This window comes from Vigna umbellata, chromosome 3 (genome assembly GCF_029865625.1).
Source record: "Vigna umbellata cultivar VRB3 chromosome 3, Vumbellata_1.0, whole genome shotgun sequence".
Lineage (NCBI taxonomy): Eukaryota > Viridiplantae > Streptophyta > Magnoliopsida > Fabales > Fabaceae > Vigna > Vigna umbellata.
In genome coordinates, this window is record NC_142167.1 from 45,163,403 (window position 1) to 45,235,491 (window position 72,089).

Consider the following 72,089-nt stretch of genomic DNA (forward strand, 5'->3'; position numbering starts at 1 on the left):
AATTGATACACAAATACATGATAAATAGGGTAACCCTAGACACAATATAATCATGATAAATAGGGTAATCCTAGACACAATATAATCATGATAAATAGGGTAACCCTTGACACACTATAATGATGATAAAATAGGATAAATATCCTAACAAAAAGAAATCTAGATGTTTGATGATGTTTTTTATCTTGGCCGAGAAATTATGAATATTTGGGGTTTGTGTTTGGAGCTAAAACAACAAATATAAGTTTGGGTACGTTTTTAACACTTGTTAAAATCTGATAAAGGAAAATAGGAATATGGTTTAAATTCTGTTTTGAATATTTAAGAACAGTGAATGAATTCTAGTATGCTTAATATTTGATGAACGTTGATTTTCTTTGTATGTAATTTGATATAGTATGGTTGGGATTTCTGGTCTGGAGCGTGTGGGTTTGCTGACATTAAATGTGATAATTATGTTTTGATAAAAGTGAGTAGAATAAGGTATTCTTTTCGGTGGGATATTAGATTGTAAGAAGTAATTGAGCTGGACAGTAAAGGTATGGTATGATAATTGTTGTGCATGTTGGTATTTGTTTGGAATCAAGACCTAAACTCAGAGGAGGGATAAAAAAATAAAAAAATTAAAGAAATTAAAGATATGTTATTCTGTGAGATTAATATATGAAATTGTAGTGAGTTACCTTCAATTATCGTGCAAATCGGAATTTGTTGAATTACTGAGTTTGGTATGTTACGAATGGTTACTTCAAAGAATATGCATGTGATCAAGTTAAACTAAATAATATGAACGAATGCTTGAACTCTGATAACTTGTTAAAGCTGAGAATGTAATAGTTCATGAGAGTGAGTTGGTTTTCAGCATAATAAGGGCTAAGAGCATTATAATGAACCTAATCTCTTGGAAATTGGAATGTTTCTATCTAAAAGAATGTTGTATTGAGTAAGCTGATATGCTTTACAATTTCCCAGAGGAGATTAATCAGGTGCACAACGAAAATATTTACCGAAACAGTGGGAGATTGAAGGTGACTGAACAGTTCAGGCTAAAGAAAAGCAAGCGATTGGAGGAAGGCTAGCTGTTCAAACACGGCAGGAGGTCAGTCTCTCGGTCCCGAAAATATTTACTCAGGTTATTTTATTCAGACATTTATTTGGTGTATCTAAAATTTGTAAGAGGATAAAAAAACTACAGAATTTTAAAAAGGTATTTTAAATAATTAAAATATTAGAATTTGAAATTTGTTAAGAAAATAAAGAATTTGAAAATCTCTTCTTTCTCTGGTGACAACCCTCGCTCACGCTCTCATACTAGCTCGCTCTCACACTAGCTCGCTCTCACTTCCCCCTCGCTCTCACTTCCCCCTCGCTCTCTCTCTATTACGCTGTCTAACCAAGTGCATACCAGGTTCGTTCCTCATCTCTGCAGTCTAGGTGTAGTTTTTGATACGTTATTTTGTCTTTAGGTGTTTATTTCGTTATCTGATTTCATTGATTTCATGGATCTAGGGTTTCATTTTGTCATTTCATTTTCGTTTCAAGTTGCAATTTCGATTTATTTCTTGTTAACACTGTGCTGCCATGGGAGGCAATACTGTATTCTTTTCTCTTTCTTAACTTTTTGCCCTTCATTCCTTCATTCGTTCTTCAGCCAGTCCCAACACAAACAGAGACAGAACCCACGCGATACAGAGAAGAACGCTTCTTCCCTCCCTCAGCGGCTTCTCCGGTGACACTCCTCGGAGGCGACTCCGGCGACTCTCCTCAGTGGCAAACACACCCACGGCGTTTGCAACACAGGTTCGTCTTTTCTTCGATTAATCTTCAATTTCATTAGCAAAAATCTTCAAATTAGCTTATGCCCTAGTTGATGGTTACTAAGGTTCATTCCACTGCAACAGTCCACAACGAAAGGGAGTATATGGGTCCAGCTATGTATATGGGTTTAGAAATATCATTTCTTTCGCCTCTAACTTGCCAATTTATATTGTAACTTAATTTTTACATTTTTTGTATTTGAAGTTATGTTGCGGGGTATATAATAAAGGGAAGCTTCAAGACATAGTCAAACATAGATTAGGATAAAAGCAAAGCACCAATAATTGAATGTACTTTTTTCCTTTTGTCCGTTGGAAGAATTTGATCCATGTATGAGCTATAATATATGCTTTTAATAAGTTCTGCTACTAGCTACCATTAATGCGACTTGTTTGAGCATCTCTAAGTGTTTTTGTTCTCCGACTCATGATGAATAAAAACTTTGTTCAGTGTGCATGGCTATCATCCATCATGATAGCATATATTGGAAGAGAGAGAGTGCTGAATAGAAAATGGAAAAGTAATGAAAAAAATTATAGTGTGTGATTGTAAATAGAAAAAACAGTTTGTACACTAAAAGGATTATGTGTTGCCTTTATGAATGTTACAGATTCTAGATTGCATAACCTGTCGAGGACATATTATACTCATAGATTATATTGTCTGTAGTTGAAGCAAAGATGAGGATTATGATAAAGGGCGGTGTTTGGAAAAACACCGAAGATGAAATCCTGAAAGCGGCTGTTATGAAATATGGTAAGAATCAGTGGGCTCGAATCTCTTCGCTCCTTGTTCGCAAATCTGCCAAGCAATGCAAAGCTCGCTGGTACGAGTGGCTTGATCCCTCCATAAAGAAGGTACCTCTCATCTCAATTTCCTACTTCTTTTTGTATATTATATCCAAAGATTAGGAGAAGTTTAATTGAAGTTTATCCTTTTTTGTTACTCTGTAAAAAATGGGTAGTGGTTGTAATATTTTGCTTAGTGGTATTACTCTCACACTTTTAAGCTTTCTTATATGATGTGAAACCTACATCCTTCTAATTTTCCATTATTTTAGTTACAAGCTATTTTTAATTGATTTTTTCCATCTACAGCTTTTGTCTTCCACTTTTTAGCTTTTACTATCCGGCTTTTCGCTAATAAGGAGTGATTTTTGCAATTTGATGCTTTGTGTGTAGACTGAGTGGACTAGAGAAGAGGATGAGAAGTTACTTCATCTTGCTAAGCTCATGCCCACTCAGTGGAGAACAATTGCTCCAATTGTAGGTCGTACACCTTCTCAGTGTCTTGAGCGGTATGAGAAGCTCCTTGATGCAGCCTGTGTAAAAGATGAGAACTATGAGCCTGGTGATGATCCTCGAAAATTGCGTCCTGGGGAGATTGATCCAAACCCCGAGTCAAAACCTGCACGGCCTGATCCTGTTGATATGGATGAGGATGAAAAGGAGATGCTTTCTGAAGCACGAGCCCGATTAGCCAACACAAAGGGAAAGAAAGCAAAAAGGAAAGCTAGGGAGAAACAGCTTGAGGAAGCAAGGAGGCTTGCTTCCCTACAAAAGAAGAGGGAATTGAAGGCGGCTGGAATTGATATCCGGCAGCGAAAGAGAAAAAGGAAAGGAATAGACTACAATGCGGAAATTCCATTTGAGAAAAGGCCTCCTCCAGGATTTTTCAATGTTGCAGATGAAGATAGACCAGTGGAACAGCCCAAGTTCCCTACTACAATTGAAGAACTTGAGGGGAAAAGGAGGGTTGATATTGAGGCACAATTAAGAAAGCAAGACATTGCTAAAAATAAAATTGCACAAAGGCAAGATGCCCCATCTGCCATATTGCATGCCAACAAATTGAATGATCCAGAAACAGTAAGAAAGAGGTCAAAATTGATGCTTCCACCACCCCAGATATCTGATCAAGAATTGGATGAAATTGCTAAGTTGGGTTATGCTAGTGACCTTGCAGGGAGTCAGGAACTTACTGAAGGTAGTGGTGCTACACGTGCTCTTCTGGCTAATTATGCACAGACACCCGGTCAAGGAGTGACTCCTTTGCGAACCCCTCAGAGAACACCATCTGGTAAAGGAGATGCTATTATGATGGAAGCTGAAAATCTTGCCAGGTTGAGGGAGTCTCAAACACCATTGTTGGGAGGAGAGAATCCGGAGTTGCATCCTTCAGATTTTTCTGGTGTCACTCCTAAGAAAAAAGACATTCAGACTCCAAATCCAATGCTGACCCCATCTGCAACTCCTGGAGGTGCAGGCCTCACTCCAAGAATTGGTATGACACCAACAAGAGATGGTTTTTCTTTTAGCACGACACCAAAGGGGACTCCTTTGAGGGATGAACTACGTATTAATGAGGACATGAATATGCATGAAAGCACTAAACGTGAGCTGCAGAGACAGGCTGATATGAGAAGAAGTCTGCGTTCTGGTTTAGGAAGCCTTCCTCAGCCCAAGAATGAGTACCAAATAGTGATGGAACCAGTCACAGAAGATACCGAAGAGCCTGAGGAGAAGATTGAAGAGGATATGTCTGACAGGATAGCTAGAGAAAAAGCAGAAGAAGAGGCAAGACAGGAGGCAGTACTTAGAAAACGATCAAAGGTCCTTCAACGGGAACTTCCTAGGCCCCCTGCTGCTTCATTGGAGCTTATAAGAAATTCCTTAATTAGATCTGATGGGGACAAGAGTTCCTTTGTTCCACCAACCTCTATTGAGCAGGCTGATGAGATGATTAGAAAGGAGCTTCTAACTTTACTGGAGCATGACAATGCTAAGTATCCGCTTGATGATAAAGTGAATAAGGAGAAAAAGAAAGGAGTCAAGCGATCTGCAGATTTGTCTGCGGTCCCTGTGATAGAAGATTTTGAGGAAGATGAAATGAAAGATGTATGTCCTGACTTGTTTCTTTTTCCTTTCCCTTTTTGATGACATCTCATTTTCTTCTGTTGATAGGAAGTAACTTGCTCAACTTACACTCTTTATTACGCACAAGATTTGACTTCTGTGTTGAAAATTACCTCTTTTTTTATTAAGATTCAGTCACTATAATGACTTTATATTTTTATTACTCAATTTTTTAATTATGTTTCCCCTTCCATCATAAACCTCTCAAAATATTACACTGACTAATGAAATAGAAATAATTTAGATCTGTCAATGTTCCATCACTTTTTTAATTTTCCATTTTGATCAATTCATATGTCTTAATTCTTCTTATTATGATAGTTATTACTGAGTTGATAATTATTTAGAGGAAGGTATAGTAATTGAAAACATAATACTATGAAATCCCAGTGAATATTTTGAAACAAACAATTCCACACGATTGTTGTATATATCATATTCACAAAACTGTGTAAATGTATTCTTTTTTTATTCTTTAATGTCATTGTATAAGAAAAGAGCTTGTGAATTGGATCTTAAATGTTCACATTTTTGTTACAATCCTTCCTTTAATTAAGTTGGATTTAGTGCGTTTTTATCTGAATTTTTGTTCATCTTTTCAGATATTGTCAGATCAGATTCATTGAGTCATATGTAATTGTCCAAGTTCTGCCCTTGCATTTTACCACAATTGGCACTGCAATTAATTTATTATGTAATGCATATTGTGTTTTATTTTGATAAAGCATTGGCTATGTCTAATGAGCTGTGAATTTTCCTGCTCCTATATAATTATGATTATGATATCATTGGAGAAAGTATTTATTTGTCTTTCTGTTTATTTATGGTAGGCTGATAAGTTGATAAAGGAAGAAGTCCAATATCTTTGTGCCGCAATGGGACATGAAAATGAGCCCCTTGAAGAATTTATTGAAGCACATCGAACCTGCCTCAATGATCTTATGTACTTTCCTACCCGTAATGCATATGGTCTCTCCAGTGTTGCTGGGAACATGGAAAAACTAGCTGCTTTGCAAAATGAATTTGAGAATGTGAGAAAGAAATTGGATGATGATAAGGAGAAGATGGTACGGCTTGAGAAGAAGGTGACTGTTATCACACAAGGCTACGAGGTATGTGATGCTACATTTCTGTTTCTTGCTGAGCTGCTACATTAAAACATGCAGTCTCGTGTTTTGCTTTCAAAGCTTGTATTAATTGTATCACTAATTTTTTAGAATCTTATTGGTTTTATTACCTCTGGAAAGTTAGTTTTTAAATTTCTCATTTGTGTTTTGCCCATAAATAAGCCAAACTGAAAAGTGTTTCATAACGATAGTGGGAAATCAACTCGTTAGTGGAATACTCCTACGTTTCACAATGGCGGGAATTGAGAGAGAACACGAAGAAAGCAGGATTCTGTGCTTTGGATTTTGCTATTGGACAAAATAAATGTTTTTTTATATGTAATTTTAGATACACGTTACCCGAGTGTTTGCATATTCAATCTTGTATATATTTTAATTTGGCTATTGCATTTTCAGATGAGAGCAAAGAAAAGTATCTGGCAGCAAATTGAGGCCACTTTCAAGCAGATGGATATAGCTGCAACCGAGTTAGAATGCTTTAAAGCTTTGCAAAATCAGGAGCAGTTAGCAGCATCCCACAGGATAAACAATTTGTGGAGTGAAGTACAGAAGCAAAAGGAACTTGAAAAAACTTTGCAAAACAGGTACGGGAGTCTAATTGAAGAGCTGGAGAAGATGCAAAATATCATGAACCAATCCAGATTAAAGGCAGAGCAGCAAAAAGAAATTGAAGCAAACAATGCTCATGCTGAGACCAAAGTCAATGAAACTGATGTGCAGGATACCGGGAGTATTGTACCTCACTCAGCAGAGGATGGAAATGCTCAAGCAATAACAGTCGAGTCATCACATGATGGAACTTCTGACCAGCAAGTTGAGATTATGCAAGACAAGTCGACTTCTAGCCCCAGCCATGACATGAATGTGGATTCTGATAACATGCATACAATACATGACAGTGATGGTAAATTAGCAAATGCTTCACCAGCTGATGAGAATGTTGTTGAAGAAGTGGAAGGTAGTAGCCCTACTGGTGGTTATACTGACAATGGGGAGAACGTGTCAGAAATGGGTGCTTCAATGGAAATAAATAGCCCCAATCAAGATGTAGTTGCGAATGCTGTAACCACAGGTGAGAGCAGCATGGAAGAAACCAATGCTGTTACGGAGGAGACAAAATAGGCTGGACACTTTGTAGCTGTTCTGAAAGTTTAAAGGGAGAGATATTAGGATGGGTAGTTTCTCAGTTCAGATTTCAGTGGATGTTTAACTGAATAGATTGCATGGAGAGTGAGTCTTGCTGCTTTTTTTTGAAGGCATATGAAGATATCCATTCCTAGTTGAAGTTTGGAACATGTTATGATTCTGACATTAAGCTATGAGCATTGAGATATTTGCTCTCCCTTTTTTTTTGTTCTTTCAATAGTCGTCCCCTTTTTAGTGGATGTCGGCACTTTTATAAGAATGTTAAAGGATTTTATTTCAATGAATTAGACCTTAGAGCTAGTTACTATTGGAAGCTGTGTACTGTTAAATTATTCATATTCATGGGTATCTGTAGGCAATAATAATCATATATAATGTTTAAAATGTGAATTGAAATGTATATGGTATAAGCACTAAAATGATATTAGGAACCTATAGATCCTACATGCTCTTTTCCTTTCTGCCTATCAAAGGTAAATTTATCAGTTCCACTAGCCCTTTCCTTTCCCTGTATTTCCTCCCCTTTTTACTAACAACATTGATATCCTTTACCAAACACCATTTTCCATTGATACAACGTCTTCTTGATAGTACAATTCCTCCCAGATTGTTTTTTTCTTTGAATATAACATGAGTAGTATAGATTTACAGTTACCATAGTGTTTGCAACCTTTCCATGTAGCCATTATTTCTACAGTGATGTGCAACCAAACACCACTATTTCTTCCAAGCATGTAACATATATTCCTTTCCACACCTTCTAATCTAGTTTCTTATATGCAAAAAATCAATATTCTCACCTCCCTCCTCTTGGTTCTCCTTTCTAACCCTATAATATTATAGTCTAGAGGTTAAAAGTAGTAAATTTTCAATTTTAAAAGATTAGAAAATTGCAAAACTAAAACAAAGCTAATTTATTTTATATATGATTCTGAAGATGATTGTCACATTAAACACAACATATGTGATAAAAATATGGACATAGGCTTACATAATAATATAGTCCGTGTATTTGTTGTTTTTATTTAGTTAGTTTTTTTTTAATTAAGTTCTATTTTATGTTAAATTGATTTAATTGGGTCCTTTGCATGATATTTATATAAAAGACGTTAACAAAATCATTTCAAATGTCATTGTAGTTTTTTTTTAATCTTTTTTGTACTTTTTTTTAACAATAAGATTTTTTTCTTCATTCTTGAATTCTATTAGAGATGATTCTTTCATAGATATTTTGCTAATCCCTCTATATAAGGAATTTCTAAGGAATGTATGACAGAATAATCAATAACTAATTAACATTCTTGTAGGGACATGTAAAGAACTTTAATTTATAAATTTAACTAAATTATATTTAATTTTGTAATTATTTATAGTTAACTACACAAAAAATATTTAGCAATACATGTTAAACAATATTTTATATTAGATTATATAATAAAAGTTTAATATACACACTGTAAGACCCTAGATAATTAACACTGCAAAACATCTGTCAAATCAGATTTAATGCATTTAAACCACTCTGCCGTGCATTGAAAACGCACCCACGTCACTGCTTAGACCATTAAAATCCACTCACTAATCTAATACACCACTGCCAAGTGTCACAAATGGAAGATTCTGAAATTTGTAGTGGAAGACAGGTGTCCGTGTATAAGAGAACGTCCGTTTGACTTGGGAAGAAAACCAATTTTCTGAAAAACCTTCTTCCCACTCTCTGCATGCACGAGCGCCACCTGTCACGTTAGAAGTATCTGAAGTCAGTAGTGGGGGTGCAGGTGTCAGCAGAGGAGACGTTCGTCCGTGTAGACGTGGATTGAACAAAACTGAGTTTTGAAAAAACTCTTCCACTTACCTGCACGCACCTTTCTTCTTCCTCAAACTCAGACTCCATTTTTCTCCACCTTCTCTCTAGAACCTTTTCATCTTCTCTCTACTGAAACTCACCACCTCTTTCTCCGATCACGTTTCAGAGACCGTAGGGACGTTCGCGGAACCGTGAGCTATAAGTTGAACCGAACAGTTTCAAAAGCTGAAACTGGTAAGTTCTCCTTCAGTAGTTCGTTCTTAGGTTTCCTGAAAATTTCGTTTTGGCTGCATGCAAGTGTGTAGTCTAAGTATTTTGATTTTCTTGTGACTAGATTCGTTTTGGAAGAATTAAGTGATATTGAAGGTAGAAAAACGTTAGTTGGACGAAGCCAAAAATCTTGCGTCTAGGACAAGTTGTTTGCGAATCCGGGTAAGGGAAGCTTATTGATTTAATTCGTATTTTGTTGTATGATTGCTGAAAACGAATGCCTGTTGATGAATGAATGAATGTATGTATACAATATGTGTATGAATGCATGATGGATGATGGTTGAGATGTATGAAAATGAACATGGATATTTATGGTGTATGAAATAAATCTGTATGTTGATGTTGAATATGAATTATTAGAATGAATGTTATAAAGTTTTTAAATTTATATTTATATGAAGTATAAAGTATGAACTGAAATGTTGAAATCTGGGATCTGTAATAGATGAAAAATCTGCATGTAAACTACTTCCTATGATAAAATACGTTCGTTATCGTACGGTCTTATACCGTTCGGTTTCCTAGTAAATGACTTAAAAATGGAATTCTTTCATTCGGAAAGAATTCGGTTCGAGAACGAGCATCCTCATTTGAATTACTATGTTTGAGCGTTCGTCTCAGCATAGAGATGTCGTATACCTTAAATTAAATAATATTAAATTACACCTTTATACTTTAAAATAGGTAACGCTCGGTCTTATACCAAGCGTTAGTCTTAAATAGCGCTCAGTCTTATACCAAGCGTTCGTCCTAAATAGCGCTCGGTCTTATACCAAGCGTTCGTCCTAAATAGCGCTCGGTCATCTACCTAGCGTTCGTCATAAGTGGTGCTCGGTCTTATACCAAGCGCCCGTATTATTGGATACCCACCTTGATAAATAGCGTTCGTTCAAAGGAATATAATCTTCATCTTTCCTTACATTCGTTCAATTACTGGCATCGGTCTTCCATATGCGAATTACTACAAAGATAGTTCCAAATATTCTTGACTCTCCTTCTTACATTAGGTCTGGTCTAAGGTCTTTATAATGAAAATTTTTCTAAGTACCAGTATACCTCCAAACGAGCCAGTTCATTTAACTAACCAAACAGATAGTAACGTTCGTTATATATTTTCCCGTTCATTCAGTACCTTTCTCTGGACGTTCGTCCTAGTTCTTCAGAGGACTGAACGTTTGTCATTTTATGCTTTTAAATCTAAAGATGAGAATGATGATAAATTATAAGAACTTAAAGTATGAACACTATATGGAACGATTATACGATATTGGATTTTGGACGAGCGTTCCAGGGAGGAACGACTCATATATGTTGATTATGGAATTTAGTAAAGTATGACTGTGGTTATGCTAATGCTGGCTTGGTCCATCCTGATATTCCGTGATACTCGTCCTCATGTAGAGGGGAGTAGTTCATGTGTGGGAATGGCAGGAGGTTCTATTCCTTAGGGGTACTTTGGATAGAGCTAACCTCGAGTGGCAGCTGTTGAGTGTATCCCAATTACTACATCACTCGGGTGCAAGGACGCCTGTAGCTACACAGATTCATACAGTCCGGACGGTCTGTCTAGTATATATATATATATATATATATATATATATATATATTGCTATGTTATTATATGTTAAGTTAACTGTTGTGTGAATTGGAGTGTTAAGTGTATATGTTGATGTATGAATTAAATTATATAAGCTTACCCTTTCGTTTTCCTTGTGTTGTCTATCGTATGTGTATGTTCGTCCTGTCTTGCAATGATCATCCGTGTGGATGTGAGCAGAAGGTGAGGCTACCTTGGAGGACGTGATAGAAGAAGAGAACTTAGTTGAAGTTGAAGTGAAAGCGGAGCAGTAGGACGTCCGTTTTCCTTTTAGTTTTAATGTTCGCTTTTGAAATTGGACGTTCGATTATTTAAATTTTGTAAAACCGTTCGTCCTAACTTCTTGTAATTCTGTACTTTAAGCCGTTCGGCTTTTGAACCCCGTTGTTAAAATATAAAGACTGCATTGATTTACTGTTAAATGTAATTAATTCTGAATTATGGTAATTACTGTATTTTGGGATGTTACACACACAAAATATAACATAATAATATCTATAATAAATATATAATTAATATTAAAATGGCGTAATAGATTAAAAATATTATGTAGTCAGAAGTTGAATTATGATATTTTGTTTGTCACGTTTCTTGCATTCTTTTATATCTACCCACATATACTAACTTTTTTTTAAGAATATATTTTATCTCTGAGAGTGATGTCTTTCTAGGTGTAAAATTATTCTCAATTTATACGATAAAAGAAATGAATTTTTTATATGTTAGTTCATTAATGAAATTGTTTTTATTATAAAAAGAAAAATTAAAAAAGACCTCGAATTTCCTTTTCATTATTTTCCTCCTTTCTATATTTCTTTTGCTCTTAACTAAAGAGTATTTTTATTTTCTTCCCAATACTTCCAATTTGCTTACAAGAAAATTTGGCCATTTGTGTTATGCAGACTCACTTTGGCTTCTCGTGATCTTTAAGAACCCTATTGAACACATTTTTTTCTCTTCATGAAAAGGAAATGATAGAAGGTGTTTCGATAAATATTTTCAGGACCGAGAGATTAACCTTCTGACTCAGTGAATGGTTGACACTGTTTGAGTATTTGAGAGTATTGGATGGCTTTTGGTCTTGTCAAGTATAAGTAGAATGTACGTGGATGGCTTTTGGTCTTGTCAATGTATTTATAAGTGTTTCATAGATCAAATAAAAACAACCTTACTTGGATATCCGGTTGGTTACCCAAAAACTGCTTTATCAATATCTTCAACCAAATATTTTGGATTTGGTTTATCAAATATCTTTAACCAGATATTTTTAATTATTTTATCATCCACTGGATTATTGGCCCAGTAACAACTTAAGCGCTGACCTAATTATCATTTGAAGTAGCTTATTAGCACTATAGGCCCAATTACGGCCCAAACCCTTTGATCAGGTTGACCAATGGCAGATATACCGATCGGTCTTATTTCATGACCGCTCGGTCAATATTTCATACGGTACATCATGCCCCTCAAGTCCGAGTGTAATCGTTCGACTTTTAACTTGGATTAGTTATAGGACTTATGAGTTTGAGGGAAGGTGTGTTTTCTGTACTGAAGAGCTTCTACCGCTCTTATTAGTGGTTGAGGAGAGCTCTTTTTAAAACTTTCTCCTTATGCAGTTGCGCAACCAACATGCATATTACCTGTACTAAGGAGGAAAAATAATCGATTTTGAAGTTAAAGAAAGTAGATGGTTATATACCATGTAAGCTAGACCGGTCGGCTGAGTATGGTCGATGATGATCGTCCCACCTACTTGACCGTTCAGCTGAGGATGGTCGATAATGATCGTCCCACCCGATTCGACTATCTAGGTTTTTTAGGCTACTGGATAGAATGACCGTTCGACTGCTTCGACTATCCAGCTTTTTTAGGCTACTGGATAGAATTGACCGTTCGGCTGCTTCGACTATCCAGGTTTTTTAGGCTACTGGATGTCAATGACCGCTCGACTGAGGATGGTCGGTGATGATCGTCCCACCTGCTTCAACTATCCAGGTTTTTTAGGTTACTGGATGTCAATGACCGCTCGGCTGAGGATGGTCGATGATGATCATCCCACCCGCTCAGTGTTTTACCGATAGTTGCTTTATGCCTGTGGTCGTTTGTTGAGAGCCCGTTCGGCCTTTGTATGCAAGATGTGATTATCTGCGTTGTAAAATGAGAAAAAGAGTAGCCAAACAAACCAATGCATTTACAAGGTTAAACAATTAATATTAAAAATAGATTATACTATAAGGCCGATTGGCCAAAAGAGTAAGACTGGTTGATCTTCGGTTGATTGTTTGGAGACCAAAATTTGAAATTCATACTAGGATGAACTTGTAATTGCTTTAGCGCCTTGTGACCTGTAAGATAATATAAAAATATAGACGAGGTCGTTCGGTCTTTGTCCATGCCTTTTTTGGTCCAAGACTATTAGGCTTTATTTATCCCTGTTTGATGATAGACCGTTCGGTCCATTTTATAAGGCCATATTAGATTCCACAAAGAACGTTTGTCACCGTTCGACTTTGACGTAGGAGTTCTTCCTAGAAAAAGTGTTTTACCGTTCGGCTTTGCACTAGGAGTTCTTGGAGAACTTTCTAGTGAGAGAGTTTTACCTCTTTACTTTGACATTGACCTTTTGACCAAGTGGTATGCAGGATCCTATCACCTGTACTTGAAGAAAAATAGTAGTTCGAATTGGAATGGTTAGAAAATATGTACATAATCAAAAGTTGAGATAGTTAGTTTCAAAGTAACTTATACAATAAGACCGAACGACCAAGCTAGTAAGACTGCTCGATATTCGGTTAAATATTTGAAGAATCCATATTAGTACGTGTCATGGGCAGGATGTAATGCTCTAGAGCCTTGTGCAACAAATAAAGAGCCACAAGTTATTAAGGCTGATCCAGCTGACGCATTTGTTGTAAGAGCAATCCTGCCGATTGCTAGTATGCAACTATGTAGTGAATGGAAGACTTCTCGTCTCGAGGCTTTGCACTGGATGTCGATCCTTTTATCCAGACATCGTAATGAGGTTTTGGTATTCCTGAATGGTCGTTTTTTGACAACGACAAAAAGCATGGACGAGACTTACAACAGGTTCTTGGAATACATCTTGAAACCATGATGGCCAAACGGTGTCTACACATTAATGTGACTGTGATATTGGATCTTTCCTAGAGAACCCGTGCTCAATTCACGCTGAAGGCTTTCTTCCTTCGGGAGTTGTGCTAATAGGAAACCTTTACTTTTTGACGCTGGGCCCACCGCGCTCATTTCTTTCCCTTATAAGGCTGAAAGGATTAATTTAAGAGGGCTTTTGCACCAAAGTAGGCAAATATGCCTCTAATATTACCAAAATGGGCAAATTCAAACCATATTACGAAAATGGGGAAGTCGTGGGGGGCCCAAACGACTTCAATTGAAGAAGTCGTGCCCCCCCTACACGACTTCACACTGTTGATATAAACAGTGTTGAAGTCGTGCACCCCAAAAATGACTTCTGACGACGGTAATCGATTACAACGTAACGGTAATCGATTACAGAGGGTTGAAATCGTGACCACCCTACACGACGCCCGGGCGCGAGCTTCTCGCAAAAACTGGCGCCCGGCGCCCCTCTTTTAGCTGGACGAGCGTCCTCTCTTGCGTCCACAGGGCGAGCGTTCTCTTCTCGCTGGACGAGCGTCCTCTCGTGCGTCTTCGCTGGACGAGCGTCCACTTCTGCTTGCAAGACGAGCGTCCACTTCTGCTTGCAAGACGAGCGTCCACTGCGCGTCTTTGCTGGACGAGCGTCCTCTTCTGCTCGCTTGACGAGCGTCCACTGCTCGCTCAGAGCGCAGAGTGCTTCTTGCTACACAATCAAGCTGGTAATCGATTACCGAAATGTCGTAATCGATTACCAGTACGTTTTCTGCCTGGTCACCATTTCAACACTCTGTAATCGATTACCAAATCAATGTAATCGATTACAGAACCCAGAAGTCGTTTTTGGGGTGCACGACTTCAACACTGTACCTATGAACAGTGTGAAGTCGTGCAAGGGGGGCACGACTTCTTCTTTTGAAGTCGTTTTGGCCCCCCACGACTTCACTTTCGGTCAAATTTTGCCTATTTTGGTAATAAAGAAGGCATATTTGCCTACTTTGGTGCAAAAGCCATTTAAGAGTGAATTCTCCCTGACAGTGCATGCAACATAATCAATTAATGAAAAGCTTCCCAGTTTCTCCTTCTTTCATCATGGTGGGTCCCGCGTGACCATTTAAAGCCAAGTAAATAAAAATTGAAGGCTCTTAAGATCACGGTAGCAGGCTTTGAACCCCAGATCTCCAATTCATTCGCCAAGCATAATTACCATTGACTTTCCCAAGAGCTTTCTAGAGTCTTTTGGTTTCCTAGCAAAACGAAAATGTTTCCCCTCAGCAGCCTCCTCCCTTGTGATAGTGGCAAAAACAACCACCTATCTCCTCCCGGTTCACTCAAGATTTTGGTGACGGAGGAGTTGGGTTTGTCGCTGGGGGCAATCTTTCTTGCAAATTTGGGGCTTTTGTTTGCAGGGTTGCGCGATGGTGGATGAAAAGAAGAAAAGATGTATATTATTATTCTTACCAACTGGATACCTTTATTAAATTAAAAAGACTATTAAATAACACTCAAATACATGAAACATAATCTATACAAGTGGTAACGGTTAAAGAATAAAGGCTTAATACCTTGTCCCTCTTTTGGAAGTCCATCATACCTATTTTAAAAAGTTTAATGTGGTTCCAACTTGTGAAAAAAGTCTACAATTAAATCTTTTTTTGTCACGACGTTAAATATTTAACGATCCAGCTGATAGCGTGGAGTGATGTATGCAGCGTGGCTGTTTAGGTTGATAACGTGGCTGTTTAGGGTGAATACGTGGCTGTCTGAGGATAAAGATGTGAATATTATTACAGATAACGTGATTGTCTGACTCCACGGTCAACTACTGCAACCCTGGCGGCTGCACCGCACAACCACCAACAGCCACCACAACCCTAAACAAAACAAAAACACCCTCCAACGTGAAACCCAGAAAACTAAAAACGTGAAAACAGAACCACCCCCAAATCAAAAATGAAAACTCCATCATCGCTAAACTAAAAAAACAGAACAAGATCAGAAACCCCAATTTCAATCATTTTGAAATTCAAATTACATAAGAGAATCTTAATTTCCCACCCTAAATGCAAGAATCAGAATCCCCAAAATTTCCAATTTCAGAACCCAAATATGCCAAATCGGAAGACTAACTCTGCTGCTGCGTCGGTCTTCCTCAGCACGGGTCACCGTCATCTTCACCTGTCATCACCATTCGCACCCAAACCTGCGTCCTTATGCGAAAAAAATAGGAAACCCCTAAACTCAAACGAAAACAACAGAAGGAGGTGGACAAGGAAGCTTGCGCCGCGAATTCACATCGTTAATAATATTCACATCTTTAATAATAGAAAATCTACGTCACGTTCTTTGTGGAATTCATTTTGCTCTGCAGATTTCAGCTTTAAGATCACCCAATTTGGAAGACAGCTCCTCCAAAATGCTTAACCCCAAATCGCGATTTCTGCAACCCAAACCCTAACTCAAAATTTTTTTACCACTGCCACATGAAATTTAATGAAAATCACATGTTTACCCCTTATGCAGCCACGTTATCAACCTAAACAGCTACGTTGCACACATCACTCCACGCTATCAGCTAAATCCTTAAATATTTAACGCCGTGACCAAAAAGAATTTAATTGTACACTTTTTTCACAAGTTGGGACCACATTGAACTTTTTAAAATAGGTAGGACGGACTTGAATATTGCCCCCCAAAAGAGGGACCAAAAGAGGTATTAAGCCAAGAATAAAAAGTGGCTAAAAATTAGGCATTATTATGCAGTAACAGAATAAAATATCTTTAGGCATTATTATGTACTAACAGAATAAAATATCTCTAGGCATTCCCTTCCTTAAACTGATTTACAGCGTGTGTCAGTTTATTTTAGATAAATCAACCATTCTCGTTCTGAAAAGCTTCCAGTTTTAAAGCCTTGGTCATTATATCTGCAACTTGTTCCTTAGTTCCATAGTCCATCAACTCAATTTTTCCATCTTGCACATGATCTCTTAAGAAATGAAAACGCACTCTAATATGCTTGTTCCTGCCATGCATTACTGGATTTTTTGAAAGTTTAATGGTTGAATTATTGTCACACATAATAATAGTGCTAGTATCCTGAATATAAGTTAAGTTTCCCAACACTCTTTTCATCCATATTGCTTGACAGACACTGGTAGCAACAGCTACAAACTCTTCCTCTGTACTTGAGAGAGTAACAATTGGTTGTTTTTTGGACATCCATGATACCGCTCCTGAGCTTAGCAAGAATACATAACCAGAAGTGCTTTTAGAATCATCCTCATCTCCTGCATAATTAGAATATGTAAAAGTGAGCACATTTTCTTTTCCTCCCTTCTTATAAAATATCACATAACTAGTAGTCCCTTTTAAATACCTTAAAATTCTTTTAGCAGCTTGTAAGTGCATCTCTGTTGGCTTAGACATATATCTGCTAATTAAACTTACACTAAACATGATATCGAGCCGTGTAGCAGTTAGATATAATAAACTTCCTATAATTTGCTTGAAATAAGTTTCATCCACGGTTGTACCTTCAATATCTTTGTTAATCTTACTACCTGGAACAATTGGGCTTTTCACAGGTTTACTTTCTGACATTGCAAACTTTTTCAGCACATCATTGGCATATTTCTGTTGACACACAAAAATTCCACCTAGTTTTTGTGAGACCTTAATGCCAAGGAAGAATCTCATCTTTCCTAAATCAGTCATATCAAATGCTTGCATCATAGACTTCTTGAATTTAAGCATCATGCCCACGTCATTGCTTGTATAAATCAAATCATCAACATATATGCTGACAATTAATATGCTTTCTCCAGTACCTTTTTTGATGAATAGAGTCTGCTCACTTGGACACTTTTGAAAGCCCTCTTGCATGAAATGTGCTTCTATAAGACTAAACCATGCCCTTGGTGCTTGCCTTAGACCATACAAGGCTTTATGTATCTTGTAAACCTTGTGCTCCTCCCCCTTTTTGACATAGCCCTTTGGTTGTTCTACGTAGACATCTTCATTTAAATTTCCATGTAAGAATGCAGATTTTACATCTAATTGAAAAATTTGCCATCCTTTGCATGCCACAAGTGCCACGATTAACCGTACTGTATCCATGCGTGCAACAGGAGCAAAGACCTCAGAAAATCGACTCCATATTGTTGAGAATACCCTTTAGCTACCAATCTTGCCTTATATTTATCAACTTCTCCATACTCATTCAACTTTGTCTTGTAGATCCTTTTGACTCCAATGGTTCTAGTTCCAGTTGGTAGGTCCATTAGTTCCCATGTCTGATTCTTTTCAATGGAGTTTATTTCGCTATCCATGGCTTTTCTCCATTTTTCTTGTTCAATAGCTTCCTTAAATAAAATTGGATCCTCACTTGTGACATCTTGTACTATGTAGGCTGCTATCTCAGCATCATCTTCTTCACTTAATCCTTCTCCAGTTACAAATTCTTCCATCCAGCTTGGCTTTCTTCTTTCTCTCCCTTGAATTATGTGTTCTTGTGAATTCACTCTTGCTTAATTTCTAATAACATTTTCCTCATTATGCTCACTATTCGCACCATCACTATCAACTTCAATATTTTCTTCAGATTCATCAATATGTAACTCATCATCATCACCCCACAACAACTCAGTTTTTATTTGCTCTTTATAAGTTGGACCCCCATCCCAACTCTTCTCTTCTTCGAATATGACGTCTTTACTAATAACAATCCTCTTTGTCTTAGGATTAAATAGACGATAACCCTTGGATTCTTCACTAACACCCAATAAAATACAAGGAAAACTTTTATCATCAAACTTACCTCTTTTTACCTTTGTTATATGTGCACATGAGCCAAGCATCCCCAAACTCAAAGATGGTTTATTGAAGGTTTGATTCCACTCCAAGCTTCTTGTGGAGTGATGTTCCTCACATCATGCATTGGACATCGATTCAATAGATAAAAGGTCCAATTTACTACTTCAAGCCAGAAAAACTTGGGAACCTTTTTGGCAGAGAGCAAACAACGTACCATATTCATAACAGTTCTGTTTTTGCATTCTGCAACTCCGTTTTGATGCGGTGTATAAGCTGTGGTAAGTTGCCTTTTTATTCCATGTTCTTCACAAAACAACTTGAACTGAAGAGAGTTAAACTCCCCTCCTCTATCCGTTCGTAAGCATTTGATGGATGCTTCAACTTCCTTTTCCACCATTTTCTTGTAGGATTTGAAACACTCCAAAGCTTCAAATTTTTTGGAGAGCAAATACACCCAACCTTTACAGCTATAATCATAAAAAAAAGCTTAAGAAATACCTTTTTCCACTATTTGAAATGGGTTCTATTGGACTGCAAATATCTGCATGTATGAGTTCCAAGACCTTGTTAGCGTGCCATTTACTTGTCTTAGGAATAGGATTACAATGTTGTTTTCCAGTGAAGCAGTCAACACACATGATACTAGAGCCGCTAAGTTCAGGCAGTCCATAAACCATTTGCCGTGTTTGTAGTGTCTTCAAGCCTTTGTAGTTTAAGTGGCCAAACCTTTGATGCCAAAGGTAAGTAAGGTCAGAGGAGGTGTGTAGACATTCTTCAGTGAGTGGGGTGATAGATCTTTCGTTGAAGAGAATAAACATACGATTGTTGCTCATTTTTGTGTATGCGATCAAGCCTTTAGACGAATGATAGATGTTGCATGTTCCTTTTTGTATAAGAATGGCAAGGCCCTTTTCTTGTAATTGTCCCATGCTTAACAAATTTTTTTGAAGCTCTGGAACATAGTATACATCACGAATAAGGAAGGTTGTGCCATTAAACGTCAATCTGACACTTCCTATTCCAAGGACAGTCATCTGAGAATTGTTTCCACATTTGACAAAATGCTGATCTCCATATGCCAACTTTATAAACATACCTTTATCACCACACATATGATTAGAACACCCTGAATCCAGAAACCATGCGTCACCCCTTTTGGATTCCTTTTCTACAATAGCCATCGGAAGAAGCTCTTATGTTTCATCTAACTCTGCATAATTTGCTTCCCCTTTATTCCATTGAGGACATTCATACTGAAAATGTCCCAATTGGTGGCACTTGAAGCATTCCACAATGGCTTTTGAAGAAAATTGTCTTCCTCTTCCCCGTCCACGACCTCGATATGTTCCTCTTCCTCTTCCTCTACCTCTACCACGACTGCTCTCTGATGTGAGCACTTGTTCATTATCTTGGTAGACCTTTTTAAACTTTTGCTCATGGACTACCAAGGAGCTTTGAAGTTCGTCAATAAACATTGTCTCAGTGTCCTTTGACTCTTCGATCGATACTACAATATAGGTGAAACGTGTTGTCAATGTTCGAAGTATTTTTTCAACCACCTTTGAGTTAGACATAAGTTCTCCATTGCTTCTCCTTTTGTTTGCCACTGCCATGACTTTAGCAAAATATTATGTGATGGTTTCTACTTTTGTCATTTCAAGCACCTCAAACTCCCTTCTCAATGCATTGAGCATTGATTTCTTCACACGGTCATTTCCTCCATATTTTCTTTTCAAGGAATCCCAAACAATCTGAGATGTGCTCCTATCCATAATTTGCTCAAAGATTGATCTATCAATGGCCCTGAAAAGGTAATGCTTGACTTTGTGATCTTCAATTCTGGATTTCTCCAACTGCTCCAATTGTTCACGAGATAGAACAATACCTTCCATAGGCTCCTCAACACCATTTTTAATCAGATTCCAGAGACCCTTGGCACATAAAAGATTCTCCATCAGTTCACTCCAATGATCATATTGTTGACCATCAAAATAAGGGATTTTTTAGGAGAATTTATCATTATTCATCTACGTAAGTTGCAACTTCTGTATCAGGCCCACTAGGAGCTCTGATACCAGTTTGAAAAGAATAAAAAATGTATATTGTTACTCTTGCCAACTGGATACGTTTATTAAATTAAAGAGGCTATTAAATAACACTCAAATACATGAAACAGAACCTATACAAATGGTAACGACTAAAGAATAAAAAGTGCCTAAAAATTAGGCATTATTATGCAGTAACAGAATAAAATATCTCTAGGCATTATTATGCAGTAACAGAATAAAATATCTCTTCACTGCAGACGGAGGAGAGGAACTCATGGTGCTTCAGCGACAGCGGCGCTTATGGCGCGACGAAGGCTCAATCCAATCTGGGGGTTCTCTCTGCTTCGAAGACGCGTTGGAAGGAGGCGTGATTTTGCATAGGTGCTTACGGCAGCGTCAATGGCTGCCATGGGCGTTCGCTGTTTCCTGATTGCAGGTTGTGCGATGGCGAAAAGACTCGCGCAATGGTGGTTGGTCCGAGACTCACGTTGACTTACTCAATGGTGAATGCTATTTCGGAGAAGAAGGATGATGGGTCGGGACCGCGGTGCGACCACACGTTGACGGCGGTGGCGGCAGAGATGGCGCCGATCACAAAGGAAAGGTTTAGCTTTTTGGAGAGTCTTGGCAACCATTGGATTTGTTCTATTAAAAGATAGAAAGGGTTTTTGTGAATTCCTGTCGCTTCTTGGTGTGCGTTAACTTGCTTGCACAGTTTGAGGATTTTGTTTTGCTTAGATTCTGCAAAGGTGAAGAGAGGCGGAAGCTCCGATCTTGCCATATGGTGTACGAGAGATTTGTGATTACACATCATCATCAGCAGGACGTGTGGATGGTACTGGTGATCGCGATGCCGAAGATGATGATCTGTCTTTCGACTGAACATTTACTCTAGTCATGATGCATCAATCACATAGAGGCTTTTATATATGTGTATCATACCTAGTGGAGTCCGAACGATTAACATTCAACACCGTCCGATCCATTCACTCAGGTCAAAGATTGGACCGCAATTGGGCCATCGTTTAAGTTATTGGGCCAATAGTCCAGCAGATAATAAAATAATGAAGAATATCTGATTAAAGATATAGATAAGCGGTTAAGATACTGATAAGTGGTTTATGAGCAACCAGCCGGATTTTTAGGTAAGTCTGTTTATATTTTGTTGGGCTTGTGTCAGCTGAGGATCCATGAGGTAACTTATAAATAGAGAGCCAGGGCCACAAGCCAGGCACGTTCCATTCAGGTTCAACTCATACTTCATAACACCCAAACATTCAATAGTGATAACTCTTCACTAAATACTCAACCAAGAGTTGAGGTTCTTCAAATCACATGCCTAACTTGAGCGTCAGAGTATCTTTTGCAAGTACCTCCCCCTTGGAGCACGAAGGCAACCGATCGGCCAAGACTGAAGTGACCGAACGGCTTTGACAGAAGAAAGGCAAGCAGCTCAGGCGATTCCAGTGTTCGGAAGGAAGAAAGACACGTCAACAAAGGTTCGTCTCTCGGTCCCGTAAAAATCTACCGAAACAATATGTAAAGTCGCAAAAGCTGGTTGATGGTGAGACTGTCCTTGTCTAGTTCCTTGTGATTTCAGCAGGATGTCACTCGGTCCTACGGTGGACGCCAAAATGTTTCGATAAATATTTTCGGAACCGAGAGACTAACCTTCTGACGTGTCTTTCCTACTTCTTTGCCTGCTTACGATAGAAGGCATTGCAATTAATGTCAAAATCACTTCTAATAGAAAACACAACATAGAAGCTTATCGATTTTCTAATAAATTGTATGATATAAAAGACTAAAACAGATTTTAAAGATACATTATTCTTAATAATCATTAAAAAACAATAGGATATCCATAATTATTTTTTCATGAGAAATTAAGTATTATATATAAACATTCAATTAGATGAATAATGACCACAACATTTTTATTTATATAAGTATAAATTTTATTATTCTAACCGATTCATCAAATAAATAACCATTATTATAATATAGATTTTATTATTATAATAAATTTATCAAATAATTATTATTACCAAAATATTTTTCTTATGAACTTAACATTGCTTTTGTAAATGTATTTATTACTGTTGAAAAAGATATTTTGATATTAAAATCAAAGAATACAATTCCATTACATTTGTATTTCAACGAATTATCTGATGGGATGGTTATTATATGAGTTGAAATATTCCAAAGGTTTATATATATGTATATTGAACCGATAAAAACGCTTGATTATTTTTTTATTATGAATTTATTTATTGGAGTTTTTATAATTATTAAGTGATGTGTGTTCCTACTTCTATAAATAATTCAGATGATTTAATCTCTGAAGGCAAAGAAAGAATAATGGCTAAGTCCAGTTGTTGCAGTTGTTTAAAATCCTTGTTCTTGATTTCTTCCATTCTATTTAGTTCTTATTTGATTTGCTGTGAGGCAGAAGGCAATCCGGCAGTAGTGAATGGATTATCATATTCCTTCTATTCCGAAAGCTGTCCCAACCTTGAAAGCATTGTCATAAACCATCTCAGAAATGTGTTCAAGCAAGCTCATTGGCAAGCTCCAGCCTTACTCGTCATTTTCTTCCATGATTATTTTGTTCAGGTGACTTCTGTTTAGGGTTTAGGCTTCTTACCCTTTTATCATCCTTAACCTTCTAAAACACATAATTTCATTTCATCATTTTAAGGAATCTCTCATGTTGTATAATATAAAAGAGCATTGAATTAAATATGATCATATTTTTTTTTACATGTTACAGTAAACTTATGGTAATTTCGATCGATATAAAAGATTTGACATTCGACCCAAAAACTAATTTATAATATATAATTTAATATAATTTTTATTTTTTAAAGTCAAGTATGAGATTGAGTTAAATATAAATATAATTTTTTATATATAATATTAGAGTTATGGTTAAAGTTTATTGTAATTAAATTTGTCATTTGTTAGATTTTTTTTGTTTTACATATTATTAGACTATCTATTAATGTATACCTTGAGTATACATAAAATTAATTTAGTAAAAATAAATTCTAAATTTTTCAAACAAATGATTAAAATTTGGTGATATTTGTAGGGATGTGATGGATCTTTGCTACTGGATGGTAATCCAGGTGAAAGGGATCATCCACTGAATAGAGGCATAAGCTCTAAGGCTGTGCAGACCATTGATGACATAAGAGAAGTTGTTCACAACAACTGTGGAAGGATAGTTTCTTGTGCAGATATCACTGTCTTGGCAGCTCGTGATGCTGTTTTTCTTGTAATTTCATCATCCTATTAATTAGTTACATTTTTTATACCTTTTTCTTTTCCATGATAAAAAGAAATGCTGCCTTATGATATATTTAGAATTGCCTCAAATAATATAAGTTATAGATTGCTTTCAATTTATATTCATATATTCTTAATAATTTTCAATTGGTTTCTAATGACCCTATAGGATTCAAATGGACTTTTACTATTTCCTTTCTTTATTTTATTTTTTCTTTTCTATATAAGATTGAAATGGACTTTTTTTACATTATTATATCTTTAAGACTTCCTATAGCCTACTTTGCCATTGTATCTTTACAAGAGTTTTCTCATAATAATTTTTTGATAGAAAAATAAGAAAAAACTTAAAATTAACTTTCTTTATAAATTACAACTATTTTATGGATAAATTAATTTGCAAGATTCTTTTAGAAATATACAATATAAATATCTACATCACTTAAAATATAATTGACAATACAAAATAATATGATCCACCTTTGTCAGAACCAGTAAAATCCCCGCACGTATCGATTTAGTGTAGTTCACGTGTCAAGAGGGGGGCTCGACACTCAGATGACGGACGTCAGGTGTCAAGCGAAGAGGATCCGAAAATCAGTTAGTGGAAAGCAGGTGTCGACAGAAGAGGGGACGTTCTGGATTTTCAGAAAATCTACTCCACTCTCTGCATGCACCCTCTTTTCAAATTTTTGAAGAATCTCATTCTCTCCTCCTTCTCTCTACATCCTCTTCATCTTCTCTCTAGGAACGCACTCCCTTTCCCTTCTCCGATCTCCATTCAACCACCGTAGAAGCACTTCCGGCGTCAAAAGCTTCCAGAGAAACTGTTTGGTTTGTGAAGCTGAGCTGGTAAGTCTTTCTTTCCACCCAGTCGTTCATTTCCTAAACATGCAAACCCAGTTTTGGGTTCCTGTGTTGATCACCATTCTCAAAAAGAGTGGTTCTGATAGTGTGGGGTTGTCACTTAGTGTAGTTGGAATTGTCGAGCGTTGACGGTAGGGAAACCGGTAGTGGTTTGTATTCTGCCTCTGGAAACGTTCGTTCACGCTCAGAGGTAAGCGAAGCTTATTTAATTTAATTTGTATGTTGTTGTACTATATGAACGATCGTTAGTTGAATGAATGATTTTGATGCATGATGAATTATATGATTGGATTGCATGAACGTTCGTTTATTTAATGAGTGGAAATGAAATATGGCTGAGTTATGTTATGATGTATGAAATATATGAAATATCTATGTTTGGATAGCATGAAATATGAAATTTGATTATGATATGAATGTATAAAGTTATGAAACTATATGTTAAGAAATGAGTTTGAAAATAAATAATTCTGGTATGAAATTTCTCATATAAAAGTGTACGTTCGTTACTGAACGGTCATTGACCGTTCAGTTTTCCTGGTGAACCTAGTTGAAATGGGATTCTTTCATTTGGAGAGAATCCTAGTTGAGGACGAGCGTCCTCGTGTGGTAATACTATGCTTGAGCATTCGGCCAAGCACAGTTGTATCTGGATATCCTGTGATAAACTCAATTTTTATATACGTAATGGTATATTTTCGTTGTTCGTAAACACTACTTCGATAGTATCTTATTATATTTATCAAGCCTTTTATTATAATTTTATTAGTGCTCGGTCTTACACCTAGCGCTCGTATGGAGTAGTGCTCGGTCTTACACCAAGTGCTCGTACTCATTTCTTGTATAGTTTATCTTGATGAAAAATAACGTTCGTCTAACTTCAATAAGAACCTTCTTCTCTACCGTGCTCGGTCATTGACTAGCATTCAGATTTCTTGATGTAAATTCAAATAAGCTAAATATTCTTAAGCGTTCGGTTTCTTCAGGTGAATCCTTCTAAGTATTCTTCTCTGAAAATCTTGAAGTGTATACGTTCATTTGGTTCCGGCTTAGAGCTTTAGTATTTGGCCTAGTTCTTTCTGTGTTCGGTTAGAACTCTCAAGGGTCAGTTCATCTAATTGACTCACCTTGTAAGTAACGTCCGTTCTAGTCATTCTTGCGATATGCAGTTAACCTCGGTTTCTTTCGTAATCCGATAGTAACCCTCTCGGTCTTATTCTATTCTGGAACTGGAGACCTCTCTGTCTCGTTCCAAGTGTTCGTCCTCGTTCTGAGTGTGGATGTGAGTGGAAGGAGGCGAGCTGCTGGAATAGGCACTGGAAGAAGAAAATTTGGAAGAAATTGGAGTAAAGACCAAACAGTAGGACGTTCGGTCAATAGTCTAGTTACAGTAAGGTGGTCGTTCGATCACCTTCCTTTTTGTTAGGTATGACCGTTCGGTATTTTTTTTTGTAAACCGTTCGGTCAGGTTTGCTTATCTGGTACGGCTTAAATTTTGTAACTCTTTCTGTAAGGCCGTTCGGCCATGAGCGTGCGCTCGACTCTAGTGTAATACTTATCTGGATTATTATTAACGTGATTATTCTATTATATAATTTATTGCTGTATTTTTTGGATGTTACAACCTTCAACTAAAAACTATAAAATCCAATGTTTATAAGTATTTTTTTCTTATGTATTATTCACCTTTTTTTCATTTATATTTTTAAGGAAAAACTTTCTAACTCTTATATTTAAGTTTCTAACAACTCACACCTAAGTTTCTAACATAAATGAATTAAAAGTAAATTTTAAATCTAAGTTAATCTTATAAGAGAGACTTGTAAGATATTTTTACATTTATTTATATATATTTTAAATTGATTTTATATATAGTTTATATGAAACTTTCAATAATTATTTTATAATTTATTTATAAAAGAATATATATTTTATTTTATTTTTTATATTTAGAACTCTTACAGAAGAATTCATCCAAACATGTTTGAATTTTTTTACAGTCTGGAGGTCCCTATTTCAATGTGTCACTTGGAAGACGAGACAGTCTAAACTTCAGCATTGAAGAAACAAACAATCTTCCATTACCCTACAACATCACCGATGTCACACTCAAAACATTTGAATCCAAAAACTTGGATGTTATAGATGTGGTTGCCTTATCAGGTGCACACACCATTGGTCGTACCCACTGTCATACATTCTACAACAGGTTTTCTCCTCAAGATCCCACCATGGACAAAACGTTAGCTAAACTTCTTAATTCTAATTGCCCTACCACATATTCACGTAACACTTTTCGTTTGGACTTCAGAACCCCCAAAACCTTCGATAACAAATACTACATTAACTTGATGAACCACCAAGGTTTGTTCACTTCCGACCAAGACTTGTTCAAAGACAAGAGGACAAAAGGGTTGGTAGAAGCCTTTGCACTTAATCAAACCTTGTTCTTCCACAAATTAATTCATGCTTTTGTAAAGATGAGCCAATTGGATGTGTTGACTCGAAATCAAGGTGAAATTCGTGCGAAATGTAATATGATAAATGATGAGAGAACTATGGTGAAGTATATTGTGGATGAGTTTGTAAAATTACCCAATTGATTTTATGTTGGTTCCATAGTTATATTAGTTGTTGTTTGCTTATTATGAATGTTTCTTATTTAACGTATATGAATGTAAACATTACTTTAAGTTGTATTTGAAAAAGTTTATATGTATTAACTTATACTTTATGTATAAAAAAATTAATTTAGTTTGTTTATTTTTCTCTCATAAGTATTTACAAAGAAAATCTACAAAAATGAGACTAACTTATCCATTATTGAAAAGAGTTTTATGAATAAATTCAAATCGAATTATAATTCATAGTGTGTTTAGGGCACAAAAAACATCAAGAACACCAAAGTTGTTAGAAAGCTTTAAATTTATTGGGAATGGTATGCATTAAATCATTTTATTGAAATCCTTAAAATTAAAGAAATATAAAAGTAACTACTCTTCAATTTAAGACTTTAAAATACTAAATAATGATGATTATTTTAATATTTTCTTCATTCTTATTTATAAAAGTAATACGATATTTGGTGCTTCTTTGTAGTATAAGATTTAATCCATAATGCATCTTGTATTAAGTATTTTTGGACTAAATTTCTAATTTAACCAACGAACGATTACACTGACAAAAATTTAGGAAAAGAAAAGTAGTAATTATAAATATAATTAAGTTAAAAAAGTAAGATAAATTTTCTGTTTTTAAGGAAGACAGATTTCATTTACTAAATTAATTACTATTTTAATCTTGTCGATTTGCGTAGTTTAGTCTCATTAAACAAGAAAATGAGAATAGAAAAAAAGTATTTATTCACAAAATACATGAAAGTTTATCATGATTTAACATGAAAAGGAGCATTTCTAAGTTGTAGAGAGGAGCATCTTCCACCAACCATGAGACGAGCTTTTGGCGAAAAGCTATGAGAACAGTGGACCACTTCATTTAATACAACAATAATACATAAAGTTTTTTTTATTTTAATCTTACATGGTTATCAATTCAAGAATTCAAATTTAAAATTACTAATTATGACTAGTAAACTTTATGTCCCTTTTTCTTATTAAAAAACAAATTAGTTAATTATTCTAACGTTATATTTTATAGGACTTCACAAATTCAGTTTTTTACAAACTTTTATAAAAGAAATTCAATAAAATATGAAAAGAATAGCAGTGATTCTTACATTTAATATCTCTTAATATAGTAGTTTTAGTAAGTATTATGATCTTTTGAGGGTACATTATATGTTCTTATTCAGATTAAATAGAATATTTTTCTAAAAAATTTCTACCTCCATGGCCACCCTCCTTCTATAGATGAGTCACAGGTTGGAACTCTCAAATCACACTTAGATCATCCGAGATGGCTAGTCTTGTGCTTATCCTTTGCACTGTTTGTTCTTCAATTCTTCCATTTTGTTCACTGCACAGATACATGCCTCCCAAACAGAAGCCAAACTCCCACTAGTAAAGGGACTCTCGTATTCTTTCTATTCCAAAACCTGTCCCAAACTTGAAACCATTGTCAGAAACCATCTCAAGAAGGTCTTCAAGAACGACAATGGCCAAGCTCCTGCCTTACTCCGCATTTTCTTCCATGATTGCTTTTTCAGGTAATTAGCTGCAATAACCCAATAAATTGCCACAAAAATGCTATTAGTTATATACAATTCCATACCAATGAAGCTTTTTTCGACTAAAAACAACCTAAACCAAAATTAAAAGTAACTTAACTCTATAAAAATGATAGGCACGTAAAATATCCGTATCTCTTTTTGTTAAAATAGTTAATTTTTAAGAGCGAAAATTTTTGTTGTGGGAAAGATAATAAGACATTTGAAAATAGTTGTAATTAAGATGCTAGATGTCAGACCTCGAAAATGACGTGCGTAGTGGAGTTCACGTGTCACTCGGAGAGCGCAACACTTCGACAACGGACGCCAAGTGTTATGCCGAGGGGAGTCGGGAATCAGTAGTGGAAAGCACGTGTCTGCCGAGGAGAGGACGTTCGTTCGACGCTGGAAGCAAAACATGCATTCTCAGAAAAACGTTCCTCTCTCTCTGCATGCACACTCCTTTGACGTTTCTGAGAATTCTTTCTCTCCTCCTTCTCTCTACGTTTTCTTAACCTTCTCTCTAAGAACACAACCATTTCATCTCCTCCGATCACGATTCCGGTACCATAGAAGGACTCACGGCGTCAAGAGCTTCCAGATAAACCGTTCGGTTTGTGAAGCTGGGCTGGTAAGTCCTTCCTTTCTTCTGTCGTTCGTTTTCCAAGCATGCAAACCCAGTTTTGAGTTCGTACGTTGATCACCACTCTTGGGATGAGGGGATCTGATAGTGTCGGGTATCACTTGTGTAGTTTGGTTTAATGAGCGTTGACGGTAGGAGGACCTGTTGTGGGGAAGTTGTTTCTGCGTATGGGAACGCTCGGTCAATTTTAGAGGTAAGGGAAGCTTATTTGATTTAATTCGTATGTTGTGTTTTGTATGAACATTCGTTATTTGACTGAATGAGTATAATGCATGATGTTTGATGTGATTGAATTGCATGAACGTTCGTTGATTAATGAGTGGGAATGAAATATATGAATTTACATGATATGGATTGTATGAAATGTGGAAGTTGATGTTGATAGGAACGAATGGAACTAGGAAGTTGTATGATGAGAAATAAACTGGAATGTAAATGAAATTGAATATGAACCTTCCCAATGATAATGTACGTTCGTTGTTGAACGGTCCTTGACCGTTCGGTTTTCCTGGTGAACATAGTTAAAATGGGATTCTTTCATTTGGATAGAACCCTAGTTGAGGACAAGCGTCCTCGTGTTAAAATACTATGCTTGAGCGTTCGGCCAAGCACAGTCGTATCTGGGTATCCCTTGATAAGCTCCATTCTTTTATATATATATGTTATAGTATACTTTCGCCGTTCGTAAACACTACTTCGACAGTCCTTTAGTATATTTATCAAGTCTGTTGTTATAAGTTAAATAGTGCTCGGTCTTACACCTAGCGCTCGTACAGATAAGTACTCGGTCTTACACCTAGTGCTCGCTCAAAGTGGTGCTCGGTCTTATACTGAGCGCTCGTACTCATTCTTGTAAAATTAGTCTTAATGAAATAGCGTACGTCCAACTTCAGAAGAACTTTCCTTTACCACGTTCAGTCATTGACTGGCAGTGGATTTCGGTATTAGAACTATTCTAAATATGGTTCATTAACGTCTTGAGGTGTCTACATTCGATGTATTCGGCCTAGAGCCTCCACACTTAAATTATTCTCTGAGTACTGGTTTGAATTCACGAGAGTCAGTTCATTCAAATGATTTATGTAGTAAATAACGTTCGTCCTATGGAATATGATGTTACTCGGTTATTCCCAAAACTAATCGTAACTCTGTCGTTCGTACTCTGATCTGGAACGGGCGTCATCTTGGTCCCGTCCACAGTGTTCGTCCTCGTTCTTAGTGGGGACAGAACGTTCGGTATTTGATGGTCTTCCTATTAATGATGAAAATGAATATGGAATGATGAATAATAAATGATGAAGAGTATATGAGATGAAAAGAACGTTGTGACTTTTGAACGAGCATTCCGGGGAAGAACGACTATTGGATGACTATTGGAATTGTAAAGTATGAACGTGGTCATGCTTAGCTGGCGATTCGATCCTGATGTTCCGTGAGTACTCGTCCTCACGTAGAGGGGGTACGTCATGCGTGGGAACGGCAGGAGGTCCTAGTCCTTAGGGGTACTTTGGACGGAACGGACTAACCTCGGGTGGCAGCTGATGAGATGCCAGTTACTATATCACCCGGGTGCGCGAACGTCGTAGGTACACGAAATTCATACAGTCCGGACGGTCAGTCTAGTGATAGGCTTGGTGTAATACGTACGTTGAAATGTGTTCTTGTGTGTTGAATTGTTTACAAGAATTTGTATGTTGATGCATGAATTAAATTACATAAGCTTACCCTGCGTTTTCCTTGTGTTGTCTCGTTTTGTACGTTCGTCCTGTCGTTGCAATGATCATCCGTGTGGATGTGAGCAGAAGGAGACGAGCGGCTGGAAGATGCGCTGGAAGAAGAGAATTTGGTAGAAGTTGAGGTGAAGACCGAACAGTAGGACGTTCGGCTAGTGGTATGAGTGTTTGATAGAGTGGTCGTTCGACCACCTTATCCTTTTCTTTTGTTATGTTCGACCGTTCGGTCAGGTACTACTTATGTTCGGCTTAAATTTTGTAACTCTTATGTAAGGACGTTCGTCTTTGTGCATTCTTTCTGTACTGAATTATTATTAAATGTGATTATTCTATTATATAGTTTATGACTGTATATTTGGGATGTCACACTAGATTTTTTTTAAAATAAAAAATAATTTTATGAATAGATATTACAATAAAATGATACAGTAAAACACGTCGAAATGTGTACAGTGCTACAGTCCACAACGAAAGGGAGTATATGGGTCCAGCTATGTATATGGGTTTTTAGAATATCATTTCTTTCGCCTCTGAGTTGCCAATTTATATTGTAACTTAATTTTTACATTTTTTTTTGTATTTGAAGTTATGTTGCGGGGTATATAATAAAGGGAAGCTTCAAGACATAGTCAAACATAGGTTAGGATAAAAGCAAAGCACCAATAATTGAATGTATTTTTTTCCTTTTGTCCGTTGGAAGAATTTGACCCATGTATGAGCTCTAATATATGCTTTTAATAAGTTCTGCTACTAGCTACCATTAATGCGACTAATTGTTTGAGCATCTGTTAGGCCCTGTTCTTTTGAGTGGATTTGAGACAGTGGATTTCAGGGGATTTGAGAGGATTTGAACATAATTTTTTTAATTATTTTTTTGAGCGAATTTGGAGGTAAATGAGAGTTAATTTGAAAATAAAATTTGTGAGAATTAGTATAGAATTGTATTGACGTGACAAATTAAAAAAAAATATTTTCAAATTCACTCTCATTTACCTCCAAATTCGCTCAAAAAAACGATAAAAAAAATTATCTTCAAATCCTCTCAAATCCCCTCAAATTTATTCCCTCAAATCCACTCAAAAGAACAGGCCCTGTTCTCCGACACATGATGAATAAAAACTTTGTTCGGTGTGCATGGCTATCATCCATCATGATAGCATATATTGGAAGAGAGAGAGTGCTGAATAGAAAATGGAAAAGTAATGAAAAAAATTATAGTGTGTGATTGTAAATAGAAAAAACAGTTTGTACACTAAAAGGATTATGTGTTGCCTTTATGAATGTTACAGATTCTAGATTCATAACCTTTCGAGGACATATTGTTGTAGAAGCTGACAATAAAGAATAAAGATCACGAACAAAATACTTCCTGACGCGTGTAGATCACTGTCCTTAAAGACTTATCCGCGGTGTATTGCACAAGCCTCCCAGGATACAATAGGAACTTCTCAGAATTTCAGAGGATCTCAAAACTAGCAAGGATCTATTAGAAAGAGAATAAATAAACCCAGAATATTTTTAGGAAAAGAGAGAGAGAATGAAACTAGGAGAAACGAGAAAGAGAGAAGAATGATTCTGATCATATCTTCTGAATGAAAGAAAAGCTCTATTTATAGAGCCTATGATGGAACTAACCCTCCTTAGCTTGAGGAGTACTTTACGTAAAAAGTGGCACCAAACCTTAAAATTAAAGCACAAAATCGGTGGTTGTGGAGAGAGAAAAGCAACGTTGGAAACAAACATGAACGTTGCACACCAAAAGTGACGTTGGCTGCGAGCATATAGGAAAATATCTCTAAGGCAAAGACTTGCGGTCCAATCTCAACTTCCTCCGCAAGTGATGGCACATATCTTTGCAATATTTTATTAATAAATAATAACAATCCCCCACATATTGCAAAAGATAAGAAACAATGATTGAAAGAAAGAAAGAAGAAAAATCATGGGTTTTATACGATGTAAGCATCAGAGCTGGTATAACAAGCTATATGAACCAGTCCTAGAAAGAAAAACTTAACACACAGTATAGTTGGTATAGCAAGCTATATGAACCAAAGATACTTGAGTGTGTTAGAGGCTTATCAATCACAGTACATCCCCACAATCCTTGCTGTTATCGCTGTGATGAGCTTACTAGGCCATGCGCGTGCCCGGTATTCATGAGTGCTTTAGAGATCATGCCAAGATGTCATGCAAGCGGCCCCACTTGACACTCATATAGGTGATTTCATAAAGTGTATGCTGCAAGTCATACACTACCCGTAAGGGATATGAAGATCATTAAAAACTTTGTTTAGTTACAAAGTTTAACCTCTCAATTATGCAGTCTCTAGCACTTTCACACACACACCATAGAAATGGACATATTTGATTTGAAATCAAATTAGTGCTATCAGAACTAACAAATGACTTGTTTTTACCCATATGAACCTTATTCATGGGATCTCTAATCACAAAGGTTGGGTTACCATCACTTGTTTATTTGCTAGTGGCTTAAGTCCCATTCCCCTAAATGTTTCTAAGATCATATTTCTTCCCAAGGGTTTTGTCAAAGGATCTGCTAGATTCCGTTCTAACTTCACATAGTCAATGGAAATAGTTCCACTCTTTAGCAGCTGCTTCACCAAATTATGTCTCAATTGAATATGTCTATTCTTTCCATTGTAATTCTTGTTTTTAGCTATAGCTATTGCCGATTGACAATCATAGTGTATTGACACTGATGGGGTTGGTTTCATTCCTAGTGGAATGTTTGCTAAGAAGTTTTTCAACCACTCAGCCTCACTACCAGCCATCTCAAGAGCGACAAACTCAGATTCCATATTGATCTTGCAATAATAGTTTGTCTGGCTGATCTCCATGTAATCGCACCACCCCCAAGAGTGAATACATAACCACTAGTGGATTTTGTCTCATCTGAATCAGAGATCCAGTTAGCATCACTATACCCTTCTAGTACAGCGGGAAATCCACTATATTCAATGGCATAATCCATTGAACCTCTCAAGTATCTCATAAGCCTGGAAAGTGCATCCCAATGTTCTTGATTTGGACATTGAGTGTACCTACTCAGTCTACCTACTGCATAAGCAATATCAGGTCTAGAAAAACTCATCAAGTATAGTAAGCTCCCAATTATCTGGGCATATTGAGGCTGAGATAATGATTCTCCTCTATTTTTCATTAATTTAGAGTTAGCATCATAAGGGGTACTCACGGGTTTGAAATCATAATACCCAAACTTCTTAAGAAGTTTCTAAATGTATTGTTCTTGGGATAGTAATATACTATCTCTCTTCCTTATGATTTTAACACCTAAAATTACATTGGCTTCACCCATGTCTTTCATTTCAAAGTTCGATCCTAGAAATAATTTAGTTCTAGTAACAATCTCAGTGCATGTACCAAAAATTAACATGTCATCCACATACAAACATATAATGACACAATCACCATTTTCAAATTTAGAGTACACACATTTATCAGCATCATTAGGTGAAAAACCATCACATAGCAATACATTATCTAGAGTACACACATTCCTCCTCTAAATCACCATTCAGAAAGGCAGTTTTAACATCCATTTGGTGTATCACTAGCTTATGGATTGCTTCTAAGGCTAACAACACTCAAATAGAGGAAATCCTAGTCACAGGGGTAAAAGTATCAAAGTAATCTATGTTGGGTTTTTGAGTAAAACCTTTTGCTACTAATCTTGCCTTATACTTCTCTATAGATCCATCAGGATGATACTTTTTCTTAAAGATCCACTTACAACCAATGGGTTTTTCTCCTTTAGGCAAATCTACTAAGGTCCAAGTATTATTTTTCTGAATTGATTCAATTTCAGTCTTAATGGCTTTATCCCACTGTTTTGCATCAAGATGGCTTCTACAAAGTTACTTGGATCATTATCAACTAGATAGGTATAGAAATCATTACCAAATGAAGTTTCCTTCCTTTGTCTTTTACTTCTTCTTAATTCCTCACACAAGGCATCACTATTATTATTATTTTCTATAGGTTGAGACGTCTCACTAACCTTTAAAGGAAAAACATATTCAAAAAACTCAGCATTTTTTGTCTCCATTATAGAATTTCTTTCAAGTGTATCACTTTTAAGAACTAGAAACCTATAGGCAGCACTATGTTCAGCATAGCCTAAGAACATACAATCAGAGGTTTTAGAGCCTATTTTCCTTTTCTTAGGATCGGGTAACATCACCTTAGCTAGGCGCCCCCACACTCTTGAATATTTAAGGTTAGGTTGATAACCTTTCCAGAGCTCATACAAAGTTTTACCAGTTTTCTTATGAGGTATTCTATTTTGTAAAAAACACGCAGTAAGCAAGGCTTCTCCCCAAAGGTTATCAGGTGCACTAGAACTAATAAGCATAGCATTCATCATCTCCTTAAGAGTTATATTCTTTTTGTCAGCTACTCCATTAGACTCAGGTGAATATGGTGGAGTTACCTCATGGATGATACCTTCTTTAACACAATAGTCATTAAATAACACATACTCACCACCTCTATCTGATCTAATCCTCTTAATTTTCTTATTTAATTGATTTTCTACTTCTGCTTTATAGGTAAGAAACACATCAAAGGCTTCATCTTTATGTTTGATTAAGTAAACTTTGGTGTATATAGAATAATCATCTATAAAGGTCACAAAATAATTTTTACCTCCTCTAGACATTGTTTGTTTCAAATCAACTAAATCAGTATGAATTAACCCTAACAATTCAGTTTGGCGTTCTACAGAGAAACATGTTTTCTTTGTTATTTTAGATTCTACACATATATCACACTTACTACTCTGTTTATCATGCATATTAATTAATCCTAGTCGTTGTAATTTCATAACATAGGAAGAATTCAAATGTCCTAATCTAGCATGCCATATATCATATGAGTCAATAATATAAGCAGAAGAAGATGATTCATTAATATTTTCATAAATGTTAAGTACAAAGAGACCTTGATCACAATATTCCTTCCCCATAAAAACATTATTTTTTGTCATTACAATCTTGTCAGACTCGAATGACACTTTAACCCCCACTTTTCCCAATAGTGCTACAGAGATTAAATTAACTCTGATTGATGGCACATGTAGCACATCACTCAAGGCCAGAGTCTTTCCAGATGTGAGTTTGAGAAGAACTTTCCCTTTTCCCAAAACAGGAGTGGTCCTGGAATCATCGAGGTAGACATGTTCTTCCCCATCCCCTACACTAGTGTAAGAGGTAAAGGCACTTCTGTTTGCACATATATACCTGGTAGCGCCAGAGTCTACCACCCACTTGCTCACATTTGTCATTAGATTTAATTGAGAAACGACCGCAGCAATAATGTCATCTCCTTCGACTATATTAGCCTTAGGAGGATTGTCGTTTCTTACTCTGCGCCTGCATTGCGGTGCATGATGGCCCGGCTTCCCACATACGAAGCAATTTCCTTTCTTCTTAAAGGTGGGGTTAGATGTGTTGGGGCGAAATTTTCGAAAATTATTTTTCTTATTGTGATCAGGTTTGTGTTCGTACCTTTTTGGGAGATTTCAATTAGGTTGAAGTGTTTGACAAAAAGAAGAACCTGATCTTGAGGAGCAAGATCTCGAAGGATAAAACTTTTCAGATCAACCTAGTGAAGTATGCAATGAGTGAAGAATCTGGCGAGATCATTACTGATACACGGACTGGTGACGAGGAAGGTTTGGTGCATGTAGCTATGCTTGCATGCACAAACTCGATCGGTCAAACAGAGGATGAAGATATGTTTGCATGCGTAGAACCGATCGGTCAAACCGAGGCCTTGAAGAAGTCTGTGTGGAAGGAGGAAATCGTTGAAGTGAATGCTACCAAAAAAGCATGGGGAGTTGGTGTCACTGGTGAAACGAGACATGGAGAACACCGTTCGGTCACGTCTTTCAGTCAGGGAGTCATGGGAGAACCAAGACATTACGAACACCGTTCGGTCAAGTCATTCAGCCACACCCGACCTCAGCATTCATTCAACCGACGTCACACAAGAGCGTCAAAATGGTAACCACACTCAAACCGGTCGGTCATGTCACTCAGTCGCTCTTTCGAACCGTTCGGCCTTGTCTGCACAGCTCACACAAGTTGGCGTCCGCCTTCGTCACGTGACTGACAAGATCACACCGTTCGCTCACACATCGATCGGTCAAAACCGTTCGGTTGTCTCAACGTGATGCACGGGATAGGCTGGAAAGAATGGTTGCTTCCCCGCTAAGTGCTCGGCTTAGAGGGGAGTTGGGGAATTAAGCCAAGTTTGGTAGTTAGTTGGTCAGGACAGTTATTGATTAACTGTCCAGTTGTTTTTCATTTTATAAATACTGAACCTCTGTTCTTGTAAAGCATCCTTTTTTAGATCAGTGTGAATAATACATTTTCTGTGCGTTTGAGTTTTACTCTTTCTTTCTTTGTTCATCTCCTTGATCGTTCGGTGTAAAGGTCTTAAACCGATCGGTGTTGTTCGTGTCCTTGCTGGGTCGTTCGGTCATCTACGTTGCAGTACTGTGTGTTCGTAGTGTTCGGCTAGGGACGTTCGTTCTCCAGTCGCATACGACACTCATACCGTTCGGCTGTGACGCTAGGTGCAAACCCTTGGTTTTCCTTCTATTCCTAACAGAAAGCCCGCGCCAGTCCACAGCAACATTCAGGGAAGCAATGTCCGTGGAGCAAAACACATCAGCTAACAGAAACCTACCGTAGGAGATGTCAAGATATTGGTGTATACCACGCTCGTTTTCAAGACAAGTGGTAGGCACTAAATTGACACAAGGAGCACGGGTACTCCCGCATTAAGCCTTTGGCTCCTACCACAGTAAAAAAAAAGCATAAACTAATCAGATTGTGATGCAAAAACAAAAATAAAAGCAACAGTTCGGTAGAATCATTAGCCTAAAGGCACTAAGAAACCTAGTTCACAAAAATTGATACAATCAGGCAGTGCGCAGAAGGATTAAACTTTAATCATAAGATGGTGGAGACGAAAGGAGAGTTGGTGTTGAATGTAATTTGGAGAATCTGTGTCTGAATGAAAGAGAGTGAGTTGGTTGGTTACCTGAGACAAAGAGAAGCTCGTCGGAGGGTCCACATCATAAGAACAGAGCCCAGGAGAAAGCGAGAGAAATTATGTTTTATTCCCAGCTTAACACATATTACTGTGTTCCATATTTAGATAGAAGAAAAAATAAAGAAATTATAATTTTTTTGTAACGGGAAGATATGTTTTTATATGTTTAAAATTTGTTAAATTATACTTTTGAAATAATTTTTTTTCGAATTATTTATTATATGATTTTGTGAAATGATATGTTTATATATATATATATATATATATATATATATATATATATATATATATATATATATATATATATATATATAATTGTTTTTAATTTGAGTTATTGAATTAATGAAATTAAGAACATATAACTGAATACAAAATTTGTTTATTCAATTTAACCAATTACACGTATTGACACAAAGAAAATGAAATTAAACAAAAAAAATTACAAATATATAAATATTTACACAATTTTTCTTTACTAGTTTTTATTTTCAACTTCTAACATTTAATAAATTAAAGGCTTAATTACCTACTTAGTCCCCATGTTCGGAGGTAATTTGCTGTTTAGTACCCGGTTTTAAAAATGTAGGCATTTGATACCTATGTTTTGAAATTTGTATCAATTGAATCCTACCCACTTAACGTCGTTATAAATCTAACGTTTTTTCTGACTGTGTATGTGATTTGTGGACGAGCGGTTATGGACGAGCGTTCGCTTCGTTGGACGAGCGTCCTCTTCTGCCTGACTGGGCGTTCGCTTCGCTGGACGAGCGTCCTCTTCTGCCTGACTGGGCGTTCGCTTCGCTGGACGAGCGTCCTCTTCTGCCTCGCTGGACGAGCGTCCTCTTCGCTGGACGATCGTCCTCGTCGCTCGTCCACAAACGCTCGTCCACAAATCACATACACAGTCAGAAAAACGTTAGATTTATAACGGCGTTAAGTGGGTAGGATTCAATTGATACAAATTTCAAAACATAGGTATCAAATGCCTACATTTTTAAAACCGGGTACTAAACAGCAAATTACCTCCGAACATGGGGACTAAGTAGGTAATTAAGCCTAAATTAAATTTTGAAAATTAACAATTTAAATAAATTGAAAACTATACGAAGTTAAAAAACATGAAAAAAAAATTCAAACATATAAATACATATCTTCTCCGTAAGAAAACTTATAATTTCCTTATTTCTCCTTTTTTTATTTTAATAAAATTCAAAATAAAGATAAAAATAAAAAATCAAAGAATTCGATTCTCAAAAACCAAATTATAATTGATATTTTGGTTAGGTTTAATCCTTTACTACATCCCTATTTATGTACGAATGTCTCAATTGGGTTCTCGTTTTTTAAAGTGTATCAAAATGGTCCTTAATTTTGAAAATTCATATCAATTGAGTCCTTTCCGTTAAGTTGGCTGGACGGCGTTAAAAAAATTGATGAGTGGGATGCTGAGATGACGAACGAACGCTCGTCCACCAACGAACGAACGCTCGACGACCTCTTACCGCTGGATGACCGTTCGTTTCACACTGGACCACCATTCGTTCAGTGGTCGCCGAGCGTTCGTTCGTTGGTGGACGAACGTTCGTTCGGTGTTGGACGAGCGTTCTTTCGTCATCTCAGCATCCCACTCATCAATTTTTTTAACGTCGTCCAGCCAACTTAACGGAAAGGACTCAATTGATATCAAATTTCAAAATTAAGGACCATTTTGATACACTTTAAAAAACGAGGACCCAATTGAGACATTCGTACATAAATAGGGATGTAGTAAAGGATTAAACCTTTTGGTTAACACTAAAAAAAAGTCAAAGTTCGATTCCCAACTGTAAGATCCCAAAATATAGTAATAATCATAAATTAGAATTAATCACATTACATAATTAAACAGTGCAGTCTTATAATAAAGTCAGCTATCAAAAGCCGAACGACATTTAAATACAGAGTTAAAAAGTTAATACAGAAGTAACAAAGGTTCAAGACGAACGGTTTTACAAAACCAATAACCGAACGTCATAAAATTCTAAGAACGCCTAACTCTACTGGACGATCTAAGTCTCGGCTTCCACTTCGACGTCCACCAGATTCTCTTCTTCCACCACTTCTTCCAACAGAGTATCTCCTTCTGCTCACATCCACACGGATGATCATTGCATTGACAGGACGGACGTACAGATACGAAACAACACAAGGAAAGAACACAGGGTAAGCTTATATAATTTAATTCATGCGTCAATCATACAAATCAACATACCAACATTACAAGAATTTCTCATCACATATTATCATCCAAGAATCTCATAAGACAAACCGTCCGGACTGTATGAATCTATGTATCTACAGGCGTTCATGCACCCGGGTGATGTAGTAACTGGGAAACACTCAACAGTTGCCACCCGAGGTTAGCCCTATCAGTCCAAAGTACTCCTAAAGACTAGGACCTCCTGCCGTTCCCACACATGACCTACCCTCCTCTACGTGAGGACGAGCACTCACAGAACATCAGGATGAACTGCCATCAGTAGCTTTACCATAGTCATACTATACAATTTTCCATATTCAAATCATAGAGACGTTCCTCCTTGGAACGCTCGTTCGAAATCCACCATCACTTATTCATCTCATATACTGCTCATCATTTATAATATTTCACTTTATTGTCATTTTCGTCTTCCAATCCAAGTTCATAAAATAACGAACGCTCAGTCCTCTTCAGAACGAGGACGAACGTGAGAAAAGAGAACTATAACCTTCATTTCCTAACCGAATGAATTTGACTACAAATACGCATCACATTTGACGAACGTCATTTACCATTAGAATCAGTTGAATGAAATGACTCTCGGAAGATTAAATCAATACTCAGAATAATTTAAGTGTAGGGCTCTAGGCCGGATTCAGTGGATAAAACCAACTCACGACGCTTTCAGAACTATAACGAGAATAATTATATTATAGAGACCGACTACCAGTCTATGACCGAACGTGGTACACGAACTTACTGAAATTTGGACGAACGCTATTTACATCCGTTTGGTAATTGAAGACAAGGACGAGCGTTCGGTATAAGACCGAGCGCCACTCATAACGAACGTTTTGGGTCGAGACCCATCACTGATTCGAATTAATGATAGAAATAGAAATTTATATATAATACGAGAGAATAAAGTTACATTTTCAGGAAAGACTAAGTGTCCGAATGTGTATTTTCAAGCTTCTCAACTCCTCACTTAACACTCAGGGCATCTACATTCGGTCGAGCACTCAAACGTAGCAATAATACAAGAGGCGTTCGTCCTCAACTAGAATTCTTTCCGAATGAAAGAATTCCTTAACAAATCATTTTCAATGGAAAACCGAACGGTTAAAGACCGTCCAGTAACGTACGTACATAATCATATAGGGTATTTCTTATCATAGTCAATATTATCAAAATTCCATATTTAACATCTCAGTTCATACTTTATAAATTCATATCAAATATCATTTTTCATACTTCAGAATTCACATTATTCATTCATACTTCAAAGTAATAATTCATATCCACATTCATAACTATCAAACATTATCATACAGGTCAACCAACATACATCGTATTCGTTCAATCAACAGCGATCATTCACACAACCACAAAAAAAAAATATGAACTAAATCAAATAAGCTTCCCTTACCTGGATCAGTAGTGAACGTCTTAAGAGTGTGATTTTGACTCGTCCAACTATGGTTTTCTACCCTCAACGTTCTTCTTAAGTTCTCCAACTAAACTAACCAAAAGAAAACGCACAGAACTTAGTTTATACCCTTGCATGCAGCTGAATCGGGGTTCGCATGTAACTCAGAAACGAACGTCTAGAGTTGAGAGACTTACCGGTTTCAGAACCTGGATCTATTCGGTTCAGATTGAAGCTCTCAACTCAGAGGATGCTCCTACGGTTTCTGAATAAGAATCGGAGAAGAGAGTGGTGAGTTACAGTAGAGAGAAGGTGGAAGTTTTCTAGAGAGAAGGTGGAGAATTCGAAAGATCAGATTTTTGGAGAAGATGAGTGCATGCAGAGAGTGACGCTGTTTTCAGAAAGTCAGTTTTGTTTAAAAATCAACGTCCGTCCGTTCTCTTGCTGACACTTGTCTTCCATTACTGATTTCAGAACATTCCATTCTCGACACATGGCAGACGTGATCAGAGTGTTTGGGTGCGTTTTTAATGCACTGCAGAGGGGTTTTTAAATGCATTAATTTGATTTGATAGAGGTTTTGCAGAGTTAATTTTCTAGGGTCTTACACCAACAAACTGAAAAACCAAATTCTAAACTAAAATAAAAAGTGTGCTATGCAAATATAGTGCACAGTATATTATACAGGTAATTTTAAAATTAATGTGTTAACCGGAGACGTATTCACAGGCAGTTTAATGTTTTTCTCTTTCTCTAATAATTTTGTTAAGTGTTGTTTCACATTATTTGACTATTTAAAGTCATGATTGCACTACATAAAATTCACCAAAATGAATCGTATATGATAGCAGAAAGCTTATAACAACTGACTAAAATTTCTTGGCCGAAAAATATCCAAGTTTGAATATGCTAATATTAAACATTTTTTTGGTTTCGACTAGATACTATAAATGCTATTACGAAAAGCATTTACCTACTGTCATGCTATCCTATGTGTAAAAAGATTGTAGCGTCTAATTAAAAAAGAAAGCTTCACAACCAATGGACGATATAGAATCATAAAACCAGGACCTAAGTATTAATATATGCTGGCTGATAGCAGTATAAGACAAAACATTCAAACTTGGATTGTGCAATCTGCAATTCAACTAACTAACAATATAATAGTTGCATTGAAAGAGTAGAAACAACTGTCAGAATACTGAATGTACCAATTTTCTCAATCAAGTAAATCGGAAAGTGCATTTTTCTTAAATGCGTCAACTTGAACCAACCGGTTAGCCACTAATTTGTTGGGAAATATGTTATCAGCTTTCATCCTCTCTCTAATACCATAAGCTGGAACCTTGGCGTTTATATACGCCTGTATCAGAGCTTCGAACTGACTTATTCGAGATGTATAACCAGAATTTCTCATTGCCTGAAAAATCTTCTCCGATTTGTGGACGTCACCCCTTTTTGCATACTGCCATAAAACAGCCATATAAGTGCTAAACATTGGTTGCACATTATACCGATGGATTGCCTTCAGCAATATAGAGTCTGCCTTTTCAACTTCACCTGCTTGGATATACAGTTTCACAAGTGCATTCCAGGTCAAAGGGCCTATATTGGTCCCGCTATCTGCCATTCGCTTAACAAGATCCTTACCCTTCTTTAGCATATTATTATTTGCATAAACCATCAGAAGAACTGAGTAGTTCTTGGAATTAAGTTTCCATTTCTTTGACGCCCTCTCAAAAATTGATTCAGCTTCATCAATTTTCTTTAACTTTCCCCAAGCTTCAACTGCAGCAAGGCAGTCATCAATCCCAGCCTTTGATTCACAAACTTTCCAAATTCTCTCCACTTCATCGGCCTTTCTCAGATTTGCATAAAGACGAATTAATGTTGCACATTGCCACCGATTTTCTTTCAAGTTTTCACCTTCTATCTCCTTCAGTACAGTTTCAGCCTTTTCACTAAGCCCAGCTGAGGTGTAATGTTTAGCCAAGAGTGCCTGAATTTGGATGTCTGGCTCAATCCCTTCCACCTTCATTGTCTCCAATACTTGCTCCATTCCAGCAATATCATTAGACTGGCCCTTCACGTCTAATAAGATTCTGTAAGTAAAGATACAAGGTTTGACATTCTCTTTTTCCATCAGTAGTAACACATCAGCTATTTTCTTCTTGTCCAACTTATTGTACAAAAGTAGCATCTGGTTACAAGTAAATGTTGTAAGTGGAAAATCCAAGTCCTTCATTTTGTTGAATATTCTCTCAGCTGCCATCATATTGTTCTGACCAGCACAGTTAGCCAGCAGCGTTCGGTATAATAGCTCACCTCTAAAAGATTCTGGAACACTCTCAATGTATTTCTCTGCCTTTTGGAGGCCACGTAACTTGGCAATCAAATCGAGTTTAGAAACATAATCTCTCTCACCAAATTCAAGCTTCTTGTTCGACTCTAACCACTGAAAGAGCTACAGCTCCAATAAAGAAAACATTAAAGCATAAAGCATTATATTGAAAAACCAGAAACTTAAAAAAGGTTATTATACAATATCAACGTCAATTCGTAAATTAAACAGATACCATAGTTATTACCACAACAAAGAACACATTGATGGAACAAAACACTCCGTGCAAAACATTGCCTATTTAATATCAACTGAAGGAAAAAATGTGCCACTAAAAACATTTGCAACTCATCAATATGCCAGGCAAAACACAACTACTACCCAGTCCTAATCGTAGTTATAAGTAACCAATGAATCCATGCCAATAATACTTTTATCTGAATAGTTTCATCAATATCTAAACTATATAAGATGAAATGAGTTTTTCAAACTATTATCCACTAATGTGAGTTTTGAGAAAAAGAATCCTCCTGCTGATTGTATGGAAATATTAGGCCTTGTAGACTAACATCCCTTTTCTAACGTTATTCTGCTGGAAATGGTTAGTGTTTCAGATTTAATAATCCATATGTAGTAGCTATTGATGTCGGCATATGTGTTTCAGACAAGTTTGAATCCTACAGTTGCAAATAAGACTCTTTTCCCATTCCAAATCTTGACAAAACCTATCTGTAGACACATTCCATGCTCGCAACCTGTTTTAGCACAGTCCATCATTCCATTTTGGGTTTCTGTACACACCTTTTGATTAATTGAATTCTGGTTTTGGAATACTTGCTGGAAATTTCGGCTTTTCTGTACGAGGTGTCTAGTTAGTTGCTCCAAATTTGGTTGCTGTATCTATGAGATCTGTTTTAGAATAAATGGAGACTTTATTGCTTTAGTTTTTGCCTGATATTAATTTTCGCTGAGGGTAAATGCACTTAATCTGATTTACAATTTTGAACAAGGTTTCCTCAAATTATTGAAACTGCTTGGAATTGTAACTTGGTTATGATTCAGAAAGTATTGAGTATTACTTTTCCACAAAACCCATAAGTATTTGGTTTCTCTCAAGATCTCAAACTCGTTTTAAATACTAGAAGGAATCCTAGGGTGATTTTCCAAATAATTATTCTCAGTTTAAACATCATCGTACAGAACTTCAAAACTAAAATGTTATGATTATGCCACATATTCACCCACCATGAATACGCCACAAAATATTGCAACTATCGCTCTAAAACAATTGTCCCACTAAGAATCGACCTTGTGACCTTGATTTTGATACCTATTATTGAATTGAGTACTTACTACAAAGCCAAATGTTATAGTAGTTAGAATGAAATGCTCTCTAATTAAGTGTGTGGCAGCTTGAGCCATGATTCAACTACGATTTGACCCACCTGTACTTCCCCATGAAGCAATAGATGCACCTTGTAAGATAAGATTTAAGTTGTTAAGATTCACAGCCCAAAAAAAGATTGGTGACCTACGTTTATGGTGTTTTCCTGGTTTCAATACTGTATGCAGTAGATAATGTGCGTAAGCAGGATGAAGAGGATGCCTATCGTAGTTAACAGGAACTTACAAAAAAAATGCAGTAGCAGCATGGGAGATCGTCGGGATGATTTCCATAATGAGATTATAGATCTACAACAGTAATTTATGGACAATGCTGGCTAATGCCACAAGGTTACTAATTAACAGGATATGTAATATTTAACATATATAGATACTGGGTGTGCACATGAGATTGACTGCAAGATCAGATGATAGCACTGCGTTCAATTAAAATTAAATTCCCAGAAATACTTCCACCACGATATTCAAAGACCTTTAGACATTTAAATCACCTCTATCATTTTTTCATTGATGAGTGTTACAGTAATATCTAATCGTGTCCTAACTGTCCATATCCTATGCTTTCTTGCAAGACTTCACAGTCCTATCAACGTACTGATTTATAACACCCCAACTCTTCCTCCAGCATTCAGTACCATAATACACTAAAACTTGATATTGAGCTTGGTATCTACTTTGTGTTCACAACATGTGTAGGTTCTTTAAAGAACTATTCAAAATTAAAAATATTTATAAAGTCCGTCTGGAAATATCAGAAAAGGGTTGGTAGCAGAAAACATAGGGATGTAAGAAAAAGATTTGCAATTTGTCACAACACAAGGGTACAAACTGGGAAAGATAAGCAGAATGGGTGGAAAATGTCAAGCAATAAACTTGAAACGCCAACGGCAACCTAAATTTGTAAGAAAAATATTCGAAACGTTTAACTGGATAAATTGATGGCATATAAAAGCTTCACTAATTTACCTGGAGAGCCCTCCCATACATTTTACGCCTCCGAAGATTGCGCACAGCCAACATGATCTCCTTCCGACCTAGTTCTTTCCCTTGTTCGACCCACTTATCGAGAGCAGAATCAATCGACAAACCATGAGCTTTTACAATTTCCTTGAATAGTTCCGATTGAGTCTGTCTACCTGGTGATTGTTTCTTGGTTGGACCAGTCTCATCATCAGATAACTCCAGCTCATCATGTAGTTTTTCACTCTCCTCATCCCCATCAGACAAGTCCGCGTCAGATTCATCATTACTCTCACCCTCCAGCTCACCATCATCTTCTTTCGTGCTGCTAGCACCGGCTTGCGAGGAAATCCCGCGCCAGTCAACAGCAAAATTCAGGGAAGCAAGGTCCGTGGAGCGAAACATATCAGCTGACAGAAATCTACCGTAGGAGATGTCACGAGACTGGTGTATACCACGCTCATTTTCAAAACAAGTGGTAGGCACTAAATTGACACAAGGAGCACGGGTAGCTCCCGCATCAAGCCTTTGGTTCCTACCACAATAAAAAAAACAAGCATAAACTAATCAGAAGCAGATAAAAAATACAAATAAAATCGACAGTTTGGGAGAATCATTAGCCTAATCGCAATGAGAACCCTAGTTCACAGAAATTGATACAATCAGACAGTGTGCAATTGTATTAAACATTAATCATAAGATGGTGGAGAAGAAAGGAGAGTTGGTTTTTGGAGAATCTGTGTCTGAACGAAAGAAAGTGAGTTGGTTGGTTACCTGAGACGAAGTGAAGCTCGACGGAGTGACCACATGATAAGAACAGAGTGAAAGAGGAAGCCTGAGAAATGGAATGAGGCTTAAACCCTAGTTAGAAAACCCTCTCTTTTTATGTCACCTCGGCAACTCTGCCTAAACCCTCCACACCCTTTCTCTTTTGGAAAATGATACTTGAACAACCTCTTTGGACAACATTTAGACACGGGACAGGTGTCTAAATGGGATTGGTCCACGTGGAAAATCAAAATGAAAATGAAATCTGACGTGGAAAGGGGGTGTGCAGGGTTTTCAAGATCTGCGTTTCAAATTTGAAATTGATTTTGGAAGAATTGTTGAGAGAGAAGCGCGAAGGTTGAGAGGGAGACTGTGACCTAGAGAGAGAGGCCGAGAGAGTTGGAGAAAGGGAGTTCGAGAGAGAGTGGTCCGACGGAGTGCTTGCCGGAGTGCCCGCTGGACAACGTTGAAGGGTATCGATTCACGGTCGCCGATATCGGTTCACGGCCGTTACCGATTCACGGCCGCCGCAGCTCCGACGTTGGCCAACGAAGCGAAGACGGAATCGTGTTTCGTCCGGCCCAGCGAAGTAGGGGCGCGTTCAAGGTCTCGCTTCGTCCCACCTCCTTCTGTCCCTGTGCCGGAGTGCCGTCGGAGCATCGCAGGAGTGTGGACTGTTCGGTGGACGAAAAAGAGGGGTTGAAAATCCATGTTATTTTGTTGTTTTTCAAGTTCAGCCTCTTAACCCTGTTTAAGAAAAATCGTAATGAAACAACTTACTCCAAAGTCTAATAGTTTCTGTTTTCTTTTTCTTTCTCAAGGTCGTCATAGGATACAGGAGAGGTGGTTCTGTAAAATGGGTTGTCCTGAAGAAAGGACAAGCAACTCCAAGCCTTATCAGCTTCACTTGATTAGCTTTTGGGGCCTATATCTTTCATGTGGTGTTGTCTCTCTTGTTGCACTCGTTCTGTTTCTCTGCGAAAGATTCGGCAATACTCCCGCTTCAAAAAAAGGAAAAAGGATATTGCTTCTTCATCCTCAAAACAACCATGAGGCAGTCAGTGTTACCATGTTGTTGTTAACTTGTTTAAATTTATTAGTCAGTCACTGATCCCAGGATATTGGCTTTGTTTGTTCACTTGGCTTATTATTTAATTTATTTAATTTTTCTCTGAATTGTACCAATAAATCAAGTTTGGAACTCAAGTCCTATCGAATTTATTAATGTTTTGTGTATAGTATGAAATATTAACCGAGCGGTTACAAACAACCAACCGGATATTTAGGTAATCTGTTTATATCTTATTCTGTTTATATTTTATTGGGCTTATATCAGCTCAGGATCCATGAGGTAAATTATAAATACAAAGCCAGGGCCAAAAGCCAGGTACGTTTCACTTACGCATCATTCACTAAATATTCAACCAAGAGCCGAGGCTCTACAAATCACACGCCTAACTTGAGCGTCGGAGTACCTTTTGCAGGTACATCCCCCTCGTCAAGAAGGAGACCGATCGGTTTGCGCCAACACCGATTGGCCAACAGGAGGAGTTTGGAAGCGAGCGAGCGGCCCAGACGCGTCAGCAGGTTAGTCTCTCGGTCCCTAAAAGTATCCACCGAAACATTTTGGCGCCCACCGTGGGGCCGAGCGGCAAACCCAAATGGTGACCACGAGGAGCATGGAAGAAGAACAACAGACCAGAGATTTGATAGCGCAGATGCAGGCGCAAATACAGGCACAAGCCAGAACCATACAAGCACAGACGCACGCACAACAAGAGATGCAACGAAGGCACGCAGAAGAAATTGCAATGTTGAGAGCAGAGCGCGGTCGTGCCGAACAGTCCGCGCAGCACTCGGAGTCTACAGCCGATCGGGGTAACAACCGACACAATGATAACGCTGGAAGTCGTACTCAGCAGCCATCTCGGCATACTGACCCGAACGATCGGGGAAGAAGGGAACCATCCCCCTTACGAACCGATCGGCCCTCCAGTCTGCTCCCTTTCACTGCGGTCATCATGCAAACTCCAATGCCAGAAAGGAACCCTCCTGTATTGGATAAGTATGATGGCTCGACAGATCCCGACAATCATCTCAGGATTTTCACCAATGCAATGGTGTTCTACACGGACAGTGATCCGGTTATGTGCAGAGCCTTCTCCTTATCACTCAAGGACGAAGCATTAGAGTGGTATAACACTCTTCCCCCAAACACAGTGGATTGCTTCGCCACTGTGGAAAACCTTTTTAAAAGGCAATACGCCTCCAATCGTAATCAGGAGGTAACGCCAGCGGAATTGGTAAATACTAAACAGGAAAAGGGAGAAACTTTGAAGGCCTTTATGAAAAGGTATATGGAAACTGCACGACGAGTCAAAGAGGTAAGTCAATCTTTTATCATCACCAATTTGCCTTCCTGTCTAAAACCAGGGTATTTTGCTGAGAAATTGTATGCACGACCGCCAAAAACAATGGAGGAGCTCCAAGAACGGATAGCCGAATTCATCCGCATGGAGGACATGCGAATTTCACAACGAAAGCGACAACAAGAAACTGAGGCAAGTGGAGGGAGGAAGGACGGTAAACGACCGTTCGGCAATAATGGTAAAAGCGGGGAGCTTTCCCGAACATTTAAATTTAATCACTATACACCCCTCAACACACCTAGGGCAAAAGTTCTTGAAGAAGCTCTAAACGCTGAACTTCTCACACTCCAAACGAAGCCATCTCCAAGATACGCAGATGAAAGGAAGAGCTGTCATTTCCACCAGAATCGGGGGCATACCACAGAAGAATGCATTACGCTGAAAAACGAAATAGAACGTCTCATTCGGGCAGGACACCTCCGTAATTACATACAAGAAACAAGAAGAAGTCCCGAACGAGCGTATCGGAAGAACGAACGCAGGCGAGACTATAGTCGCAGTCCTGCTCGTCATCGTGAACGATCGGTTCGCGGAGTTATAAACTGAAGATAGCAATCCAAATCTCTATTTAATGTCATCTTTAAATTTTTGATTTAGACTTTTGTTATTAAACTTTCGTTGTGCAATGAATAAAACCGAGCAATTCACGCTCGATCATCGGTTACCAATGTCGATCAAGAATTTCAACCAACAGAGGTAAAACCCTCTCAAAGCCGAACGGTAAAGCCCGTTCCCTAGGAAGCACTCCTAGGTCGAAGACCGAGCGGTAAATCCCCCTCGGGAGAGAGGTAAAGCCCTCTCAACGACGAACGGTAAATTCCGTTCACTAGGAACCACTCCTAGCTCAAAGCAGAGGTAAAACCCTCTCCAAGCCGAACGGTAAAGCCCGTTCCCTAGGAAGCACTCCTAGGTCGAAGACCGAGCGGTAAATCCCCCTCGGGAGAGAGGTAAAGCCCTCTCAACGACGAACGGTAAATTCCGTTCACTAGGAAGCACTCCTAGCTCAAAGCAGAGGTAAAACCCTCTCCAAGCCGAACGGTAAAGCCCGTTCCCTAGGAAGCACTCCTAGGTAGAAGACCGAGCGGTAAATCCCCCTCGGGAGAGAGGTAAAACCCTCTCAACGACGAACGGTAAATCCCGTTCACTAGGAAACAATCCTAGCTCAAAACAGAGGTAAAACCCTCTCAAAGCCGAACGGTAAAGCCCGTTCCCTAGGAAGCACTCCTAGGTCGAAGACCGAGCGGTAAATCCCCCTCGGAAGAGAGGTAAAGTCCTCTCAAAGACGAACGGTAAATCCCGTTCACTAGGAAACAATCCTAGCTCAAAACAGAGGTAAAACCCTCTCAAAACCGAACGGTAAAGCCCGTTCCCTAGGAAGCACTCCTAGGTCGAAGACCGAGCGGTAAATCCCTCTCGGGAGAGAGGTAAAGCCCTCTCAAAGACGAACGGTAAGTCCTAGGTTAAAGTTGAAGGTCGAGAGGTAAACCCCTCTCGGTAAATGTGGAAGGTCGAGAGGTAAATCCCTCTCGGTTAATGTCGAAGGTCGAGAGGTAAACCCCTCTCGGTTAAAGTCGAAGGTCGAGAGGTAAACCCCTCTCGGTTAAAGTGGAAGGTCGAGAGGTAAATCCCTCTCGGTGAATGTCGAAGGTCGAGAGGTAAGCCCCTCTCGGTAAATGTGGAAGGTCGAGAGGAAAATCCCTCTCGGTTAATGTTGAAGGTCGAGAGGTAAACCCCTCTCGGTTAAAGTCGAAGGTTGAGAGGTAAACCCCTCTCGGTTAAAGTCGAAGGTCGAGAGGTAAACCCCTCTCGGTTCATGTTGAAGGTCGAGAGGTAAACCCCTCTCGGTAAATGTGGAAGGTCGAGAGGTAAATCCCTCTCGGTTAATGTCGAAGGTCGAGAGGTAAACCCCTCTCGGTTAAAGTCGAAGGTCGAGAGGTAAACCCCTCTCGGTTAAAGTGGAAGGTCGAGAGGTAAATCCCTCTCGGTGAATGTCGAAGGTCGAGAGGTAAACCCCTCTCGGTAAATGTGGAAGGTCGAGAGGTAAATCCCTCTCGGTTAATGTCGAAGGTCGAGAGGTAAACCCCTCTCGGTTAAAGTCGAAGGTCGAGAGGTAAACCCCTCTCGGTTAAAGTGGAAGGTCGAGAGGTAAATCCCTCTCGGTGAATGTCGAAGGTCGAGAGGTAAACCCCTCTCGGTAAATGTGGAAGGTCGAGAGGTAAATCCCTCTCGGTTAATGTTGAAGGTCGAGAGGTAAACCCCTCTCGGTTAAAGTCGAAGGTCGAGAGGTAAACCCCTCTCGGTTAAAGACGAAGGTCGAGAGGTAAACCCCTCTCGGTTCATGTTGAAGGTCGAGAGGTAAACCCCTCTCGGTAAATGTGGAAGGTCGAGAGGTAAATCCCTCTCGGTTAAAGTCGAAGGTCGAGAGGTAAATCCCTCTCGGTTAAAGTAGAAGGTCGAGAGGTAAAGCCCTCTCGGTTAATGTCGAAGACCGAGAGGTAAACTCCTCTCGGTTCCTGTTGAAGGACGAGCTGTAAATCCAGCTCGGTTAATGTCGATCGTCGAGCGTCGATCGTCGAGCGGTAAAATCCGCTCGCTTATTGTCGAAGACCGAGAGGTAAAATTCCTCTCGATTCCTGTTGAAGGACGAGCGGTAAAACGCCATCGGTCTGTCTTTACATGGAAAAAGTTCTAAAAAGAACTCTCTTCAACCACCGACAAGAGCGGCAGAAGCTCACCAATACAACAAACACACCCTCCCTCAAACTCATAAGTCCTATAGTTAACCACGGCTAAAGCCAAACGCTTAACTCGGACTTGGGGGGCATAATGTATAGTATGAAATATTAACCGAGCGGTTACAAACAACCAACCGGATATTTAGGTAATCTGTTTATATCTTATTCTGTTTATATTTTATTGGGCTTATATCAGCTCAGGATCCATGAGGTAAATTATAAATACAAAGCCAGGGCCAAAAGCCAGGTACGTTTCACTTACGCATCATTCACTAAATATTCAACCAAGAGCCGAGGCTCTACAAATCACACGCCTAACTTGAGCGTCGGAGTACCTTTTGCAGGTACATCCCCCTCGTCAAGAAGGAGACCGATCGGTTTGCGCCAACACCGATTGGCCAACAGGAGGAGTTTGGAAGCGAGCGAGCGGCCCAGACGCGTCAGCAGGTTAGTCTCTCGGTCCCTAAAAGTATCCACCGAAACATTTTGTATTGACGTTGGCCCTCATGCTTAGTAAGTAGTTTTATTGTGAACTTTTTGTAAGGAACTCTACCAATATTGTGTGCTCAATTTCTTATATTTCCATAAAAATTTCTTTTGTTATTGATGATTTGAATTATTGCTCTCTGAATATCATATTATTGATCAAAGTTTTGAAAACTACACCTACCATTTAACAAGTTGTTCAAAGTGCTTCAAAATAGGCTGAAAAAAACTGAGCCAGTGCTAGTTGATTAATGATTGTCAGGCACTCTTTGAATTCTTTGTTTCATGGATCAACACTCGTATTATAGTCCTGTTGCAGCAAAAATTAATCTAATAAATGAGGTCTTAGAATCATTTTTGTAGCAGAAATTTTCAACTATAGATATACCATGATGTTTTCCTGGTATCCATTATGCATTCACATTTTATTATTGGGGAGCCAGGGTGTCGAAGGTGAGTGGGAAGCAGAGGTGAGTGGGAGGCAGGGTGTTGAACGTGAGTGGGAGCCAGGTGAATGGGAGGCAGACTCAGGTGAAGTCCAGCAACTTGATTCTCTTCTTTCCCCCTTTTTTTTTTTGAAAACGCTGCCAGAAACCCATACTATGAGTGGCTCTTCAGATGGCTAATGGCGGACAGTGGCAGGAAAGCTCGGACCGATTTTAAAAGCCACCACTACTTTTTGGACGCTCGGTCAAATACGGGAGTGCCACACGAACGACCGTTCTCGAAGATGAACGAACGCTCATACCGAACGTTCACAAGGTAAAACAAACTGGTCCAGGTCGAACGCTAACAGTCCCCCAAACGCCAAAACCGAACGCTCAAAAATCATTATCACACAGACCGAACGCTCGAGATTGACTCTGTTTTGATGAGCGCCTCAACACACAATCTGCCGAACGCTATACTGGACCGATCGCTCAAAACCAAACGCTGCAAGGCTGAACGGTAGAACGCTTAAGCACATGGGCCAAGGATGACCGAACGGCGAAGTCGGGTGATCGAGTGCAGGAACGCTTGAGTCTAATGATTGCCGAACGTCATTGATATTGGTCAAGAAGAACGAACGGTTGCACCTAGTGGGAGAAACCGAACGTCAATAATGATTGGACGATCGTTGAGGACCAGCGGCCGAACGGTTGAGGCTTAGAAATGCAGACCGTCCTAAAGGTTTGGAGAATAAGGATGCACAGCAGCGGACGATCGGTTGGTGAGGATGATAGGTCAGGACGAGCGGTAGAAGCCGAGAATTGCCGAACGTCCTAACGGCTCACAGTTGAGGACGAACGGTCACAGCAACAGTCAAAAGCCGAACGTCCTTTCTTCCTTCTTTTTTTTATTAATTTTTTTATTTTATTTTATTTTTTCTTTAGGCTTAATTACCTACTTAGTCCCCATGTTCGGAGGTAATTTGCTGTTTAGTACCCGGTTTTAAAAATGTAGGCATTTGATACCTATGTTTTGAAATTTGTATCAATTGAATCCTACCCACTTAACGCCGTTATAAATCTAACGTTTTTTCTGAGTGTGTATGTGATTTGTGGACGAGCGGTTATGGACGAGCGTTCGCTTCGTTGGACGAGCGTCCTCTTCTGCCTGACTGGGCGTTCGCTTCGTTGGACGAGCGTCCTCTTCTGCCTGACTGGGCGTTCGCTTCGCTGGACGAGCGTCCTCTTCTGCCTGACTGGGCGTTCGCTTCGCTGGACGAGCGTCCTCTTCTGCCTCGCTGGACGAGCGTCCTCTTCGCTGGACGATCGTCCTCGTCGCTCGTCCACAAACGCTCGTCCACAAATCACATACACAGTCAGAAAAACGTTAGATTTATAACGGCGTTAAGTGGGTAGGATTCAATTGATACAAATTTCAAAACATAGGTATCAAATGCCTACATTTTTAAAACCGGGTACTAAACAGCAAATTACCTCCGAACATGGGGACTAAGTAGGTAATTAAGCCTTTTCTTTATGATGAAAGTAAATTTATTAATCAACCCGGACGAAATTGAGTGTTGACAATGCCCAAGGAACCATTCTTTGTAAAAATCGTTGTACAGAAACAACATTGGTAGCAAAGACCAAATAAGTGGGGAATTCAGGCAAAGTTTTTGCAGAGATAGTTCAACTTTCAAAATGACATTGATTTTTTAATGAATTTTTTTTAACACTTATTGGACATGCAAATGATCTTCAACCATTGATTATGTCATTTATTGAACATTTCTTTGATTATTTGTAACAAAAAAATATGTACATTTAAACCTAATCATCACAATTTCAAATAGTGATAAGAAATCCATAAATGACATTCGTACTATCCATTTTGTAACAACCCTAAATGTTGCAACACTTAGTATAATGGGTTTTAGAACAGATGATAAAGAGTGGTTGTAGTATAAGTTGCTAAAGAGAGTATCGAGATTGATCAGAAGAGTTTGGGATGGTTGAAATGCTTAGAGTTATGAAGTTGCATGTTGTGATAAAGTTAATTTTCTTTGGGTATAGTTTTATGGTGATGTTCAGTGTTCGGTTGAATTTGATCAAGAGAGAAGTGGATGTTGAATGATAGATTGCAGAAGGCAGTAAGTTAGTAAGTTCAGTTAAGGTCGGAGGATTGGTGTTGTTGGTTAAGAATTTCTTGAGGTTTAGAGGATTAAAGATAGGGTTTGTATTTTGACGATTCCGAGTTGAAGAGGGAAATTCTTGAAGAAGAAAGTTTTAAGTTAATCTGGACGGGATGAGTGCAAGAAGAATTATGAGTGATGTGGCGTTTGGGGAGTTAATCTAGGGGCTCAAGTTAGAATTTTATTTGGAATGGTTTCTTGACAGGGAAGGAGAACGAAGGTAGTACATCAAGTATAGTTGAGCGAAAGATGGAAGCAAGTGTTATGAGAATTCAAGATGTTTGTAAATTGCAAATGAAGAAGAGATGATGTTGTTCTTTCGTAAGATTGAGATGTGATTCAAGGGAGATTTGTTATTCCAAGATAGTTCTCTAGTGCTTTATAGTCTTTAATAGAAGCTTCGTGTTTCAAGAAGAAAAGTCACCAGTTATATATCAATTGCGAATCAAATTAGAAAGTGAAGAAAAAGGGGTGTGATGAATATGCGAAAAAGAGAAGATAAATCGTTATGAGGTAAGGATTTTGGTTGGTTTTCTGCAACCAGTATGAGATTTTATAACTTAGAAAAAGTGGAATTCACTTTGGAGTGGGGTCTTAGGCAACACCAGTGTCCGAAATTTTTGGGTGATTCATGTTTAAGCCGTGTAGTGCAAGAAGAAAATGGATGTTGAGTTAGAGCAATAATATTTTGGACTCAGTATAATCATAGGGAGAACTACAAGGTTGAAGAATCGCAGAAGAGAAATAGAGGACATGTTGGTATAGTCTAGTATAAGTTTTAAATCAGGAGGGATTTTGGGCATGGTCGCTTTGTGGAGAAGAAAACAGTGTTGAGGAAATGGAATGACAAGGCTATTATGCAAGGGAAGAGTTTTCAAGGTTTTGTAAGGTTGTATAGAAGTTCTGAAACAGGTTCTTCGAGGGTGATCATTTGCTGGTTACAGTTGTCAGGAAGGAAGTGTTCTTTTATGTAAATTGGTGAGTAAGGAAGTATAAGGATCAGAGTAGCGCAGCGGATGATGGTGAGCATGTTATTATCAGTAACAGGTATGCATGAAGAACTTTCAAAATTGTGGATTTGTGGTTGTGAGGGACGTGTTCTTTGAAACAGTATTGGTGTTGTTATATGAGCATGAGTCGGGGGTGTTTGGTAATCTTCAAGAGTCAGAAGTGAGTTTAGGTGTGAAAGAAACATGTGTCAGGCAGGGAAGATAAGTGAGCATTTGGTTGCAAGCTACAGGGTCAACTTTAAAGTGAGAAAGTGTTAATGGCTTTGGAATGAGAAGAGTGGGTCAATGGGCAAAGGAGACTATTTGAGTTGTGGTCTTGAGTTATAGTGGCAATCTAGAGGTAAGGTTATGTTAACAGACGATCAAGAATAAGTATTCGTTGCTGAGAACAGATGATTTGATGGATCAACTACAAGGAGCTACAGTATTCTCTAAGATTGATCTGAAGTTTGGCTATCATCAAATCTTAGTGAAAGCGGATGATGTGCAGAAAACGGCGTTCAGGTCTAGATATGGTCACTACGAGTATGTGGTTATGCCGTTTGGCGTAACTAATGCTCCAGCCATTTTTCATGGACTATATGAATTGAATTTTTAGACCCTTCTTGGACAAGTTTGTGGTAGTATTTATAGATGGCATACTGGTCTATTCTAAGACTCGAGAGGGACATGAAGATCACCTAAGGTCAGTGTTTGAGGTTGAGAGTATGCAAGCCAGAAAGGATTTGTCAGTTCAAGTGCAACAAGTAAGGATAATATGGGAGAAACCTACCTAGGATTGTTCCGGTAAGCTTAATTTTCGAGGACGAAAATTTTTGTTGTTGGGGAGAATGTAAGACCCGTGTTTGTTTTGAATGGTGGGGGACATGGTGTGACATGGTGGTAACCCACCATTCCTTATTTTTAGGGTGGTTTGTTGGGGTGCATGATTGAGGCAGAGGAAAAAAGGGGGGATATTAGGAGAAAAGAAAGAGGGGGGGGCGGCTGGTTTTTAGTTTGGAGGAAAGGGGAAAGGGAGTTTTGAGTTTTGGCCGTGAGAAGGAGAGGGAGAGTAACTGAGTCTCGGCTTTGGGAGTGTGTTTCGGTTTTATGGGGTGGCAGTGAAAAGGAGTGTGTTTCGTTCTTCTTGGCAGAGAAAGGGGAAGCGTTTTCATTCTTTTGGTGGGCAGGAAGAGAGAGCCGTGAGGGAGAGGGAGCAGCAGGAGGGAGGGAGCCTTCCTTCCTCCCATTTTCCAGCTGTCCAGAGAGCCACCGTGGGAAGTTTACCAACTTCAGGAAGACTGTGAGATGGATCTGGGTTGAGTTGTTGCAAGGTTTGCTGGGAGAAGAAGAAGTGAAGAACTTTTGAAGTTAGAAGAAGATCAACATCTCTGGAAGTGATTCAAGGAGGTCTTCAAGAGGTAAGGGGAGCTAGATCTTTTGTTTGATTGATTGTATATGCTTTGTATGATGCAAATCTGGGTAAAATCTGGAAAGAAAGGGTTGAATTTGATGTTTCTGGAAATCTGCAATTCTGCAGAACCGTTCGTCCAAATTGGTTTCGAATTGGACGTTCGTCCCAAAGTGACTTAGCCAATTTTTGAACGTTCGGTTATTTGTTGAACGTTCGTCCAGCCAAATTATCTGGGCGTTCGTCCAATTTCTGGGACGCTCGTCCAGCTTGACCTTGTGAACGTTCGGTATTTTCTGAACGTTCAGTTTTTATATGTACTTTGATGAGCGTTCGTCCGAATAGCGACGTTCGTCCACGATGATGATCGAGCGTTCGCGTATAAGGGTATAGCGTTCGTCCTACTTGTGAGTGTAGCGTTCGATCTGTTGGGCGTTCGACTTGTTAAGCGTTCGGCCTACTTGTGAGCGTTCGTCCTTCACTTCAACTTGTGAGCGAGCGTTCGTCCAGGAGTGTTCGTCTGCGAGTGTTCGTTCGCGTTCGTCCAGGAGTGTTCGTCCAGGAGTGTTCGTCCGCGTTCGTCCAGGAGTGTTCATCTGTGTTCGTCAGCGTTCGTTCAGACCACGAGCGTTCGTCCGAATTGTTCAATAGTGAACGTTCGTCCAGATTGCTCAGCAGCGAGCGTTCGTCCAGACTGCTCAGCAGCGAGCGTTCGTCCAAACCATTCAACAGTGAACGTTCGTCCAGATTGCTCAGCAGCGAGCGTTCGTCCAGACTGCTCAGCAGCGAGCGTTCGTCCAAACCATTCAACAGTGAACGTTCGTCCATAGATCGTGGTGAACAGTGTTCGCCCGTTTAGTGTTTTGAAAATGTTGAGTTTTAAATTATTTTCTCATGAATTGGATTACATGTAATGTTTGGAAATTATATATGGTGAAATGAATTATGTGAATTTATGAGTTGTGTTGGATTTACTGTAATATATAGGGACATCTGGTATTTGTCAGTAACAGTATAATTCACAGACGAAATTCCATGGTCCTCAGGGCGGGGATACATGGTGGTGGACGTAATTCCATGATCCTCAAGGAGAGGATACATGGTGGTGTTTTGGGGTGTACAGAATGATTACATGGTAGCTCAGTTTTGGGGGTCATCCTGAAACTCCAATGGTCTTTCTTCTCATGTAGAGAGGATTGAACCATGTGGTGAGGAGTAGCAGGAGGTCCTAGTCTTGGGTGCTTCCATATGATCCAAGGTGAGTGATAACGGATTAACCTCGTGACTGTGGCCGGGCGGTAGTGCCCAAAGTTTCACCAGGCGGTAGTGCCAGGGCGGTAGTGCCCAAGTTCCACAAAGCCACCACGAGTGCAAGACCCGCCATAGCTCGGTATCATTCTAGTCCGCACGAGTCAGGGGTATAAAGTAACAAGTCTTGTGATGTAGATTTACCATGTTTGAGTGATTTTTGCAGGTTGTATGAGTGGGTGGAATTATGGTTTAATGAACATGCTCTAATTGCTCTTTTATGCGAATCTAAGTATGATGACATTGAATTTACTGTGTTATCTGTATAACATGATTTTTATATCTAGCTCACCCTTGCATTGTTTTTGTTATGTGCTGTTTGGGTATGTTTCTTTGGCGATGATCATCCACTTGGATGGGAGTAGATGTTGTCAAGGAGATCCCAATGGAGAAAGAGTTGGAAGTTGCTGATGTTGTGGAGTAGTGTGAGAACCTGATAAATTAATACACACTAATCCATACTCTGATCACTATTTTACTGCACCGTGCCAATTCAAATTTCACTTACACTTCACTGCATGCATCTGCCAAGTGTAATGTTTGAATGTTTGGAATTTAGATAGTGGAAAACATTTGGCAGTGGACGAATGGATGTTCATTCTGCATAAGAGGGAAATCAATTTCACTCTCTTAAATTCTGCATACACTGAATGACATCTGTTATGTTGGAAGCTTCTAAAAGCTGTAGTGGAAGCTAGGTGGCATTGCATGAGTGCTTCACCGTTTGAAGAAGAAGAGAAAAACAATTTCTCTGAAAACATCTCTCTCCTTCCCATGCAATCTTCTTCTTTCTCTCGAATTCTGATTTCTCATCTTCTCTGTAATTCCCTGCACTCTTTCATCTTCTCTCTAAGATAACTCACTATCAATTCCTCCAATCCTATTTCAGACACCGTAGAAACCTCCTCAGCACTGTGAGCATCATTTTGATCCGAACAGAACTGAGAACTGATCTGGTAAGTTCTCGTCCCTGCACTTGGTCTGTTTTAGTTCATGCGAACCAAATCCTGGTTGCATGCATGGGTTATAGGTTTGAATCTGATGTCCTTTTTGGTATCAGATTTAGTGGAATTGGTTGAGTGAATTCCTGGATAGAAAGCCGTGAGTGCAAGAGTGAAATTCTAAGCAATTGGAAGTACACTGCAGTAACAGGTAAGGGAAGCTTTAGGGATTTAATTTAATACTGTTTGATTGTATGAAAGCAATGTAATGTACTGGAATGTCTGAACTGCATGACAGAAATTATGTTTGAGTGTGCATAAATGAGTATGGTAGTACTGGATGTTGGAATTGTATGAAATATATTAATTTTGGAGTCTGCATGCGAGATTCTATTGTACTGGTTGTATATGATTGATAAAATTTGAAACTGTATGTGGATGATGCTATTGTTTGAACTGTATGCAGAAAATGATATGTATGAGTAGAACTTTGATTGAATTCTGTATAATTTGGAAAGATGATTTTACTGTATATTGATGATGATATGTTGAACTGGAAAATTCTGTATTGAGGAGATGATAATACGAATTCTGTAATGTATGAAATTATGTTGAAGATAAATTCTAAGTCTATGAATTGTATGAAAACTGTGAGGTTATCGTGAATGAAAAATCTGGAAATCTGATCTTCTCTGATTGATCATGAACGCTCGTCATCGAACGGTCTTATACCGTTCGGTTTCCCTGGAAAATTTCTTAGAATGAGGATCCTTTCATTTGGAAAGGACTCTGGTTGTGAACGAGCGTTATTTGTGTGAAGGATTAAGTTTGAGCGTTCGGTTCAGCTTAACGTGCCCAACAATTCAAAATAGATTGAAAAGTACTTAGAGCGTTCGGTTTTGTTTATCAGCATTCGTCATAAGCAGCGCTTAGTATTATACTGAGCGTTCGTCCAAATGAACTCTCGATCTTAGATTGAGCGTTCGTCCTAGTTAGCGTTCGGTCTGTTACCGAACGATCGTTATGATGCACGTTCGTTCAAGTGCACGTTCGTTCAAATGCGCGTTCGTTCAATTACGCGTTCGTTCTATTTGGCGCTCGGTCATTGGTCTGGTGTTCGTTCGAGCAGCGTTCGGTTTTGTAATTGAACGCTCGTCTTTCATGGCTTCGTGAGCGAACGTATCTGGCGTTCGTTCAAATTATTAATTTACGTTCGGTCTTTGACTGGCAGTGTTGCTTTCTGAATTCAATCATATTTGGTTGTTTATCTAAATATTTCTTACTGGCTTTATTCTTTGGATTCTGCCTGGAGTCTTTATACTTAAAATTTTTCTAAGTATTATCCATAATTTCTAAGATCAAGCTATTCAAAGTATTAAGTGTCATCAAGTATCAAGTGGATAAATGGCTCGTTTCTCTTGTTCAGAAACGTGGATGTATGAGTACTGCAACATGTTCTTTCTTATCTAATGAATGATGGATGTTCCTTAAAAGTAAGAGAGTGAATACAGAATGAAGATTTGATTAAGAGAAATTGTGAAAATGTGCGAATGATGATTTGAATGGATTTATGGGATTGGATTGTGAAAGAGCGTTCCAAGGAGGAACGTCTCTATGATGTGAATATGAGAAGTAGTGTAGTATGACCATGGATAAGCTACTGATGGCTGTTCATCCTGATATTCCGTGATTGCTTATCCTCATGTAGAGGAGAGTAGTTCATGCGTGGGAATGGCAGGAGGCACTAGTCCTACATAGTACTTTGGGCTGATAAGGGTTAACCTCGGGTGGCAGCTGTTGAGGGTATCCCAGTTACTACATCACCCGGGTGCAAGAACGCCTGTAGATACATGGATCATACAGTCCGGACAGTCTTTAATTATGAGAATTTGGATGAGTTACTGTATGCGTGGATATGTGTTTAATATTATATGAATTGTATGACTGATTTTATATGTTAAATTATGTTGATTATATTGAATTAAATTACCTAAGCTTACCCTTGCAAATTTCCTTGTGTTGTCTACTGTTCTGTATGTCCGTCTTGTCAATGCAATGATCATCCGTTGTGGATGTGAGCAGATGGTGAGGCACCCCTTGAAACCATGCTGGAAGAAGAAAATTTGGAGGATGCCAACCTTGTGGAAGTTGAAGTTAAAGCTGAGCAGTAGAGGCGCGTTTCTGTAGTAGCTTTAGTTAGTTTTTCTGTACTGTATTTTGACATTTCTGTATATAGTTATGCAGAATAGTAAATCAGAACTGGTTTCTGTATTTATTTTGAATTCTGAATACTGTAAAGTGCTGCATATTCAGTTTTAAATATGTGTGAGCAGTTGATGTAAATTGCTGTACGTGCTGTTTTCTTTTTGAGCAGCTACTGTAAATATTAAGACTGTACTGTATTTTCTGTAAATGTGATTAGTTCTGATTAATGGTGATTACTATTTATTGGGATGTTACATTTATTGGTATCAGAGCAGTTTTGTTCTTTTAAGGACATGTAGGGTATGAGTGCACTGTGCTTTTCGTTGTGTGCTTGTTATGTGTTTGATGAGTTATTAAATTTTAACTCTTGAACATAACTAACGTACGTTTTCTCTGGTCCAGAAAACGAATGGCTCCTAGACTTCCTCCCCCACCTCAGCCGAATGAATCTGATGCACCAAATAATGCACGTGTGTTGGAGGCAGTCATAGACAGGCTTCAACAACAAAACACGACCTTGATTGAGCAGAACGCTGCCTTGATGAGGCAAAACCAGGAAGCACTGAATAGCTTGGAGGCTTCGCGGATTAGTTCTGAGGCAACGCAGAGACAGTTGATGGACATGCTGTCTGCTGCGAGAGGCACACCAGGAGCCTCTTCTTCTACTGCTACACCTCATGCAGAATGGAGTTTGGAGAGTTTCTTACAACACCACCCAGCCAAATTTAATGGGAAAGGATTGCCGGATGAAGCGGATCAGTGGTTGAGGGATATGGAACGGATCTATGATGCAAAAAGATGTCCAGATGACAACCGTTTGGCGTTTACAGAATATTTGTTAACCGGTGAGGCTAGTCACTGGTGGACGAGCATGAAAGCCATATTGAGGGACGCGCAGAATCCCATTAATTGGGAGGTTTTTAGAGCAAAATTTTATGAAGAATATTTCCCGGACAGTGTGCGGTTTGCAAAGGAGGTGGAGTTCCTTCAGTTGGTACAGGGTGGTATGTCTGTCTCAGAATACACCAACAAATTCAAACATCTGGTTCGTTTTAATACCATGGCTACAAGCGAAGAATGGCAGTGCAGGAAGTTTGAGAATGGACTTAGAAGTGATTTGAAAGTGTTGATATCCTGCCTGTGCATTCGGTCTTTCCCTGCCATGGTTGAAAGAGCAAAGGTACTGGAGAAGAATGTGGCTGAGAGCGAACAACAGAAGAAGCAGCAATTGAATAGGGGGCAGGTTACATCCAGAAACACAACTAACTTAAGAAGATCCCCATACGTTCGTCCAACTCAATCATCTGGTGGATCACAGGCCTTGGTCACTGTTGGCCAAACTGGACAGCCAAGGACTTTGACGTGCTATCAGTGTGGAGGACCACATTTGAGATGGGCTTGTCCTCAATTGACTGGAGTAAAGCATTGCAACAAATGTGGGAGAAATGGACACTCGGATCAGGAGTGTAATATGGGAGGCCGTGCGGTAATGAGACCTCCAAATGCTGGAAGGACTCAACAAGGTAGAGGTGGACGTGCACAAGCAACAGGAAGGGTGTACGCTATTACTGGTGCTGAAGCTGCTCGCTCAGGTACCCTTATCACCAGTACTTGTTTACTGTTTGGAAAGCCGTGTGGTGTATTATATGATTCGGGGGCGACTCACTCCTTCATCTCGAAGGCGTGTGTTGAGAAGTTGGGGCTAGTGGAGAGCGAGTTACAGTTCGATCTGGTGGTGTCAACCCCAGCGGCTGGTGGGATCAAGACATCTACAGTTTGTGTAAGATGTCCTATAGAAATTGAGGGGCGTAGATATAAAGTTAATCTCATTTGCCTACCCCTTCAAGACTTAGAAGTAATTTTGGGGATGGATTGGCTGACTACCAATCGGATCCTCATTGATTGTGGGAAGAAGGAGTTAATATTTCCAGATGTAGAAGAAGAAGAACTGTCAATCACTGTTGGGCAGTTTAGGGAGGATATCATGGAGGGAGCAAGCTGTTTTCTAATAATGACGTATGAAGACAATGAGGTTGAGCGTTCAACCAATGTTGATAACAGTAGAGGACGAACTGTAGTAGATGAATTTCCGGATGTCTTTCCGGATGAAGTCCCTGGACTACCTCCCATTCGTGAGGTAGAATTCACAATTGATCTGGTAGCCACTGCTGCACCCATCTCGGTTCAACCTTACAGAATGGCACCAGCTGAATTAGTGGAACTTAAGAAACAGATTGAGGAATTGATGGACAAGAGGTTCATCCGTCCAAGTGCTTCACCGTGGGGAGCACCTGTATTATTGGTAAAGAAGAAGGATGGCAGCTCCCGTCTCTGTATTGATTATAGGCAACTTAATAAGCTGACCATCAAGAACAAGTATCCACTGCCAAGGATAGACGATCTGCTGGATCAATTGCATGGTGCGTGCGTATTTTCAAAAATTGATTTACGTTCGGGCTATCATCAAATCAGAGTTAAAGAGGAAGACATTCAGAAGACTGCATTTCGGTCTCGTTATGGCCATTATGAGTATGTGGTGATGCCCTTTGGAGTGACAAACGCACCTGCAATCTTCATGGATTATATGAACAGAATTTTTAGATCGTACCTGGATAAATTTGTTGTGGTGTTTATTGATGACATCCTCATTTATTCCAAGAGCTTTGAAGAGCATGAAGACCATTTGAGGACTGTCTTGAGCGTATTGAGGGAGAAAGAGCTGTATGCCAAGCGTTCAAAGTGTGAATTCTGGATGAAGGAGATCCAATTTTTGGGACACGTTGTGTCTGCTGGTGGTATTGCAGTGGATCCAGCCAAGGTGAAGGCAGTGCTGGATTGGGAGAGTCCACGTTCAGTCACGGAGGTTAGGAGTTTTGTGGGACTCGCTGGCTACTATAGGAGGTTCATTGAGGGATTTTCTAAAATAGTAGCCCCTCTAACTTACCTCACCAGGAAGGACCAGCCATTTGCTTGGACAGATAGATGTGAGGAAAGCTTTCAGGAACTGAAGAAGGAATTAACAAGTGCTCCTGTGTTGGTGATTCCAGACACGGCCAAGCCTTTTGAAGTATATTGTGATGCGTCGTATCAAGGCTTGGGCTGTGTACTGATGCAGGAAAGAAAGGCAGTGGCATACGCTTCCAGGCAGTTGAAAGTTCATGAGAAGAATTACCCCACACACGACTTGGAGCTGGCAGCAGTGGTGTTTGCGTTAAAAATCTGGAGGCATTATCTGTATGGTGCAACGTTTCAAGTATTTAGTGATCACAAGAGTCTCAAGTACCTCTTTGATCAAAAGGAGTTGAATATGAGGCAAAGGAGGTGGCTTGAATTCTTGAAGGATTACGAATTTGAATTACTGTATCATCTTGGAAAAGCAAATGTGGTGGCTGATGCATTGAGTAGGAAAGCCGTAAGGGTCTCTGCAATGATGGTGAAGGAGCTGAATTTGGTGGAAAGCTTTAGAGATCTAAGATTGCAGTTTGACTTGGGAACGGACGTTATCAGATGCTGTAATCTCAGAATTTCCAGTGATGTGTTTGACAGAATTTGGATGAAGCAACGTGAGGATGAAGAATTGGTGAAAATCTTGAGCGTGCTTGGTACAGATCAGGCTAAGGGGTTCAATGCTGGAACGGATGGTCTACTGCGGTATATGGGAAGAACGTGCGTTCCAAAGGACAGTGAGTTGAAGAGGATAATAATGGAGGAGGGACATCACAGCCGTCTTAGCATGCATCCTGGCATGACTAAGATGTATCAGGATCTTCGTTTATCCTTTTGGTGGCCTGGTATGAAGAGTGATATTGCACATTTTGTGTCTTCTTGTTTAACTTGTCAACGTGCAAAAGCTGAACACCAAAGACCAGGAGGATTGCTGCAGCCTTTGGAAATTCCAGAATGGAAGTGGGACAGCATCTCTATGGATTTCGTGACTCATCTGCCACGTACAGTCCGAAACCATGATTCAATTTGGGTGATTGTGGACAGATTGACTAAGAGCGCTCACTTCCTGGCAGTTAATTTGAAAATGTCCATGACAAATTTGGCCAAGCTGTACGTTAAGGAGATTGTTCGGTTGCATGGAGTTCCTTCAAGTATTATTTCAGATCGAGACACGAGATTCACATCTCGTTTTTGGCAGTCATTGCAAGGAGAATTGGGAAGCAAACTGCAAATGAGTTCTGCTTATCACCCTCAGACGGATGGCCAATCTGAACGAACCATCCAAACTCTTGAAGACTTGTTGAGGACCTGCGTTATAGATCATATGGGAGTATGGGATGAGGTTCTGCCGCTTGTGGAATTCACGTATAATAACAGTTATCAAGCAAGCATAGGAATGGCACCGTTTGAAGCTCTTTATGGAAGGAAGTGTAGAACTCCTTTGTGTTGGTTCCAAGAAGGTGAAAATGCAGTAACTGGACCTGAATTAATCCAGCAAACAACTGAGAAGGTGAAACTGATTCAAGAACGTTTGAAGACTTCTCAAAGCAGGCAGAAATCGTATGCAGATAAGAGAAGAAGACCCTTAGAATTCACTGCTGGAGATCACGTGTTTCTGAGGTTGAATCCAATCACTGGTGTGGGAAGAGTCCTTCGTCCAAAGAAGCTTTCTCCCAAGTACGTTGGACCCTATCAAATTCTGAAGAAGATTGGAGCAGTGGCGTATGAATTGGCTTTACCACCTCAATTGTCCAACCTTCATCCAGTCTTTCATGTTTCCCAACTCCGTAAATATATAGCTGATCCATCACACGTACTGGAGTTAGAAGACATCCAAATTCGCCCAGACAGGACACTGGAGATGCAACCTGTTTGTGTGGAAGACAGCCGCACCAGACTCTACAAAGGAAAGGATGTTCGTCTCGTGAAAGTGGTGTGGAATGCAAAGACTGGCGATTCAACATGGGAGGTGGAAGAGGCTGTGAAGGAATTGTACCCTCACCTATTTCCTGGTAAGCTTTAGAATTTTCGAGGACGAAAATTTTTGTAGTTAGGGGGAATGTGAGAACCTGATAAATTAATACACACTAATCCATACTCTGATCACTATTTTACTGCACCGTGCCAATTCAAATTTCACTTACACTTCACTGCATGCATCTGCCAAGTGTAATGTTTGAATGTTTGGAATTTAGATAGTGGAAAACATTTGGCAGTGGACGAATGGATGTTCATTCTGCATAAGAGGGAAATCAATTTCACTCTCTTAAATTCTGCATACACTGAATGACATCTGTTATGTTGGAAGCTTCTAAAAGCTGTAGTGGAAGCTAGGTGGCATTGCATGAGTGCTTCACCGTTTGAAGAAGAAGAGAAAAACAATTTCTCTGAAAACATCTCTCTCCTTCCCATGCAATCTTCTTCTTTCTCTCGAATTCTGATTTCTCATCTTCTCTGTAATTCCCTGCACTCTTTCATCTTCTCTCTAAGATAACTCACTATCAATTCCTCCAATCCTATTTCAGACACCGTAGAAACCTCCTCAGCACTGTGAGCATCATTTTGATCCGAACAGAACTGAGAACTGATCTGGTAAGTTCTCGTCCCTGCACTTGGTCTGTTTTAGTTCATGCGAACCAAATCCTGGTTGCATGCATGGGTTATAGGTTTGAATCTGATGTCCTTTTTGGTATCAGATTTAGTGGAATTGGTTGAGTGAATTCCTGGATAGAAAGCCGTGAGTGCAAGAGTGAAATTCTAAGCAATTGGAAGTACACTGCAGTAACAGGTAAGGGAAGCTTTAGGGATTTAATTTAATACTGTTTGATTGTATGAAAGCAATGTAATGTACTGGAATGTCTGAACTGCATGACAGAAATTATGTTTGAGTGTGCATAAATGAGTATGGTAGTACTGGATGTTGGAATTGTATGAAATATATTAATTTTGGAGTCTGCATGCGAGATTCTATTGTACTGGTTGTATATGATTGATAAAATTTGAAACTGTATGTGGATGATGCTATTGTTTGAACTGTATGCAGAAAATGATATGTATGAGTAGAACTTTGATTGAATTCTGTATAATTTGGAAAGATGATTTTACTGTATATTGATGATGATATGTTGAACTGGAAAATTCTGTATTGAGGAGATGATAATACGAATTCTGTAATGTATGAAATTATGTTGAAGATAAATTCTAAGTCTATGAATTGTATGAAAACTGTGAGGTTATCGTGAATGAAAAATCTGGAAATCTGATCTTCTCTGATTGATCATGAACGCTCGTCATCGAACGGTCTTATACCGTTCGGTTTCCCTGGAAAATTTCTTAGAATGAGGATCCTTTCATTTGGAAAGGACTCTGGTTGTGAACGAGCGTTATTTGTGTGAAGGATTAAGTTTGAGCGTTCGGTTCAGCTTAACGTGCCCAACAATTCAAAATAGATTGAAAAGTACTTAGAGCGTTCGGTTTTGTTTATCAGCATTCGTCATAAGCAGCGCTTAGTATTATACTGAGCGTTCGTCCAAATGAACTCTCGATCTTAGATTGAGCGTTCGTCCTAGTTAGCGTTCGGTCTGTTACCGAACGATCGTTATGATGCACGTTCGTTCAAGTGCACGTTCGTTCAAATGCGCGTTCGTTCAATTACGCGTTCGTTCTATTTGGCGCTCGGTCATTGGTCTGGTGTTCGTTCGAGCAGCGTTCGGTTTTGTAATTGAACGCTCGTCTTTCATGGCTTCGTGAGCGAACGTATCTGGCGTTCGTTCAAATTATTAATTTACGTTCGGTCTTTGACTGGCAGTGTTGCTTTCTGAATTCAATCATATTTGGTTGTTTATCTAAATATTTCTTACTGGCTTTATTCTTTGGATTCTGCCTGGAGTCTTTATACTTAAAATTTTTCTAAGTATTATCCATAATTTCTAAGATCAAGCTATTCAAAGTATTAAGTGTCATCAAGTATCAAGTGGATAAATGGCTCGTTTCTCTTGTTCAGAAACGTGGATGTATGAGTACTGCAACATGTTCTTTCTTATCTAATGAATGATGGATGTTCCTTAAAAGTAAGAGAGTGAATACAGAATGAAGATTTGATTAAGAGAAATTGTGAAAATGTGCGAATGATGATTTGAATGGATTTATGGGATTGGATTGTGAAAGAGCGTTCCAAGGAGGAACGTCTCTATGATGTGAATATGAGAAGTAGTGTAGTATGACCATGGATAAGCTACTGATGGCTGTTCATCCTGATATTCCGTGATTGCTTATCCTCATGTAGAGGAGAGTAGTTCATGCGTGGGAATGGCAGGAGGCACTAGTCCTACATAGTACTTTGGGCTGATAAGGGTTAACCTCGGGTGGCAGCTGTTGAGGGTATCCCAGTTACTACATCACCCGGGTGCAAGAACGCCTGTAGATACATGGATCATACAGTCCGGACAGTCTTTAATTATGAGAATTTGGATGAGTTACTGTATGCGTGGATATGTGTTTAATATTATATGAATTGTATGACTGATTTTATATGTTAAATTATGTTGATTATATTGAATTAAATTACCTAAGCTTACCCTTGCAAATTTCCTTGTGTTGTCTACTGTTCTGTATGTCCGTCTTGTCAATGCAATGATCATCCGTTGTGGATGTGAGCAGATGGTGAGGCACCCCTTGAAACCATGCTGGAAGAAGAAAATTTGGAGGATGCCAACCTTGTGGAAGTTGAAGTTAAAGCTGAGCAATAGAGGCGCGTTTCTGTAGTAGCTTTAGTTAGTTTTTCTGTACTGTATTTTGACATTTCTGTATATAGTTATGCAGAATAGTAAATCAGAACTGGTTTCTGTATTTATTTTGAATTCTGAATACTGTAAAGTGCTGCATATTCAGTTTTAAATATGTGTGAGCAGTTGATGTAAATTGCTGTACGTGCTGTTTTCTTTTTGAGCAGCTACTGTAAATATTAAGACTGTACTGTATTTTCTGTAAATGTGATTAGTTCTGATTAATGGTGATTACTATTTATTGGGATGTTACAAGTAGTCTTCTTAGGAATTTTCCTGATTGAACACTTGTAGTGTTCAATCCTTTTAACTGTTAAGTTTAAATTCCCGTTTATTTTATTTCTGGATGACTGTAATTTCAAATTTAATTACACGTCTTACTCCGACTGTTCTCTATATTTTAGATGTTAACGTCGTTATTATATAGTATTGGTTATTATATAATCGGGATGTTACATTAATGGTATCAGAGCAGTTCGTCCTTATGATGATCTTTGTGTTGTGGGTTTGCCGTGTCTTCTCTGTGAAGACTTGAGTGTAGATGGTATGATTTACCATTTCTTTCAAGTCTATATAGTAAGGTGTGTATCTAACTAGAAGTTTTAAGAACAGAAAACGTCTTGATAAGAGCAATGAGGGTGCACACTCATGACTTTCATCGTAAATGATTTTCCTTTCTTAATTCTGAAGGTTTGAGGTAAGAAAGAGTTAGAGTTTCAGTGTCGTTTCCTGTAGTAATTCCTGTCTGGTTCTTGTTTTGTGGTGGTGTGTTGTGCCCTAGAGTAGTAGAGGAATGCATATTCAAGGACAACTTGAGTTGTATACTTTTAGTGGAATTGGTTTAAACCGTTAAGACAAGTTCTTGCCTCGAAGATAAGAGTTAGAAGACTAAAAGTTAAGTTTCGGAGGGCTAGCGAAGATATTAGAGTTTGGAAGTAATGTTATGGGTGAAGGAAATTTCAAGAAAACAAAGTCACAAGAATCTTATATCATACGTTCGCAAGAAGTTCAGAGGTTAGATTTAGAGAATTTTTGGATAAGCATGGTTATAACACGATTTGAGAAATGAGTTGGGTATAGTATATCAGTGATGGTTGGAATCTGAATAAGAGAAGTGATAGATGGTTTGAAGCTTAAATTAACAAAGAAACAAGTGGACCACGGGAAAATCGTATTTTGATAGGAAGTAGAAGAGGAAGGGTTTGAGGAGCAGTGTGAAAAACATAGAACGGATTTAAGGAGGGTGAAATAGAAGCCGAATCTCCAAGTTGAGGGAACATGAAGTGTGTGAGGAGAATTGAAGTATTATAGGACTCTGATTTGAATAACCAAATGGAGTAGTTAAACATAAATCTCAATTGAATAATGCATAGTCAAGTTTAGAAGAATGTTTCAAGATTAGTGGTGCGTATAGAATAAAGGTTTGATCATTGACTGAGATGAGAGATTTCAAATGTTGAAGGAAAGAGTACATTAGAATGTCAGTTTGGTAAGAAAGTGTAAGGTCAGAGAATTAAGGGCACAGTGGATGAAGAAAGGAGAAAATGGGTTTAAGAACAGATGATAAAGAGTGGTTGTAGTATAAGTTGCTAAAGAGAGTATCGAGAT

At 38.6% G+C, this 72,089-nt stretch overlaps 3 protein-coding genes and 2 long non-coding RNA genes across 5 annotated transcripts; 3 read left to right on the forward strand and 2 right to left on the reverse strand.

The window, feature by feature from the left end:
• The first annotated feature begins 1,249 nt into the window (after window positions 1-1,249).
• Window positions 1,250-7,315, forward strand: LOC124841462 (cell division cycle 5-like protein). The gene is made up of 6 exons (XM_088110548.1): window positions 1,250-1,408; window positions 1,652-1,800; window positions 2,488-2,675; window positions 3,000-4,715; window positions 5,564-5,845; window positions 6,257-7,315. The coding sequence occupies exons 3-6, from the start codon at window positions 2,499-2,501 to the stop codon at window positions 6,980-6,982; spliced, it is 2,901 nt and encodes a 966-aa protein (XP_087966674.1). The 5' UTR covers window positions 1,250-1,408; window positions 1,652-1,800; window positions 2,488-2,498; the 3' UTR covers window positions 6,983-7,315.
• Window positions 7,316-23,044: 15,729 nt separating this feature from the next.
• On the forward strand, window positions 23,045-27,444 carry LOC124820900 (peroxidase 12-like). The gene is made up of 3 exons (XM_047292686.1): window positions 23,045-23,299; window positions 23,778-23,963; window positions 26,842-27,444. The coding sequence occupies exons 1-3, from the start codon at window positions 23,045-23,047 to the stop codon at window positions 27,442-27,444; spliced, it is 1,044 nt and encodes a 347-aa protein (XP_047148642.1).
• A 12,919-nt stretch (window positions 27,445-40,363) lies between these two features.
• LOC148202654 (uncharacterized) lies at window positions 40,364-42,699 on the reverse strand. The gene is made up of 3 exons (XR_015784690.1): window positions 42,352-42,699; window positions 42,155-42,247; window positions 40,364-40,608 (listed from the first exon to the last, which is right to left on the reverse strand). It is a non-coding gene; the product is annotated as an uncharacterized LOC148202654 (long non-coding RNA).
• A 508-nt stretch (window positions 42,700-43,207) lies between these two features.
• Window positions 43,208-47,788, reverse strand: LOC124845677 (pentatricopeptide repeat-containing protein At1g80270, mitochondrial-like). The gene is made up of 3 exons (XM_088110549.1): window positions 47,634-47,788; window positions 46,866-47,394; window positions 43,208-44,618 (listed from the first exon to the last, which is right to left on the reverse strand). Exons 1-3 carry the CDS (start codon window positions 47,666-47,668, stop codon window positions 43,374-43,376), a joined length of 1,809 nt encoding a protein of 602 aa, XP_087966675.1. The 5' UTR covers window positions 47,669-47,788; the 3' UTR covers window positions 43,208-43,373.
• Window positions 47,789-47,904: 116 nt separating this feature from the next.
• Window positions 47,905-48,853, forward strand: LOC148202655 (uncharacterized). Its single transcript, XR_015785176.1, has 2 exons — window positions 47,905-48,325; window positions 48,449-48,853. It is a non-coding gene; the product is annotated as an uncharacterized LOC148202655 (long non-coding RNA).
• The last annotated feature ends 23,236 nt before the right edge of the window (window positions 48,854-72,089 follow it).

What these genes read in the sequence shown, in the direction of transcription:
- LOC124841462 (XM_088110548.1), top strand. Translation starts at nt 2,499, where the DNA reads ATGAGGATTATGATAAAGGGCGGTGTTTGGAAAAACACCGAAGATGAA. An exon ending in TTGATCCCTCCATAAAGAAG is followed by an intron (nt 2,676 to 2,999) that starts GTACCTCTCATC and finishes CTTTGTGTGTAG; the next exon opens with ACTGAGTGGACTAGAGAAGA. An exon ending in TTATCACACAAGGCTACGAG is followed by an intron (nt 5,846 to 6,256) that starts GTATGTGATGCT and finishes TTGCATTTTCAG; the next exon opens with ATGAGAGCAAAGAAAAGTAT.
- LOC124820900 (XM_047292686.1), top strand. Translation starts at nt 23,045, where the DNA reads ATGGCTAAGTCCAGTTGTTGCAGTTGTTTAAAATCCTTGTTCTTGATT. An exon ending in TCCATGATTATTTTGTTCAG is followed by an intron (nt 23,300 to 23,777) that starts GTGACTTCTGTT and finishes TGATATTTGTAG; the next exon opens with GGATGTGATGGATCTTTGCT. An exon ending in CTCGTGATGCTGTTTTTCTT is followed by an intron (nt 23,964 to 26,841) that starts GTAATTTCATCA and finishes ATTTTTTTACAG; the next exon opens with TCTGGAGGTCCCTATTTCAA.
- LOC124845677 (XM_088110549.1), bottom strand. Translation starts at nt 47,668, where the DNA reads ATGTGGTCACTCCGTCGAGCTTCACTTCGTCTCAG. An exon ending in CGAGCTTCACTTCGTCTCAG is followed by an intron (nt 47,395 to 47,633) that starts GTAACCAACCAA and finishes TTATTGTGGTAG; the next exon opens with GAACCAAAGGCTTGATGCGG. An exon ending in TGTATGGGAGGGCTCTCCAG is followed by an intron (nt 44,619 to 46,865) that starts GTAAATTAGTGA and finishes TTGGAGCTGTAG; the next exon opens with CTCTTTCAGTGGTTAGAGTC.